This window comes from Chenopodium album, chromosome 7 (genome assembly GCF_948465745.1).
Source record: "Chenopodium album chromosome 7, dcCheAlbu1.1, whole genome shotgun sequence".
In the NCBI taxonomy this organism is placed as follows: domain Eukaryota; kingdom Viridiplantae; phylum Streptophyta; class Magnoliopsida; order Caryophyllales; family Amaranthaceae; genus Chenopodium; species Chenopodium album.
The window spans coordinates 23,967,070-24,039,158 of NC_137840.1; the positions used below are offsets into that span (position 1 = coordinate 23,967,070).

At 38.7% G+C, this 72,089-nt stretch overlaps 1 protein-coding gene and 1 non-coding gene across 2 annotated transcripts; one reads left to right on the forward strand and one right to left on the reverse strand.

The window, feature by feature from the left end:
* Nucleotides 1-17,984: 17,984 nt before the first annotated feature.
* LOC145640092 (zinc finger BED domain-containing protein RICESLEEPER 2-like) lies at nt 17,985-18,764 on the reverse strand. The gene has a single exon (XM_081691404.1). The coding sequence runs from the start codon at nt 18,762-18,764 to the stop codon at nt 17,985-17,987; it is 780 nt and encodes a 259-aa protein (XP_081547530.1).
* Nucleotides 18,765-37,240: 18,476 nt separating this feature from the next.
* On the forward strand, nt 37,241-37,348 carry LOC145641271 (small nucleolar RNA R71). The gene has a single exon (XR_014115324.1). It is a non-coding gene; the product is annotated as a small nucleolar RNA R71 (small nucleolar RNA).
* The last annotated feature ends 34,741 nt before the right edge of the window (nt 37,349-72,089 follow it).

The window sequence follows — 72,089 nt, forward strand, 5'->3', positions numbered from 1 at the left end:
ATTTGTAGGAGCAGAAAACTTGTGGGTTCTTCAAATGGGCTGATGAGGTTGATGACGTTCGTGATCTACAACAAATTGTTATTGAGAAGGAGGAAACTATCTCAGATCTTGAGCATCAAGTGGATATGCTGAAGCAAGAAATGGAAGTGATGAGGGACAAAGTGAAAAAGCTAAAGGCCAAAAAGGAGAAGCTTTTCGAGGAGGTTGAAGAGATGGGTATTGCTACTACTGAGACTATGTTCGAGCTGAAGGAGAATAACGATGACAAGAGGCTCATGCTGACCTTGGTGTTTTCTTGGGCATTTTTCACTTTAGTGCTCATGTGGAAGTAATTGATGATGATGTTGCTATATTTTGGGGGTGGTGGGTCTGTAGTGGCTTTTTTTAGGGGTTAAGTAGGAACAGGTGGATTTTGGGGTGGTGGGTCTGTTTTTGGGGTTGTTGAAGTAGTAGTAGTTTGTTCTGTTTTAGGGATGTCTGTTGGAGGAGTAACAGACAATGAATTGGGAGAAAAAAAATTCTTTCTGTTTAAGTTTGGTCAGATGTGGACCAATTTGGAAAAAAAAAAAAAAATCCTTGTACATTTTGGCAACTGATTTCAATGATATGAATATATGATGTTGCTTTATATGATTTGTGTGTGTTTTGTGAGTGCTTAAGTTAGTGATAACAAAATGGTTAACAAAATTGAATCAGAATTTGGAAAAAAAAATTGAATCAGAATTTTCAAAGAAAAGCAAAGGTTAACAGTAGCAAATTGAATGCTCATAACCATACAAGTTCAAAAGTGACAAAAAAATCCATACAAATACCAAACTTAAATGAAAACAAATGTCTCATGCATAACAAAATGGTTCCAACATATATTACAAATGATCATTCTTCACTAGAGACCTAAGTTAACTAAATTAAGCTAAGAAGTGGAGCCTTGACTGAAGCTGTATTGGAAGCTTGTGGTTGTAGCACTGCTTTTGCCTGCACCTCCATGAATTTGTATGTAAAAGTCAATAAATAGGGTTAAATTAAATAGAGGAGAAACAACAACCATGCATTGTAATTACTAAGTTTAAGTGAAATCCCTTACATAGGAGTTTCCATCTTGTGACACAAACACTCCAAAGCCTTTAGGTATCCTAGCAGCCCCCCTTCCTCTTCCTCTTCCCCTTCCTCTTCCCCTGACACTCTCATTCCCTGCAGTGGTATCCAGTGTCCTGCTACCATCCTTTGTGGGCCTTCCCCTTCCCCTTGGTGGTGCACTGGTGCCTCCTCCCCTACTGCCTCCTCCCCTACTGCTGTCTCCCCTACTGATCACCCTGCCACCTTTTCCAATTCTTGAAGGTTCTGTAGTTGCAGTAACATGTGAAGGTGGTGGTGGATGACATGGTTGGGCAGACTGTTCTGCAGGTTCTTTTCTAGGCCTCCCCCTTGGTCTTTTTGCAGGTGGTGGCTGTGGTAATGAAGTCCCTTTATGAGGGCAACCTCTTTTGTTATGCCCTTTTGAATGACATACAGTACATGTCATCTCCATACCATGCCTTGTAAGCTTTCCAGGCTTCTTAGGGTCTTCAAAAGGATCTTTCCTCCTACTCTTTCTTGGCCTACCTGGGCCAATCTTGATAGGAGGTGGGTCCAACACCAATTCTGATAAAGGCTAGTGCCTTTCACCCTCTAATGGTGGTATTGAGTTCTCATAGGCTCTCAAATAAGTAGCCTTCTTGTAGCTGTCATCCACAAAATCTTCAGCAATCTTCCTTTTGAAAAATATGGCTGTCACAGCATGACAGCAAGGCACCCCACACATATCCCACTTTCTGCAGGTGCAGGTCCTATGTTGTAAGTCAAATGAGAAAGTGTCCAGTTGGTAACTTACTTGGAACACTGTCTGTGAGGATGGAAGCACTTCACAAAATGCAGCTTCCTCCTTTTCCCTCTCCAATTTTTTCTAAACTCTTGGGCATAGTTTAGTCTTCCACTTGGACATCTCCTCCTTCTTCACAACTAGCCTCCTCATTAATGCCCCCCTTATATCCTCCAACATGTACAACAGATGCTTAGCTCTAGCTTCAATAATGTAACCATTAAAAGTCTCTGCCATATTGCTTGTGATGACATCTGACTTCACCTCAGTCTTCATAAATGCTCTACAGAACAACTTTGGGTTGTAACTCTTGAATGCTTCTGCTGCAAGTGGGTCTGCAGTAGCCAACTTAGCTATGTTATCATTGTAGTCTGCTTCATTATAAGATTTGGCACAGCTCCAGAACAGAAGTTTCATGTCATCACCCTTGAACTTCTTATGCCAATGAGCAAAAATGTGCCTTGCACAATGTCTATGCTCTGCATTTGGGAGCACTTCTGACACTCCAGACAAGATGGACTGACACAGATAAACCAAAGCATACAGTTATTAAGTCATATAACACATCTCAAAACAATTTAATTGAGGTGTTAAAACTAGAAGAAAGAGGACACAGTTGTTACCTGATGCTCATCTGAAACAATGATAGTCCCAGCTCCATCCCCAAGATCAAGACTCTTCTTCAAGTTCTCCAAAAACCACTTCCATGACAGATTGTTCTCACCCTCTACAACAGCCCAAGCAATGGGATACATTTGATCATTCCCATCTCTCCCAACTGCTGACATCAACTGCCCACCAAAGAATGTCTTCAAGAAACATGCATCAATGCATATGACTTTCCTACACCCTTCTTTCCAACCCTTTTGCACTCCCTCAAAACAAACATACAACCTTTGAAACATTTCAGGTGGTTTCTTCTTCTCCATGTAACTAACTAAGTCCAAGTGTGTGTTTGGACTAACCTTCTTCAATGCCTCTAAATACCTCCCCACTTTACTGTAATGTTCCCTCATAGAACCATGCAGCTTTCTATGGGCATGGTACTTGACTTTGTAAGCAAAATCTCTCTTAATTATAACCCTGTAAGCCCTCCTTACTGTCTCTATTATTTCCTTAGCAGGCCAATGTGGTCTTGCTTTGAACACATCAAGAAGCTGCTCAGCCAACCAAGTACACTTTAGTTGCTTGTTTTTCTCCATATTCCTTAAGCAACTATGATCCCCCATAACTGATTTCAGCACAAATGAACCCTTCCCAGAATCCCAAGAAGCATACAATCTAAATGGACACCCTGCTGAACACCTCACAAGAATTCTCTGCTGCTTAGGCCTATTTCCTGACACAATGCTTAAGTTTCTACCCTGAAACACAGCATACTTAGCTACAGCCTCCTTAAATGCTACTCTAGTTCCAAACCTTTGTCCAACCTTCCACTGGAATGCTTTGAAGTCTGTATCAGCCCCTACCAACAACCCCCTTCTTTTTCTTCTTTCCTCAATTGTATCCTCATCCTCACTACCTACAGGTGTAAGAATTTCATCATCTGACTCCTCATACTCAGAAATAAATCCCCCTTCAGCAGTTCTTTCAACTAAGCTACCCCCTTCTTGTTGTGCAGAAAGATTTCCCCTACCAGCTTCTTGCTGAAGTTTATGTGCTAATTCAATCACACTCTCATTGAAACCCCTAACTCTCTCCCTGGCTTCCTGTTGTTCATCATCACTGCTGTCTATATCAAACACATCAGGATCTTTTAACAGCTCTAGGTCATTGGTCTCTCTATCATCCTGACCAGATCCAAAGTTTGCTTCATATATTTTATCATCCCCCTGCCAATCCTCTTCTTCACAATCAACTAATTTCTCCTTATTCAAATAGTCTTCTTCACACTCCTCTTCATAATCAGTATCCCATTGATGCTCATCATCCACTACAAAGTCCTTATCACCCTCATCATCTCCCTCTTCATCACCTGATTCAACCACCCCCCACAACAAGGTATCTAATGGGATAGGACTGTTTGGTCTGTTATCCTCCCACTCATAATCATCAGGAACAGCAGACCTGACAAAATTGGATGGAGATGCAGATTTGGTTTTTGGCTGAAATTGGGGATCTGGTTCTTCAATAGGGTTTTCTGGTGGATGGGAAGTGATTGGGGTTGATACACAGGGGACAAGATTATCTTTTTGTGCTGGGTGTACTTCAATGTTGACTATGGGAGTGGGGACCAGCTTAGTTGCTGCTTCAATATTCAAACTAGGGGAAGGAATCTTATCTCCTACATCAACTAGTTCTTGGGTCAGTGTACTACCTCTCCTAGGAATCATTTTTTTGGGCTTACTGGCCTTACCAGGCTTCCATCCATGGGTATATATGGGCTGGCTTACTGCATTGGATCCACTTTGGGATTGGACTATAAAATCAGGCTCAACATCATCATGCAAAACATACAAATCTACTTGCCTACTGTAAGAAATCACATCAGCCATTGTTTTGAACTGAGCATCACTACACAAATTCCTCAACCCTTCCCCAAATTCAAGTCCAGGCAACAAATAATATAGTATGTAATTATCTCCATAATCACCACATTTAGCAATTAGTTCTTCCATATAAGACCAGCACAACTCTTCATTTCCAACGTTAAAGGTTCTATACTGCCCTCCCAAATATACCCACACACCATTTTTACCCAAATTAAACTTACCCCCATGGTAGATTTTCAGGCATAAATCACCCATAACAACAATTATATTCACTTAAAGGAAGATTAAACTACAATATGAAACTAATCAACCACTTTAATCGTTCCAATTATTCAAAATAGTTCAAATTGCTAAATTAGGGTTTCACGATTTACCTTAATGAAAAACGCAAATCCTCAGCCCAATTTCACTTCCTCCTTCAAAGACAAAACCTTTACGACCTTCGAATTACAAAAACATGGACTTTTTGAAGCTTTTGTAAAGTTTGAAAATGGTGTTCGTTTTTTTCAGGGAAAAACCGTTGAAGAAGAAGATAATTTCGACAGGAGGACTTAACTTTTTGGGAGGGAAAGAAAAAGGTTTACTTGTTTAACAGGTAGCAAGTATTTTGGATCTGTAGGAGAAGGAGGGGTGCAAAGGTTGGATTTTTGCTGGATTAGTTAAAGGTTGGATTTTTTTTGTCAGACCACGAAAAGGTTGGATTTTTAGTTTCCATTTTTCCTTTTTATTATAATTAAAAAAAAAGGAATAGAGAACTGTTGGTATATCAAACCGTTCTCTTTGGTAAAGCAAAACAAAACGGTTAAGTAATATGACCGTTGTCTTTTCCTTCATTATTTTCTAATTTTAAGCAGGGAATAGAGGACGGTGATTACACACAACCGTTCTCTATAGTTGAGTATACAATACGCCTATTTGAACCATTCTTTATACTTCGTGTGACTTGTGTGTGCATAGTGTTGACATGGCTTAGTATGTACATGACTTCTGTGTGCATTGTAATGTTATCGTGCGACTCAAAAATGCAAAAAGCAAAAATTTTCGGTCATTTTTGTGGAGGGTACTAACTTTCTCCCGAAAAAGAAAGACACAAAAAGGAAGAAGTTTTTCGTGGTGCATGTTGAATGAGCTTAGTCAAATGTTGTTTGATACTATTTCTGAAGCAACAAGGATTAATTCATCCTACGCTATCTCCATTGTTGACTTAATGATGAAAGTATTTGGGTAACTTAGGCACGGAGGCTAAGCACTTCGTAAGTTGTTATGCAATGATAATTGATGTGTGATTTTGTTATGATAAAGTATAATTCAATGTTGTGTTAATATTTCATGACAAAGGGTTCATAAGGGAAGTATATTTGGTCATGTATCCGTGTAGTGTGTGAAAGTGACACTAAGGTTAGGCCGCCAAGGGTAAGTGTATGGAAAGATATTTTTTTTAGAAGAGTCAAATAATGGTGACTCTTAGGATGGGTAGGCTAATAATGTAAGGATCAAGCCCATAAGTCTAGCTCTAATTAGATAGGGATGAGCATAAGAGATCCCTTGATATGATCAATTATGAAATTAGATATGAATGAATGAATTTTTATTACGGTCGCACCTCGATGTGAGGTTGCCTACGTATCCGTTAGGAATCGGGCCTAACGTAGCTCTAGCCGAACCCGCATAAGTGTGTGTATACCTCAAAAAGGTCTTTGAAGGGTTGTACGTGGTTAGGCTAAAGGTTTGAAGAAGAAGAAGAAGAAGGGGATAAAGGATGAAGACCCTTGATAAGCCCTCAAGGTGTGCAACCTTGCTTTTGAATTTTTATGCTCGAGTTTTCTCATTTTTGAATTCTTTTTTATATTTTTTGCTCTTTTAGGTTTTGCATTTTTTAATATTTGGATAAGTGTGGGCAATCCCGATCATGCGGTCTATCACTCATTTGGCATTCATGTTTCTCAGGCACGGTACCGAACACTCGATAAGAGACGTAATCTGAGACGTGTTCATATCAAAGACATGTTTATGTCAAAGACATTAGAACACTTGCCCTTTTGTACACTTTAATTTATTTTTTTACCTACTTTTTGCTATTTTAATCTTTTGAAGTCACTCAAGCATTTTATGAAATTGAAAATTGCATAAGTTGCACACCATCCCATCCCAAGGTTAGGTAGATATGGGTTGAAAAACGAAAGGTCTATCGTTAGATGAGGCTCAAAGTGGTTTATCAAAAAAAGATTGCATATTTTAAGGGTGAAAGGTGATATGATGTGGCTACAAGGGGTGCCTCAAATCATTGGTATACCTTGTGTTTAGTTCGACATGGTTTTTTTTTTTTTTTTTTTTTTTTTTTTTTTTTTTTTATGAAATTGAATGTGATGTAATGCAAGGATCATATGCAAGAACTAAAATGCTCATTTTTATTAAAGAATAAGAAAGAATGATCTTACAAAATAAATCTAAGGGGAATAAAAAGCTGCCTATGCTAGACTTATTAGGGAAGGGATAAATAAATGAAATAGGAAAAAAAAAAAGAGGTCACAAAATCGTGTCGTTGAAGCTCGCCTCTTGTCTTGTGTCGTTTGCTTTATCATTACTTGCACTTCTTGCTAGTTGGAGGTATGGAAAGCTTGTTATTATCGATCAACTGTTGGATAGCCTCTTTTAGCTTCCAACAACTCTCAGTAGTATGACCCCTGCCTTGATGGTATTTGCAATGTGCATCTGGATTCCAATTAGGCAATCTCTTTTCAGGTGCGGGATCTTGAATAGGTTCAATGGTAGTAATGAGTCCCTTAGTATGGAGTCAATCGAAGGAAGCGTCGTAGCTTATCCTAATTGGGGTGAGGTATTTCCTTAGTTGCTTCTTAGATTCTTGGTTAGCCATGGCTAAAATTTCACTGAGATCAAAGGTACTAACATTGTTACTAGACAAGGCATTTTTGGAAGAAGACGGATTGTCGTTCTTCTTTCCTTTCCAGCCACTATGGTTACTATTGTCAGTAGCTTTTTGTTTTGCGAGGTCATCTTCGATCTTGATGCCTACGTCATAGACGGCCTTGAAAGTATTCAAATTGTGTTGATACTTTAAGTGCTTTTTATTCTTTTCTTGTAAATTTTTTATGAACATCCTCACAGATTCTTTTTCAGTAGGGACTTCGATCATGTTAGCGGAAGTTTCCCTCCACTTGTTATAGAAGGAGGTGAACCCTTCGTTTTCTTTTTGTTTTAGCATCTCAAGTTGCCTATGATCGGTTTCAATTTGAATATTACACTTATATCTAGTAATGAAAGCATTTTTTATTCCATTCCAAGTAGAGGTCTTCTCTTTATCAAGAGAAAAGAACCAGTGTTCACAAAATGGTTTCAAGAGACAGCGAGAATAAATAGTGGAAAATATTCTTATCAATCCCTTTAATGTTCATTATAGTTTTAAAGGACCTTAAATGAAAGTAAGGATTGTCAGTTGGATTAAACTTAGGGATATCAGTGGCATTGAACTTCTGTGGAAGAAGCTCCTTGTCTAATGAGACCGCTTGTGAGCTAATGCCCTGAAACCTGTAATCATTGGATATCTTACTCAAGCTCTCTTGTATGAGCTCCATTTGTTGTTGCTTCACAGGGTCATTAATCTGGAGGGTTAAGGTCTTTAGCAACTCAGTAACACCAGCCATTTGCTTCTTGAGTTCATTGACTTCTTCTTGACTCGCCATTATCTTCTTAGCTTTTCTTTTCCAACTCACTGGTTTATCAAAAAGTTTAACTTAAACGAAGGTGTTGTCCTTGATTAATTGCCCTTCTCTCCTTTACCAAGTATAGTGGATAGGGAAATAAGGGATGTTCATTATCAATTATTTGTCTCAAACTTTATTCAACATGCATGGATGGAAGGAGGTTGGAAGAATGAATATTGTGATATGGGGGATAGAAAAAATGATGTATATGGAGAGAAATGAAAAAATTAGGAATAGAATGTACCCCTAACTCAAAAACCGACTCATGTATGAACCTAAGACATGGTCATTATGACATATACAAGTGTAAGCTAAGACTAGTGAGTGTATGTGACATGTTAAGACTCTTGTGTAAGACTATGGGACTTAGTGCTTCGACTAAATTAAGAACTAAACAAAGGTGTTGTTATTAACAAAATAATCGAACTAATTAGAAAACTGTTTAATTTGACTCGTCGTGATGACTCAAGAAAAAATGCTGAATTGTCGCCAACGCAACGGGATTGTCGCCGCACACTGTAGTGCAACGCAAGACGACAGGGTTGTCGCTCGGCGTTGCACAACAGCGTGTGGCGCTGTAGCCCAAATTTTTGCGCCATTACTGGAGCATTAATCTGGGACTTCTTTCAGTATTTTACTCTACAAGACTTGCCTAAAGTCAACTAAGTAAATTCTGATTAAATTATAAGACTTTAATTGCTCTAATTAATTAATTAATTAATTAGGAAAAGTCCTTTTAGTCATTAATTAGTTCATTTAATGTTTAAACACAAGCGAAACAAACGGTTAGGAAAAACATATAGAGTATGCACAATAAATAATGCACAATTAGTCAAGTAAGCACAATATGATGCAATGAGTTTGCAACCTAACCATGGTTGTAGTTCTCTAAAGTTCGGGATATGGGTTAGTCAAAGAGGGTCCATGGTTATGAGTCCAGATGCACCGCGTGGAAGCCTTACCTTTGGAAGGGTTGGCGCGAGTGGATGGGACCCCGCGAGTTAAAAACTCGCTTCAATGGTTTGGTGAATTCAACATTCTCGGATGTACCCTTTGTTGCATAGAGTGTTCAATCAGGTAGATGAAGCATGAATTCCCTGAGGGTTATGTCCATATGTGGAACACATATGGGTTTCCGAAAAGTGAGAAAAACTCTATCAGGAAGTAGAATCGAGCCAACAGTGCTAGAACTAGTCAAAATTAAACCTCATAATTCTTGCTCGGTATTGGAAGAACGCAGCGCCAACCAACAATGACCGTCGCCGAAATATAGCCCCGTCTCCTGGCGACAGAGCCATATTGTCGACGACAGGCTCTGTTTGCTAGGCGCCAGTTCCTACATGCCTCAGTAGCTTCTTTTGTTCGATAAAATTTTCCAGTTTTTCGCAGCATTATTTCGATTCTAGTTGTGAAAGATATTCCTTAAATTTCCTACGTGTAAAAATTCCTATGTTTTAAACTCATTACGGATGATCTTTCCAATGAGATTTTTTTTATGCATATAATAATAATATAAATCAAAATTACACACATGAAATACTTAGAACTTTTCGAGTCTCATCCACTCATACTAAATCATTGCCGTAATAAATTTCAGGAATTAAAATAGAAATCCTCCCCAGTGGAGTCGCCAAAAACTGTAGGGAATATTTCAAGCATTACCCCAAACTTGAACCCCACTGTGATCATACACTTAAGCATGGTGGCGTTTAAAGGGAGGGATGCTAGAGCAAAAGAGTCGCCAAAAAGTTTTAGGAACTTGTAAACCGTTCACAGGGTGAAAGTTACACCCCTTAACGATCCATGAGATCGTTAACTCCAATATGTCTTGGAACCAAGACTGGAAGTTCAGGGATGAAGGTAAAAATTCAATCTAAAAGAGAAATAACCTGCCCTAATAATAGGCCTCTACTTTATTCTTCTCGTAATCACGTGGGCTTTCTGACTAACATGCAATCAATAAATTAACCCTAAACCTGTTTATCTATGTTGGTTGAATATTAATGCACAAAAAAAACTATTAATAATCTTGTTTAGGGTTAATTTGATTATAATTCAATATATATATATATATATATATATATATATATATATATATATATATATACATATATATATATATATATATATATATATATACATATATATATATACATATAGAGGTACTCAAGTATACTTCTCCAATCCTTGCTTACTCGTTATCGTACTACTGGTACCAAAACTTCACCTTGATCAGTTGAAAGTTTCACTCCATTAGATTGAGATCTACAGGGTGGCGGGGTCGGATTGTGTGGAAGCTGGCCACTCGCTACGGCGTGTGCGTGACACAGCTACCTACGCTGACATGTGTATGTGTACAGGAACGGGTACATATATATATGTATATATATATATCGGGAAACATAATCATAATCATCATAATAATAAATATAACAAATCATAATCATAAGATTAATCATCATCATGTGAAAGCATAATAATAGCATGATCCTAAGCATTATACTAACAAGATTAATAACAAACCCTAACATGTGACTAAACAATAAAGATTAAATATATAGCCCCAACACGATACTAACATGAATATTAGAAAAGACAATAAAAGGCATCATAGAAATTACGGTTGACATTATATTCTTTACTTTAAACATGATATTAGGGACTTATTGTTGTCACCCTAAACATCAAATTAAGAAAAGCATCCTAATATGATACTAGGGATCAAAATAGGAACCTAAACATGATTTCTATATCATAACCTCAATTAAACAATTAAAGTACTTACTTGGATGCCTCATATCTCTTTTGAATAACAAAACACACGCGTTAGTAACTTCAAGGGAAATATAAAATCAAACAATTAAATTAAATAATTGAAATAGAGAATTTAAAGAAAGTTTAGACTAGATTTGGGATCAAACCCTAAGAAATATCAAACCTTTCACGTCTAGGGCGAAGGCAACTTTGAATTATGCTAGGTGTGTCTAGATCTTGTGAATTCGAAATTTTGTATTTGATAAAAGGCTAGTTTAGAAAAGAGAGAGAAAATTTATCAAGAATTTCTTGATGAGAGTTGATGATTGACAACGGAGGTTTTAGGAGGCTATTTATAAAGAAAATCAACCAAATATGATAAAAAAGAATTAGATTTTCGAAAAGAATAAAACACGACGCTGTCGCCAAACATGCCCTGTCGCCAGGCAACAAACGTGTCGCTGCGACGCCAGGCCTATTGTAGGCGACATAATTTAGTGCGGTGATGCAATCAGATTTTCCACGCGTTTTTTTTTTGATAAAATTTAAGCGTACGAGGGGTAAAACTGTAATTTCGTTAAAAACACTTCTTTTATTATAAATAAAACTCTTAAACTCATTTATCAATTCTAATCAAATTAGGATTCAATATAACCTTCTAGAAGACTATAATCAATCCTAATTTCATTAGGAATGATAAACCATCATTTACCCTCCTCTAGATCATTGGGCCGCATTTAAAAATCAAATCGGGCCCAGTTTAGTAAATTGGCCATAACTTCCTCATTATTCATCGGAATTGGGCTTATAATATATCGTTGGAAAGCTCTTTTGGAACCCAATCGAACTACACTATTATTGGACCCTTTCCATGGACCAAATTAAACTGGATTGGCTATCTTCATAAAATAAGTTTTCAAAAACAGAGCAAAAGAAAAGAATTAAAAACTAACCGCATCACTAGACTTTCCACACTTTCACTTCATTCGATTATGATGCGACGTGAAAGGTACTCATCACTGGGTTTGGTTTTAGGGAGACAAAAATGGGTGTCTACAAGTATTATATTGTTGCGCATGTATATATAAAAACCAACTAAATTAAGATTAAAAACAAAGAGCACTTTTTCATTCATAAGCTTTTTAATTACAAAAATTTACAAGTCTCTAAAGTAGTACTTTTTCAAGTAATCTACATTCCAAGTCCTAGGAAGCCACATGTCGTCTGGAGTTTCCAGCTGGCAGGTGCCATTTTTTTCTTCTTCATAAATCTGGTAGGGGCCTTCCCAATTAGGAGTTAGCTTTCCCTGCTCATTGGCCCTACCAGTTGCCTCCATTTTTTGTAACACAAAGTCCCTAACATTTAAGGGTTGTTGTGACTCTCTTGTTGTAGACATGAGTCATTCTCAGACAGTAAATCTCATGACGCAAGGCAGCATTGCCCTGCGCTCTGGGAGTGAGTCCAATGCTAGCTGCATGGCCTCTCTGTTTGCCTCTTTATCGTATAGCATGACTCGTAGAGTCGGCTCATAATGCTTGATGGGAAATACGGCTTCAACACCGTATACCATGAGAAATAGAGTTTCATCGGTTGCCCCTTTTTCAGTTATCCAGATGGCCCAAGGGACGTGAATTAACTCTTTAGCCTATAAACTATCGGCTCTCTCAATTTTCTTTTTAATACCATCTAAGATGAGTTTATTGAAGTCTTGAACTTGGCCGTTTGCTTGGGGTCAGCCGACTGGTGCAAAACAGTGTGATGGTATTTGATAATAGACATAGGTACCCCGAACTGGGTGTTAATGTTCTTCTAAATGAAGAAGATGACATCTTTTTTCTTGATGCCTTTGACCGCCTCTACTTCCATCCACTTGGTGATTTAGTCTACAACCACAAGAATATTGCGCTTCCCACCTAGTGTAGGCTTATATGGACATAGAATGTCCATGCCCCATTGAGCAAACGGGACTGGGCCGTGGGTTGCCGTCAGGTCAGTTACTGGTCGATTGATTAGTTTTCCAAAATTTATACACTTATAACATTTTCTAACAAATTCCATGGCATCTAACCCCTGAGTGGGCCAGAAATAATGCTGTCTGGCTTTAACGGCTAAGGACCTGTCGCCTGCATGAGAGGCGCGGTATCCCGCATGCAACTCTTCGAGAACTTCTCTCCCCTTTTCCGAGATAACATACTTTTGTAAGGGCTTTAGAAATCCCGCCTTGAAGAGCTCTCCTTCTGTCATCTCAAAGTTTGTTGTAAGCTTCTTCAACACGGCTGCCTCCTAGGGTGAATCAGGGAGCGTGTCGTTTGTCAGATACGCCCGGATGCCATCCATCCAAGTAGAAATTTTGTCCAGTACTCCAATGGGCTCATCATCAGATATACTTTGTTTCTCCAAAACTTTCTGAAATACGGACCGAGGCGTATCATAGGAGGCGGTGGATGCCAATTTTGATAGAGCATCCGCCTGGTTGTTTTGTTACCGGGGCACTTGACTTAGATGAAATTATTCAAGTTTCCCTGCTTTAGTTTTAACTGCCTGCAAATACTTGATCATAGCTGGATGGGTGGCTTCATACTCACCATGGTATTGGCTTACTACTGACAAGGGGTGAAACTAGGTCGTCATCTAATTCTCCATTTGTCAAACTAAATTTGTAGACACTTAACAAACCTTATACTAGTGCGCGATAAGTTAAGGGTCGAACGCAATGGAATGAATCGGAGTTATTCCATAGTCTAATGTTAAGCTAAATCGAAGAATATCAATGGTTGAGTTTTGTAACTAGAATAACAAGAATGAGGACAAATCAAAGAATTCAATTTATATCCTAAACACTAGGGATATAGGTTCTACATGCAAGCTCAACAATCATGCTAATTGATAGATCACCCAATTGATTCAAACATTGCAAGGGACAAACAATAGTTGCAATCAAAGGAATTCAAAGGTTATCTCCTATAAATGATAAGCGACTTTGATGTCACTTTTAGGGTGTTTATTGAGTCGTATTCCGGCTTATTTTCCTATAATTTCACCTTTTTTTTATCCTTTATTTCTATTATTTTATTATTCTCGTCTTTTATTTTTATTTTGTGTAATTTTGCCCTTTTTATTAGTTTTTAGTTTATTTTTGTAGTTTTAGTTAATAATTTCCCTCTTCTCTCGTTTTATTTATTTTCTTTTAGTTTCTAGTTTGTTTTATTTCATTTTATTTTATTTTATTTCATTTTATTTTATTATTTCTCTAGTTTTAGCATTTTATTTTATTTTATTTTACTTTATTTATCTTATTTTATTTTATTTTATCTTCCGATTTCCCCTCGTGTTGTTTTTGGTTGTAGGCGTTCCGGGTTTCAAAGTCAAGTTTGTGTTCGGGGTCCAAGGTTTGAGCACAATTCACAATGCACAAGCACCACTGCTGCCAGCCTTAACCTTCACCCCACAAACACCTTATCCTCCACCACACCAGCCAAACACCACAAACCAACCTCCCCTGCTCCTCTAATTCACCCACAACACCAACAATCAATAGCAGCAAATCGACACCACCACTCACCCACACACTCTTCGCAACTCCCCTGTTTCAACCAAACAGAGCAGCCACGCAGCTCACCACTTACCACCACACACCTTCAATCACACCAATACACCAGCCACCGCCAAAACCACCATTAATCACCACCAAACCACTCACCCACACACTCTCCGCATCCACCGCAACCAACAGCAACAGCAACAGCAATTTACAACAACCAGCAGCGCCACCACGCAAACCCCAACATGCCTCCTTCACCAATTCTCACCAATTAAACCACCAACACCACCGTCACCTCCCATTTTGCCATCAAACCGCCAGCAATTACCACCTTAATTCGACCCTCGCAACACCAATTAAACCACCAGCCCTTAACCCACAATTAACCACCCAAATATCCAACCCAATTACTCACCAATTACAGCCGCATTTCGCCCAACAACCAAACTCACAGAGCTGCTACTCGCGGCCGCGCAACCCTGTCAGAAAGCGCACAAAATGGAGTCCTAAATCAGATTCGAGGCAAAAGCTTTGCGCGACCTGTGTGCGTCTTCTATGCGGGTGCGCAATCGTGGGTCAATCACGAGCTTTTCACGTGATGTTTTAATGAGAATTGGACGGCCACGATTTTGGATGCTAGATAATGATAATGCTGATTTTCGGTGGTGATGAGAGCTGATGATGCGTGGATGGTGATGTTGATGAAGAAATGAGAGCAGTGAATTAGAGGAAAGAAGAATCGGGTTGCTGAGGGAATTGGGGATTTTGGGGTTTTTATTTTTTTTTAATTTTATTTTATTTTTATTCCCTTTTTATTTTTCCCTTTTCTTTTCTTTTGTTTTATTTTATTTTCTTTTTTTGTTTTCTTTTATTTTCTTTATTATTTTTAGCTTGTAATATATATACCCCCTTTGGAGTTATTTTAGAGGGGAGATTCACTTAACATTAATGGACCCTAGATTAGTTTTAGATTAGTTTCGCTATTTTATTTTCTCTCTCTTAGGGTTAGATTAGTTTAGAGAGAGAAAACTTGGAATTTTCATGGAGTTTTTAGGATTTTGAAGAAACATTTTGTGGATTTTTCCTCTCATAAATTCAATGAGTTTTCCTAACTTTCTCTCACCTTTATTGCTTTCATTTACTATTGTTTTTGCTTATTTATTTGTTTATTTGAGTAGATTAATTAGTTTAGTGGTTGATTCTTGCTTTTATTATTATTTTACCTTGTTTTTCTTGTTTTTGTTCACCATGTTAGCTTAGGTTTTGTTCTAGGGAAATGGATGAAGGTTATGTTAATTAATTTAATGATTGATTGTGGTTAGTATGGAATTGTTTCTTGATTATTGTGTATGGATGATGCTTTTATGGATTAGAATCTTTCTAGCTAATTGATTCTATGTTCTTAATCGTGCTTTCAATCAATTGTGCGAAAGTGAGTTGTTTGAGGGTCTAAATTCTTCCATACCTTTGCTAGGCTAGTTGCACAAGAGTGAATTAGTTTAGTAGGATTATTAACATGCTTAATTGCGCGAGAGTGAGTTAAATGTGTTAATCGTCTTAATTGAGGTCATTTTCATCTAATTGTTTGATGTTGTTGAATGCATTGATGTAATTGGATTCCACTTTCCCTAGTTTTAGTTATTTTCTCTTAGTAGTGTTTAGTTGAACCTCTCTTTACCTCACAAGCTTTCCTAGTAGTCTAATTAGCATAGATTGATACACTTAGTCCTTTTGGGTTCGACCCTTTACTTACCCCTATACTCGTATTAGGGTAGTTTAGGTATTATAAATTTCTAATTTGGTTAGGGTTAGTAGTCCCAACGACCTACCTAATCTTGATCAATAAACCAAGCTAGGGTTCACTATGAATGGCTAACAAGGAGAATCACAATGAAATTCAATCAATTAAAGCATTCTGAAATCAATTGTTTGTGTCATTGAAATTTGCAATGCAATCTAGATTTATCTTATAGATTGATCACTCCTAGCCTAATTAATCACATGCACAACTATGTCAACCAATTTAATTGCAACAATTCAATCAATCAATGATCATCAACTAGCAAAAATCACCAATCAAGCATGCTTCACCTTCTCCCTAGCAACTAATCTACTCACTAATCATGGTGAAATTGAAAGCCAAAACAAATTCAATCACAAACTTATTCATCTCAAGATAAAACAAAAGGAAATACAATCAATCAACAAATTCTCAAAACTAAATAAAAATCCAAACCAAACATTCAAGCATAAAACAAAATTGCAATTGAAGTAAATTCAAAGGAAATAAATCTTACAAACTTTCATTGATATGAAGAAGAATTCTAAACTTGATTTGAAAAACAATGTTGAATTACGAATCAAATCCAAGGATTACAATCTCTACTTTCTCTCTCTAAAAACTAAGAAAATGAAATATTATCTAAAAGTTAGCCTCCAAAAGGATTTACAAGAGTATTTCTGGACAAATAATAAAAACTAATCGGCCACGCCCTCTCCAAGAAGACCCCGCGGGCGCGCAGAAATGGGTACGGAACCCATAACTAACTCAACGGGCAATCTGGGCAAGACTTCCGCCCGCGGATACTGTAGCCCGTGCCCGCGGCCGCAGCAAAGCCACCTGCACCTGCGGCTCAGGGCGCGGCAGATGCCCTTTTCAAGGAGAAGCACGGGGTCTGTGGTCTCTCTATCTAGAGCGGTCTCTCTAGATTCTTTGCTCCTGCGGCTAGACCGTGGCCAGGGCGCGGAGAGTAGGGGTGAAAGTTCGGTGTTCGGTTTGGTTTTTTGCCTAAACCGAAACCGAACCACCTTAATTCGGTTTCTTGATTTTAGAAACCACACCGCACCACTTTACTTTAGAAACCGAACCAAATCGAACCATATTTATTTCGGTTTCAATATAAAAAACCGAACCAAACCGATTTTTTTGGGCCTCTTTTATTTGAGCCAATAATTTGCAAATTGGGCCTCATTAATCAACACACTAAGTCACTATTCTTACTAACACAGCAAGTAGTGCAAAATAACAAAATAACAGCAAACAAATTTAGTCCAATTCATACAAAGTACAAACCAATCCAAATCATACAAACTTAAGTTTTCAGTTTAAACAACAAACTAACAAAGTATTAAATCAAACCAATCAATCCATACAAACTTAAATTAAACAAGTTTTAACAGAACTACTTAAGTTAAACATAAAATGATCAACATTCAAAACCATTACAGCCAGCAGAACAGCAGAACAGTAGCAGCAACCAGCAGAACAGATCGATCCAGCAGGTAGCAAAGCAGTAGCAACAGAACAGCAGAACAGTAGCAACAGAAAAACAGAACAGTAGCAGCAGCCAGCAGAACAGCAAAGCAGTAGTAGTAGAACAGCAACACAGTAGGCCAGTAGCAGCAGATTAACACAGCAGTGGCAGCAGATCAACACAGCAGTAGCAGCACAGAGCAATCACTCAAGTATTTTGACCACTTCATCAATTTTAGCATCACCAATCGCCATATTCTTCATTTCTATCATAATTCTATAAAATTCACAAGATAAGAAACTAAAATAAATATATATACATAATGAAAAATAATTAACTTTTATTAAATGTTTATATTTTACCTTATTCAAGATGCTCAACTTCCTCTAAACACTCTTTAATACTTGGGAATGGTGCAGCACGTAACCAATTTTGAGCACATACCAAACCTTCCACAACTCGAGGAGTTAATGAACTCCTTAACTGATCTAGAACTCTGCCTCCAGTGCTGAAAGCACTCTCGGAAGCTACTGTCGACACAGGGACAACAAGAACGTCTCGTGCAATTTTAGCAACAGTAGGAAACCTTAAATTATTGAACTTCCACCAGCTCAAAATGTCAAAATCATCCACATCTTCAGCCGTATCCTCCTCCAAATATTTGTCTAATTCTATTTTTGCATCTCCATCTCTCTCACATTTGTGTTTCTTATACTTATTCTTCAAGACCTCTATGTTCTTATGTTTGGGAGACATTGGAATTTTATCATCACTACTTGAAGCCGTTTCCACCTTATTCCCATCACCATATGAAGAAACACAATAATCCTCATATAAAGCATTCATAGCTTCTTTCACATTTTTAACCAACATTGATGAAACAATAGAATCATAGATTTCATTTATCATCCACTTAACATAATCAAGTTTATAACTAGGATCAAGGACAACGACAATAAAAATCAAGAGGTTTATTTTTTCTAGATCACCCCAATACTTTTCATATTTATCTTTCATTCTACAAGCCATAAGACACATATCCGGATCATCACTTGACACCAAATCATTCAAAAGTATACTAACACTCACCAATTCATGAAAAAACAGATTCGAAGTGACATATAAAGAGCCAGAGATATGCATGGTCAAATCATAAAAAGCTTGCAGAAATTCAGAAAATCATCTCATATTGTTCCAGCCATTAGCATCAGGGCTGCCCTTACCATCCCTCGCACTAAAATCAAGTAAATAGAGAGGGTCTTCCTTAGAATACCTCTCAAAAGCATCCTCAAGTTCAATAGCAGCAAATAACATCAAATAGGTGGAGTTCCACCTAGTGAGCACATCGAGGCACAATCCCTTTTTAGTGTTGATTTTTTCATCTACAACACATTTTTTAAACCTTTGCAACCTAGCAGGAGATTGTTTTATAAACCTAACAGCATGCCTTACACGTTGAATAGACTCATTAACAGTTTTCAACCCATCAGAAACAACCAAGTTGACAATGTGTGCAACACAACGCATGTAAATGAAACGACCCTTAAGAACCCCAGTTTTCCATCCATTCATTTTCCTTCTCAAATACCCAATTTCATTATCATTTGAGCTAGAATTATTAACAGTTATACACATGACTTTTTCAAGCCCCCAATCAAGCAAACATTTTTCAATTTCTTTGCCAATATCATCACCCTTATGACTAGAAATAGGACAAAAATTCATAATTCTTTTGTGTAATTTCCAGTCATTATCAATGAAGTGGACAGTCAAGCACATGTAATTGATTTGTTGTATAGAGGTCCAAGTATAAGTGGTTAAAGAAACTCTTGAATTACATTTCTTTAATTGATTTTTCAGCTTTCTTTTCTCAGTTAAATAAGTTTTAAAACAATCTTTTGCTACTGTAATTCCAGAAGGAACATTAAATCTAGGTTCCATTACACCACAAAAGTGTCTAAAACCTACACCTTCAACAAACTTAAATGGAAGTTCATCAACAATTACCATATACGACAAAGCTTTTCTAATACAACGAGCATCAAATTAGTGGTATGTCAACCCACTAGTACCACAAGCAACACTTGTTACTTTAGCACTTTTGAATGAAAGCAAACTTTGTTTTGAATCTTTAGGGGTGTTATAGGGATACTTACGACAACGGTTAATATGAGCCCATAACACACTAGTGCCGTTTTTCTTTGCCCCACACTTGTAGCTCATCCCACAATACTTGCAAGTTGCCTGCCTTCCAGAAGGTAAGTCTTCTTTCACAAAATGCCCCCAAACTTCAGACCGCTCTTTCATCCTCTTCCTTTTTACACCTTCTTCTTTTTTGTTACAGTCAGATTGGTCAGTCTCAGGTTCGAGTTCAGGGTGGTCATTGACACCCACATTGGTTGCCATTGGCCTAGGACATAAAAAACAGCAACATAAGAGCATAAAGTTAATAAAGGAAGTGGATGAACATGCAATAACAGTCTAGCAGTCTAGCAGAGTAATAGCAAAGCAGAGTAATAGCACAAACTTAAATTCCCACAAATTAATTCCCACAAATTAGTAAAAACTAAAATTCCCACAAATTAGCACAAACTAAAATCGCAATTCACAAATTAAAATCGCACTAGCAAGTAAAATCGCAAATTAAAATCGCAATTCACAATTGAACATGCAGTAGCAACGATTTAAGCAAGTAGCAACGATTAGTATTTAGTAGGAGAAGACAGGAGAGAGCAAGTAAGTAGAGCAACGATTAGCACTTTAGCAGAGCAAGTAGTAGAGCAAATTAAAATCGCAAATTGAATTCGCAAATTGCATAGTGCATATCTTAATTAGTAGGAGAAGACATGAGAGAGAGAAGCAGGTGGACTGTTGACGGCGGTCGCCTGGTGCCCTGGTGTACTGGACGGTGGTCGGAGACTCAGAGGAGACAGTCAGAGAGGAGAGGGCATGAAAGAGTAGATAAAGGCTGAGAGGATTAGAGGAATTATGGTTTTTTATTTTTCATTATATACCTAGGGCATTTAGTTTTGGGCCAGGCAGGGGTTTTGTAGGATTGGGCTTATAATTCGGTTTGGTTCGGTTTTGTTCGGTTTTTCAATTTCCCGAACCGAAATCGAACCGAAAACCGAAATTTTTTTATTTTTGACACCGAAACGGAACCACCCTCCCAAAAAACCAAACCACATTCCTTATTCGGTTTGGTTTTTCGGTTCGGTTCGGTTTTACACCGATTCACTTTCACCCCTAGCGGAGAGTTCCTGCCAAAATCACCAACATGATGCACTTAACCCGCGCCCTCTCCTAGTCCTCTCTAAGAGGCTTGAAGCTGCATTGCTTAGCTCTTTTTGCTCCTTTTGAATCCTTTGCGAAGATATGTCCTTAAGCACCTACAAGAGAAACCAAAGAGAGATAATAGAAGAGAAAAAGAGAAATACAAAAGGAAAACACGAAGAAAATCACATAAAGGAAAGTAAAACACAAAGAAAGAAGAAATAGAGAAACTAAAGGAGAAATGACCAAAATGATAAAATAAAAGCATTAGAAATATAGTGAAAATATCCTAGAACACTACCCTTTGAGTGCCACAAATGACACTCATCAAATTCCCCCGAGCTAGACTTTTGCTCGTCTCGAGCAAAACAAAAGCTAAAAAGGAATAAGGAGGGCTTATTTAGAAAAAAAAAGAGAGAAGAAGAATATACACTAATACTCACTAACGTAGGAATCACAATTGTTTTTAGCTACAACAAGCTCTTTAAACCCTAAAGTCGCCTACGAGGATGAGTGAGGTCTCGTAAGGGATTCCTAAGAGTTAACAACCAACACTTTGAAATAAAATGAGGCAAAATCATTTAAAAAGAAAAGAAAGTAAAACAAAAATTTAAACAAATAGCTCTTGACAAGGACTTTCACAAACGGTCAAATGCAAATGCATGAACACTTTTCTATATGAAATGGGTATGCATGCTTCAAGATATTCGCGGTTGATTGAAACATAAGGTAAGCTAAGCGTAGATAACTAATGAGGCGCAATCCACCTTCATTCCAACCAATCTAGCGGCGTTCTTTCTATGGTTTCAAATCTCCCCTTAGTAAGTGTCTCTATGGTTCCTCGAAGGAACCGGAAAAAGAGTAGAGTTTGAGGGTTTCTCGACATCTTGACCTTGAATCCCTTTTCTTTAGGATTTAACTCATAATTCCCTCCCTTGGTATATGACTCAACCACTAGGTCGAAAGGACTTTCCCAAAGGTTGTAACGTAAGGGCAAAAGGTTAAGGGTAGGCTAAAATTTTAAAATTTTGTGGTATCCCTAAAAGTGAAGCAAAGAACGGGCCCTTTCTTAGAATCACAATCAAATAGTCACTAAACAAAAACAAACTAACACCTCCAAGCTTATTCAAACCTATATCCACTAGTATATATACAAAAAGCGTAAACTCTTCTTTCCCAAGCTAAAAGCATTGTCCTCAATGCTTGAAAAGGGAAAAGAAATTACATCAAAATATTTTTGAAATTTTATCATTTTCACTTCATTATTTTTTTGATTTAATTTTGTATCTTCATTTATATCAAAACAATTGTCCATGCCTCTTAAACTTAGGACGACTTTTACAAATTTCCAATTGCATTGTCCTTGCCTTTTGTTTTTCTTTGGACGACTTTTACTTATTCACTTGCCATTATTCACACAAATATCACAACATAAATTAGCTTTAAAGAGAACCAAATATCCAAACTTCTTCACCATAAACTCCAACAATAATGATCAATTGCATCACAAAAACCAATAATGGAAACCAAAATGAAACAAAAGGCTTAAGATCTAAAGATGTGGATTGAAAAGAAGGGAAAATGATCAAATGGTTAACAAGAAGGCAAATGTAAACCCAATGAACTATAAAGAAAGAAAAATCCTAGAAAATAAAAAAATATTACCACCCCGAAAAGATGCCTTTGTCCTCCCTAGTTGGTTTGGTCTTGAGTTTGAGAATTATGAGTCAAGATTCTAGATTATGTCCCCAATAGTCAGGATCCATGCATCCCAAGCAAATATATGTTGAAGGTTTGAAAAATAATGATCCTCACATGGATGTAGCAAAAACTCACTAAAGGTGTCAAATCAACCAAAGGAAGCAACTCCGTCTTACCACAAACCCAAAGGAATCCGGCTTCAAGTCCCCAAAAGGTCTAAACCGCTACCTTAGCATAACCTATTGTAGAGTAAACCGCAAATACTCTCAAAACATGCACACCAATAAAACATAAGAAAGCATACATGCAAAGGCAAAATTCGGAGTTGTAGAATGTCCAAAGAAAAGAGCTTAACAAGCAAAAAGAAAAAGAATAGCCTCAAAAATGTTTTATTAGTATTTGAAAGAAATAAAAGAATTAAAAATGAAAATAAAAGAGAGAAAAGCACAAGAATGCAAGCACTCATAAGTAATACCCAATCGTCAAACAAGTGGTCATTCGACAACAACGCCAATGACCCCAAATACGCTAGTTGTTACAAAGCAAACATCCTTGAACCATTCAACTCATCCTAAAGATAATCCTAAACAATGCAACCAAGAAAAGAAAAAGAAGAGAAATACAAAGATCTCACCGGCGCCAAAGCTATGCTACAAAAACAAGGTGAAAGAGCACCTTACGAATCGTCGAAATCTAAAGCATAAGCAATAGAGCAAGGAGAGAAATAAAGAACTATATACAAAGAAAATTGTTAGTAACTTCCAAACAAAATAAAAGAAGAAAATAAAGAAAATAAAATAATGAAATTAAAGGAAAAACAAGTAGTAATAGTAACAGGAATAACATTCAATGAGACATCAGACCAAAACAGTAACATGACACAAGATATAAGATAATATTCATCAGGAATCATCATAAAAGAGATACATAGAAAAACATCAGACAACGATTAGCGAATCAAACATCAAGGCCAAAAAGCCGGGCAGAGAAATCAATAGAAGCACAACATCATCATCATAAAACCAAAGGACTTGTAGATCGATACCAAAAGTAGACGAGACCAGGAATGAACTACAAAATCAAGGGAGGGAAACAACGAAGCACAAAAACAAATGACATAGAACACCCCCAAGCTTAAAATGGGCCACCCCCTAACTCTAATCCTAAAGACGCATAGGAAATAAAGAACATCATATAATGCACATAGAAAGGGGGGGCCATGGTAGAATCATTCCGTACTATGGTAAGAGATAGAATGAGAACTCCACTGACCGGTATCCATCTAATGACTAGAGCTTGCCATCTCGCTCACCTCCATAGGAGCCTTACCCCATAACCTACCTTCCCTCCTAATTCTATCAACCTCAAAATATTGAGACCAATCATCTAAGACCGGCTCACCCGACCTACCCCACCTACCAAAAGTCTCGGGGTCCGAAAAAGGCGAAGGATTAGCTAGATCATATGCATAATCACAACCATCGGGCCGCCTATAGTCGTAAGTGCTCGAAGTAGTTCCTATGATAGAACTAGGGTGAACATGGGGGCCCTCCCTAGAAGGGTAACAAAGTCTAGGACCTATAGTAGGATTAAAACGCTCCCATAGAGGGACAAGTCCCTGTTGGAGCGGGAGGTACAGATAGTTTACATAAGGTTCTATCTCCCCCCTCCGAACAAGCAAATCATATAATTGAAACATACGGTAAAGGGAAGAGGGTTGCATATAAGGCATGGAGTACAACACTTTAGCAATAGAATCAAGCTTGGCATGAATGGTTGACATATAGAAAGTAGAAGGAGTGGGAGAGGGGGAAAGACTAGGTGTACCTACCGGTTCAACCCGGGGAAGAGAATGAGCATTTGATGAGCACGCATTGGTTGAACAACCTCTTGTACAATTTTTCCTTCGTCGGATAAAAGAATTAATATCTCGCATCGGGGGCCTCCAATACAAGGAATATCTCTCTTCGGGTCGGGTAGTTGCCTCCTTGCATGGGATGAGGAACCATTCCTTAAACTGAGAAACTTTCCAAATGAAAACATCATCCTTCCTAGTTCAATGGAGAAACTTTTGATTCACAAGGGCGGAGATGTTGAGGAAATGAGAGGGAGACTTTTCTTGAGGATTGATAATCGGGGGAAGCTCATCTAACAAAGTCTTGTTGTCATCATTAATGCAAAGAGCTAGGATAGAAATCATCCAACCCAATTGGATGCACCCCGATAGGCATACTCCATCACGAATATCCTAGAATCGAGTGATCAAATGCTCCGTGAAATCCACTAAATCAATCTCAAAGTCAATTTGGCCTGCTATCCATAACCAACAAAGCTCCTCACGGGAGAAAGCTCCCAAAGAGTCCTTGGAGCAAAGAGCGTACATGACGATTTGGTTGAAATACCGCATAGCCGGATAAATCATGGAAGCGGACTTTGAAGTTTGAGGGTCATACTTTCCTTCCTCCGAGATACTCCTCCACCAACGCTGCTCATCATACCCATGATCACTTGCCATTGTACTCTATGCCGGATAGATATAATGATCCGGATTCCCGGCCCAATGAAACTTGAAATATGAACATAGTTGAGCATCCGTCAATGAGTGATCATTTTTGAAGAGTTGGAAAGTAAAAATCTTTGAGTAATTTGCCCCCCGTTCATGGACAACTTCAATAGAATAATGGAATTCATAAGTCACCCTAGCATAAGTAGGGGCAATCAAATCCAAAAAGTCTAAAAGGTCAAGGCCCTCCGTAAGTAGGCAAACATCCTCATCTATTCCTAGAAACTTGGTTGTTGCTTAATCGTAAAATCTCGTTGGTTTAAGCTTCCCCTTAGATAGACGCTTGAAACAATCCCAATGTGATTCTTTTGAAAATTCGATGCCATATACACTAGTAGAATAAATATGATGGGAAGCCATAATAGGAAAGCGGTTTACAAAATCCGCTTCCCATTTAAGTAAAAAAAAAAAAAAAAGAGAGAAGTGAATTGGCCTGCGGTTTTGGCGCAAACCGCTTGCCTTTTAACTAATGGCCAGCGGTTTGTCCTTGAACCGCTTACCATTAGTTAAATTGGCAAGCGGTTCAAGGCCGAACCGCTTACAATTTTTTTTTAAAATAAAACGGTATACCCTCTCTTCTCCTCCCTGAAATTTCATCACTTCACTTCTTCTCACTTTACTCCTCCTCTATGTCTCCCTTGTCCTCACCTCTCTTCTCACTTCTTCAGATTCCATCCATTACCACCACCACTCCATTCATATACTTTTTTATTTTTTTTAATTTGGCTATTTAATTGCGAATTGAAGTTGCGTTGTGGGTCGTGGGTGGAGGCTGCTCGTGGCTGCTGGTGGTTAGTCGAGGTTGTTAGTGGTTGCTCGAGGCTGCCAGTGTTTGCTGGTGGTGTTCGTAGGTGCACTTGGTTGTGGTGTTCGAGGGTGTTGTCTCTCTCTCTCTCCCCCTCCAATTGTCATCCTCAATCTTTGTCTTTCTCACTCTCAAATTAGGGTGAGTTCTTGCTAAATTTTAGTTTAATATGTATTAATTAGTATTAATTGTTTGTTATTCCAAAATTTCAAGTTAGGAGTCCAAGTAGTTAACCCAAGTTTCATATATATATATATATATATATATATATATATATATATATATATATATATATATATTGTTTGAATTTGAGTAGCTTTAAATGAAATTTATGAATAGAATATATATTAGTAAACATTTTAGTATGTTAAATGTGGTTTGTAAATAGCAATGTACGAATATAATGGATTGCTATATATATATATATATACACACACACACACACACACACATATATATATATATATACACACACACGCACATATATATATATATATATATATATATAAGTAAATTTATTTTGATTGTATGTACGTTAATTTAATTATTAGCCCTATTTAAATGAATGAACTTGTTTATTGTTGAATGTCAAATAAATGCAAATAATAATTTAATGCTTGCATCATCATTTTCCTAGATACCCGTTCGAGTCTTTCTCAATAGGAGAAAGTCTTGAATAGTCCCCAGTAGGGACTGTTCTTGGACGTTTAATCTCACTTAGGTAGTGAATGTATGTTTCTTTTTCGATTTTAAGGAATATCCGGGCTTCTCATTTTCTCACCATATTCTCTGGGTACATATGTAGGTAAGTTATTACCTACATCGTGTACTTGGAGAACTGGGGGGAAATGCTGCCGGATTTTCCTTAAAACTGAAAAGTTGACATACATTCACTAGTGAGATTAGACGTTCAAGGATGGGTTAGGTTGGAGTGATAAGGACCTTTTGGGAGCATTCATTTTTACGATATATGGATGATATATATGCTATGTACTTTAATTACATAATATATCTTACATTTATCATTGTTTGAAATGTGTTGGTATGTTTAAAGGCAATTTAAAGCGTCAATGGATCGCGGTTAAATGTATGGTAGGCGTGATACATTGGAATTTTTTAATGGGGTTCAAGAGTTTTGCAAGAGTGCTTCATAGTATCAGGTTAGAACGGGTGTCAATTACCTTTATTGTCCCTGTGTCAATTGTAATAATGTCATAAGGGTCAATAGTGTGGTTACCATCATGGCTCATGTACAATGTCATGGGTTTAGGCCTCAATATCATGTTTTGGTTTGGCATGGTGAGAAGGGATCGTATAGGGAGAATGTTGTTTGTAATGAGACACATGTTGAAAGTGCCAAGATTCATGTTGAAGAAGAAAATGGGAGTGATGATGGTGGTGAAGGGGATGATACCGAGGATGGTGGTGGTGATGATCACTTGGATGAGATGATGCGTGATATTGAAGGTGAATTTGGTGACCAACCTGATGTATTTGAGTCATTATCAGAGGCTGCCAAAAAGCCTTTGTATCCCGGGTCCAAAAAATACACAAAACTCTCAGCCGTGCTTACACTATTTAACATTAAGTCTAAGCATAACTGGAGTGACACTAGTTTCACTTCTCTGTTGACTACGTTATGTGATATGTTGCCAAATGGGAATGAACTTCCTAATTCCTATTATTATGCAAAGAAACTAATGTGTCCTTTTGGTTTGGAGTATAAAAAGATACATGCATGTCCTAATGACTGTGTTCTGTATCAAAATGAATATTAAGAGTTAGAGGAGTGTCCACGTTGCGGTAAGTCGCGTTACAAGTGATCAAGCTGCAATGCTGGTAGTAAAGGACCTCCTGCCAAGGTGTTGTGGTATCTTCCTATTATTCCAAGGTTAAAGCGTCTATTTTCAATACCAAAAGACGCCAAGAACCTGAGATGGCATGCTAAGGAAAGAAAGAAAAATGGTTTGTTGAAGCATCCTGCTGACTTTGCACAATGGAAGAACATCGATATGAAGTTTAGGGCATTTGGTCGTGAAGTTAGAAATTTAAGGCTTAGGTTGTGCACGAACGGTATGAATCCATTTGGCACTCTTAGTACTAAACATACCACATGGCCGATACTTTTAGTGATTTACAACTTGCCTCTGTGGTTGTGTATGAAACGGAAATATATAATGCTTTCACTTTTGTTAATGGGGCCAAGGCAACCTAGAAACGACATTGATGTTTACCTTGAGCCCTTTATTGTTGATTTCAGAAAGATGTGGGACGAAGGTGTTATCGTTTATGATGCCCATAAGAACGAGATGTTTCTTTTGCGTGTTGCCCTTATGTGGACCATCAATGATTTTCCTGCATATGGCAATCTGTCCGGGTACAAGAACAAAGGGTATAAAGCATGTCCCATTTGTATTGATGACACACCGAACGTGTACCTTGACCACTATGGCAAAGATGTGTACGTGAGCACCCAAAGATTTCTTAGGCGCGATGACTCGTATCGTAAGCAGAAAAAGTCCTTCGATGGGAAAGTTGAAGAGGGGGTTGCGCCTAAGCCATTGAGTAGAAAGGAGGTTTATGAGAGAGTGAAGGGTATTCCATGTGTTTTTAGTAAAACAACGAAACCAATTGACCCACATGCTCTCTTTAAAATGGAATCAATCTTTTGGAAGCTTGAGTACTGGAAAGAACATGATGTTAGACATTGTCTCGATGTGATGCATATAGAGAAGAATGTTTGTGATGCAATTCTGGGGACAATTATGAACCTTCCTGGAAAAACGAAGGATGACAAGAGTGCGCGGTTAGATTTGTAAGAGTGGGGTGTTCGTCCGGAGTTGTGGATTCAAGCTAAGGTCGGGATGGTGAAGGTTAAGGAAAAGGGAAACGAAGATGGTGGTCAAAACCGTAAGGGGAAGCGCAAGGAAAAGGCCACGGGTATCGCAAAGAAGAAAGGTAATGGAAAAGGAAAGAACCAAAAGGTGTATTCATCTCCAGCTTGCTACACATTATCAAAGGAAGAAAAACAGAGGTTTTGTGCTTGTTTGTATGACATTAAGCTTCCATCTTGGTTCTCGTCAAACATGAAAAGGTTTGTCTCCTTAAATGGAGAATTGAAGTTAACAAGTATGAAATACCATGATTGTCACATGATGATGCAAGTTTTCCTACCGATTGCACTTCGTGGTATTTTACCAAAGCACATGAGAGAAAGTATAACAAGCCTCTGTGGGTTTTTCAATACTATATGCAGCAAAGTTCTTGATTCCTTTAAACTTGATGCTCTCTAGGCGACTGTTGTGGTAACTTTGTGTAAATTTGAGATGTTTTTCCCACCTTCACTTTTTGACATAATGGTGCATTTGATTCTGCATTTGGTTCGTGAGATTAAGTTGTGCGGTCAAGTATTTATGAGGTGGTGCTACCGTTTTGAACGACACATGGGTACACTACAAGATAAAGTAAGAAATCCAGCCCATCCGGAAGGCAGTATGATACAAGGAATTATGTCCGAGGAGATTGGGAATTTCGTGGCAGAGTATGTTACCGTTGCCGAACCAATTGGGCTTCCCACTTCCCGACATGAAGGGAGACTTTATGGTCATTGCACAATTGGGTTAAAAAGGATCTGGGCTGCTCGAGATCAAATCATGCAAGCTCACCTATTTGTGCTTCATCATATTGCGGAGGTTCACCCATATTTAGAAGAGCACATTGGTAGTTTGCGTGTTAAGTATCCATCAAAAGGGGAAAGAGCACTAATGTAGTTACATAATAAGATGTTTGTGAAGTTGTTCCATGATCGTGTGATGCGTCAATTAGATGAGACTGTGTCTGATACAATAAAGTGGCTAGCTTATGGTCCAAAGGAAGATGTTCATTCATTTGAGGAATATGATATAAATGGGTACACATTTTGGACTGAAAGTCGGGACCAGAAATCCTCATCGACTCAAAATAGTGGTGTCACTTTTGTGGCTTCATCAAGAGAGTTTGCAAGTGCGAAGGATACATCACCAGTTGACGCACTATTATCGAACTATGGAAGAATTCAGGAAATATGGGAACTAGATTATCGTGACTTCAAGGTTGGTCTATTCAAGTGTAAATGGGTCGATAATAATAGGTGCAACGTGAGAAATGATGACTTCACTCTTGTAGATCTTGGCCACTTGCGGGATAGTCTTGAAACATTCATCCTTGCATCTCAAGCTAAGCAAGTGTTCTATGTAACTGAACCGTCCGATCCAAAATGGTCCATCGTCCTAGCTGGCAAAAGGAGAATTTTAGGGGTTGGAGTGGTTGAGGACGAGGAAGAATATGATGCATTTGATGATTCTCCGCCTTTCACTACTCCTACACTAGATGTAGCAACTGATGTAGATGACGATGCTCTTTATATTCGATCTAACCACAATGAGGGAATACACGAATGAAGTAATTTTATTAATAAATGTTTTATTTACTAAATATCTTATGCTCCAACAACCTTGTTTATTTTGGGAAGTGTTTTATTTTTTTGCATTTTCAACGTATAAGCATGTAATATGAACTAAATATATGAATTGTTTAGAGGATTATATGTGAATTTGTTATGAAACTAAAGAAGTTAGGTAAGTGTTTGTCTTTCTTCGTGCCTCAGATTTAATTGCCATTACTGATGACTAACAACATGCTTTGCTTGTTTATTGTAGGTGTGCACATATCATGGATCCTTATGAGAACCTTCATTCTGATGAGGATATAGATGATGATGATGGTGACGAGTTGTATGATGTTAATAAGGAGACGGATATGGGGGAACCGGAAGACCAAGCTTATGACCAGTTCCAACATAAGCTTGATGAATTAGAGCGTATAGCTGAAACTGCCCCACCTATTGATGATAATGTGGTTGTAGAAGTTGTAGGTGATTAACATTGTGAAACTCAAATGCAAAGGGGTAAAGCCAGCGGTGAACAGAAGGAGTAGGGGTGCAACTAAAGCTTTCAAGAAACCCGGCGTTCCTATAGTGCTTGAGTTTGATGAGTTAGGTCAACCTACTGGCCAATGGCGCAACAAATTTTCTAGTCAAGTTTGCATTCTAACTCGTAAAATACCAATCACACTTGAGTTTGCCGAAATACCTCACGGGTTGCTTTAAACATTTTGGGACGATACTATGGTAAGTATTTCTTTCAATCACACTTTTATTTTAAATTCATATATATGTTGGAAAAAAATAAAAAAAAAGTTACAAAACCAACCCCCGGGACTAACCCGAGGGTTGCAGCCGGCAGTTGCCCGGGCTGCTACCTGGGTCCTGCAGCTGCCTAGGCAGTAGCCTGGGCTGCTGCAGCTGCCTCGGCTGCTGCTTGGGTTGCTGCAGCTGCCCGGGCAGCAGCCTGGGCTGATGCAGCTGTCTCCGCTGCTGCCTGCCCCGATTTGCGGGTTTTTTTCCCCTTTTTTCATTTTTTTTTCTCTTGCCTAACCTGGATGTTTGCGCCAATAACAGAGTATGTTCCATATTCCTGATAAGCCGACCAAGAGAAAACTCTTTGAAGCTTTTGTACAAGAGAGATTTTAAAACTTCAAGAGTTACTTGAGGACGAGATGGATCCATAAGAGAAGAAAGAGAAGACCAAAGAAAAATGTGCCTGCAGATGGAGAAGAAGTGAAACCTGATAAGAAACCGTGGGATTTATATCCACAATTAACGGTGGAGGATTGGGAGAAGTTTGTGGAAAAATCTTCCACTAGGACCGCACTTGTATGTTTTTATTTATCAATAGAGTCGACTACTCATATTTAGTTTCTTACAATGATTGATGCTAACATATATTTCTGAATGTGTAGGAAAAAAGCGAACAAGCTAGAATCAATGACGGAAAGAAATTGTATAGCCATCATATGGGTTGTAAGACCTTTGCGAAGTCAAGACCTTAGTGGGTTAAAGAGGGTCTATACCCCAAATCCATAATGTTATCAACTGATAAACCACTATCTTCCACAGTCACAACTTTGGTTAATCGTGCAATTGACTGGTAGTGTGCTATGCATGGGATGGACAAGAAAACTGGCAAGTATGTCATGCAACCGGATAAGAAAGTAGTAGCAGATGCACTTGTAAGAAAATTTTTCTACTTATTAATTATATTTCCTTGTCAAGTACATTATACTTAGATCTGATAAATTTTTGTGTTGTTAAAGCTCGAGCATACTTCGGAAGTGATTGAAGGCAAGCTGACACCAAGCATCGAACATGATCCTTTCACCTTAGCTTTGGGAAAATCATACCACCCTGGGCGAGTAATTGGTTTTGGCGGGAAACAACTAGGGTGGGAGAAGGTGATGGTTTCAGAATACACCAAATCAGCAAAAAGCAGATCAAGTGTTAATTCGCCACATCGAATTGATGAGAAGGAAAAGGAATCAATTAAGGAGGAGATACGCGCAGAGTTGCAAGAACAGATGCAAAGTTAGTAGAATACTAATTTCCTATGATTTCAAAGATTAGACACCTAAGACTAGTTATAATTGACATGTCATGATAAAGAAATAGTTCATTAGATAAGACATGTAGAAATCAAGCAAGTTAGAAGTCAAATAGGCGATTTTTGGTAAAAGTCGTCCTAAAACTTAGTAGAATGCTAAATCGGGCAAGTTAGAATGATGTTTGAAATATTTAACATATATACATTATTATTTTGTAATTATTAGTTTGAATTTTATGTAATATGTGAATGATGTTTAATGTTTGGTATTTTTTTCTTTCCAAAGGTTTGTAAGATTCAAAGGGAAGGCCCTTTAACAAAGGAAGAAGTTGATGAAATTCGCAACATGTGGGCTTTTTTTGTGACATTTGATGGCATCTAGGTAGAATATATAATATATATGTGTTAGTTAGATAATGAATGAGATTGATTTTTTTTTTTTTATGAACAATTAATATTTAGTTACTATATCTTTTTATTTTTATTAAATCCATATGTACATTATATTACTTATTTGTAATTAGTACTATATATTATTTATGAGTTTTATATATGTTATTATTATTATGCATTTTATTGTTATTGAATTATTATTATTCCAAAATATGTAATATTTTTAATTAATTATTATTAATTATTAATTTTAATTAACAATAATATTAATAATAATAATTTTAAAAATTACAGAAAAATGTGCATATCAAAACAGGTCACTAATATTATTATTATTATTATTAATAATTATTATATATATAAAAATAAAAAAAATAATAAAAAAAATTACAAATGGCAAGTGGTTTTGGCGCCAAACCGCTTGCCATTCCCCCCAAATGGGAAGCGGTTCTGAACCGCTTGCCATTTACATGGCAATTGGCAAGCCCCTAAACCCATGCGGTTCAGAATCGCTTCCAATTAGGGGGTTTGAACTTCTTCCCATTAGGGAGTTTGAACCGCTTCCCATAACGTTTGTCCTACTAGTGATAAGTTTCTTCAATCACGGGTGGAGGTGGAACAACATACCTAGGCTTGCTTGAACATGATCTAGCTCGCTTCTTGTGACGTAGTGTGGCCATCTAAAAAGTATCAAGACTTAGTATATGTAGTTGTTCAAGAGTCAAGCATGAAATGAAATTATATCACAATAGAAGCAAGAGATGGTGTCAAATGAACAAAGCCATTAATAAAATCATGAATATTAAGAAAATAAACATGAATTAAAGGCAAAATTGAACATAAGAGACCAAATCATGAGTCAATTGAGAAAAATAATCTCAATCAATGAATTATCATTTATATAAAACCATCACAAAGAATACCCATGAAAGAGAAAATAGCCAACAATGGTTATTCAAGAATTCAATCAAAGTTTACACATCTACCATGAAGAATCTTCAATTCAACACTCAATGATATCATTCAACACAAATTTCAAGTGAAAAGAACTAACCATAGAGTTCCACCATGAAATCAAAATAAGGGTTACAAGCTTGGACAAAGAGGAAGAAGATGAATAGAAAATAAAAAACCATACCTCAATGAAGCCTTGAAATGCTCGTAAAATGCCCAAAATGAAGATGTAAGAATATATAGACTACCAAAAATAAGATCCAAACCTCAACACAAAATTCAATAGTTTGAAAAAGTCCTAATTTTTTATTGAATTGGGCAAGAAAATTTGAAAATTTTGGGTTTTAAAATTGAAAACTTGATGTGGTTATTGAAATTAATATTGAAATGATAGCAAAAGAGGTCAAATAGATTTGATTTTGCAATAGAGGGTATAGGGTTTTAGGAGGGAAAAATGAGAGAAATGAAAGAGTAGGGTGCGTTTTGGGGTTATAAGGGCTGCCAGCAGGTGCGTGCGCACAATAGAAGGTCGCGCCCGCTCCTGATATTGCCGTGCTCGCGGGGAGTTCCTAGTCGGATTTGGTGATTTTTGATGTGCAGACATCCGCGCAAGCGGCCTGTAGATCCGCGCCCGCGGGTGATCATTGTGGTGCGTGCGCTCAGCCTGGTGCGTGCTCACCATATGTAAATCGGGAAGGCTCTAAAAAGAAAAACACCCTTAATGATGCTTTCGTGTTTGCATTCTCACAGTCCCTATCGAATGTCATGATCAAGGACTCAATAATTTCATAAGAAACAATCCAAAATATGTTTGAACATGAATAAAAATCGATGGGAATGCAAACACGAGAATATACAACCTCAACGAACCCTTTCCTCTAAGCTTAACCAAACCTCATGAAATCTTGAAGTTCACCCAAAATGTTGGAAATTATCTCCGATCCAATCTCATGGTACCTAGGATCAAAAGAACAAACCAAAATAGAGAGAAATAAGAAAAGAACCCAGGTAGCGCTTTTGGTTAACGTCGTTAGCTCGACGTCCTCCACCAATTAAGGTGGTTGTTGGAGAAAAAATGATTCAACGAAACAAAGAAAAGCATCGTCGAAATACTTCATTCGACGATTGCCATTAGGCTTGAACGGGTAAGGAGAATCTTTCATTGAGACTTCTACAAAACCATTTGGAAAAACACTCTTGGCCGAATTGGGACTGCTCCATCTTGATCCTTTGATGCTAAGGTGTGATGGAAGAGGTTCTATCTCAACCATTGGTACACCTTTACCTTCCTTTGAAGTGGCGGCTTGCAAAGCTTATTAGCTTGAGATATTCATGCACGTATGCTCATCCACTTCCTCAATGCTTCCAATTAGCAAATCCTCATACATTTCCACTTCCTTGATTAGATCTCCTTTCTTATCCTTGTTCAACAACACATTCTTAAGGGGGTCATTAGAAGTGAGAAAGTACTCATGCATGGAAGATACAACAAGATCAAGAGAATTAATCAACATTACATTTTCTAAGGAAGAACATGGATACTTCATGTTTTCATTCAAATCAAATTCAATGACCTCATCTCCTACCTTGAGTGAAATTTTCACACTCTTAACATCAATCATAGCACCCGAGGTAGCAAGAAATGGTCTACCAAGAATAGTGGGAATGGTAGTATCTTTATCCATTTCAAGAACCACAAAATCTACCGGAATTACAAACTTCCCTACTCTTAATGGAACATCCTCAACCTTTCCCTTAGGAATCTTAATTAACCTATCGGCCAATTGCAAGGTAATTTTGGAAAGAATAAGTTCCCTTAAATCAAGTCTTTGATAAACCGAATATGGCATTAAGATAACATTAGCTCCTAAGTCACATAAGGCATTATCAATATTTGCATCTTGTTAATGGCACAAGGGATAGAGAAGTTTCTGGGATCTTACAACTTGGGTTGCATCTTGTTCCTTATGATTGCACTACAATTCCGGGTCAAGTTGACCGTCTCCACCATATTAGAAGTCCTCCTACCACTCAAAATGTCTTTAAGGAATTTTGCATAGTTGGGCATTTGGTAACAACTTCGGTAAAAGGTAAAGAAAGATAAAGTTGCTTAAGCATGTTAATAAATCTTCCAAATTTTTCATCCAACTTATGTCTCATGAATTTTTTTGGATATAGAACATTGGGTTTCACAATTTCTTTCTCCACTCTCACATCTCTAGGTCTCTAAATAACAACCTCACTTAAAGATGCACCATTTCCCTCATCCTCTACCAAGACCTCCTTGGGGACCTCTTTAGTTCAACTCTTCTTAGGCAAACTCTCCTCAAGAACCTTACCACTTCTTGTAACAATAGCATTCACGGGTCTCTTGGGATCTAAGCCTTGGGAAGGTTAAGAAAAAGGACTAGCATGGTCTTTCAAAGCATTGGCAAGTTGAGAAATTTGATTTTCAAGCATCTTATTATAAGTCATCACTTCATTGAGTTTCTTGTCACTTACGGCCATGTAAGCGCTCAGAAACTTTGATTAACTTTCAATGATTTCCTCCAAATTAGTCCTAGAAGAAGGGGATTGTGAATAGGTATTATTAACTTGAGTCTTTGGAGAAAATCCGGTTGGAGGGCCTCTTTGAGCATTATTTTAAAAATTGTCTCTCCCTTAATTATTCCAATTACACCTATTTTGATTTTGACCATAACCTTGATTATGGTTACCACCACCTTGATTATTATTTCTATAAACTTGGTTTTGATTACCATAATTTTGGTTTTGATTTTGGCCACTATAACCTTGATTGTTATAGTTACCTCGAGAACCTTGGTTCTATCAGTTCCTATAACCACCACCTTGGTTATAATTGTCAAAATTACCATGGTTTTGGTAATTTCTATTCCATTGACCCCTTTGGTTATCAAACCTTTGCACATTATTATTGTTTGACACATAGTTCTCATGTTCACTCTCATTATTATCAAAATCATCATTCACATCCGGAAAAACATGAGGGCAATTACTAGAATCATGATCATATGAACCACACACATCACAAAACAAACAACCACTAGGTATTTTCCTAGAAGAATGAGGGGGATGAGAGTTAGAAGGAGTACCTTTCCCCTTAAAATGGGAAGGAAGACTTGGAGCTTGGGAAGAAGAAATCACCAATTTTTCCTTGATTGCACTCATTTTCTTCCCCAAGTTTTCCATTTATGAGGAGAGATTGTTGATTGCATTTAAATGATCAACCGAGTACACCGAAGAGCTACTCTTGCTAGTTGATTATGTCTCACAATCTTTCCAATCTCTATAGTACCTCACAACATCCTCAATGATGTCCACCACTTCTTCTTCCTTCCTATTTATGATGGGAACTCCGGCTCCTCCATCTAAGCATAACTTTTCTCGGGGACTTAGGCTTCCATAGAAAATTTGAATAATTTGATAGGTTGGAGTACCATGGTGAGGACACTCCCTGTAATGCTTCTTATATCTCTCCCACGCTTCATAGAGGCTCTCACTTGGCTTTTTTTTGAAACCTTTAATTAAAGATCTTGCCTCCGCTGTCTCTCCAAATTCTCTGTGCCCACGGCTAGACTGCGGCCAAGGCGCGGAGAGTTCCAGCCCAAAATCACCAACATGATGCACTTAACCCGCGCCCGTGGCCATGAGAAGAAGCAGAGCACCCTCTCCAAGCCCTCTCCAAGAGGCTTAAAGCTCCTTTGCATAACTCTTTTTCCTCCTCTTGAATCCCTTCTTAAGCTATGTCCTTAAACTTCTACAAGAGAAACCAAAGAGAGAAAATAGAAGAGAAAAAGGTCAATATAAAAGGAAAACACGAAGAAAAGCACATAAAGGAAAGTAAAACACGAAGTAAGAAGAAACAGAGAAACTAAAGGAGAAATGACCAAAAGAATAAAAGAAAATCATGACAAATATAGTGTAAATATCCTAAAACAAAACCCTATGAGTGGCCATAAATGATAATCATCAACTATAAACTGAGAATTAGAGCAAGTGTCAATTTTTGTTGCCCCTACTGCCTTACACATGCGGATTTTGGCTAGCAGGGCTTCATATTCCGCCTCATTATTTAAGGCATGGAACTTTCATCGTAGTGCATACTCATATTTGTCTCCTTCCGGAGATTAAAAGATTAGGCATGAACCATAGCTGTTCATAGTAGAGCTCTCGTCTACATGCACCTTCCAAACCTGATTAAGGTTATCCGAAGCAACCGGTCTTGTAATTTCGACAATGAAGTCAGTAAACGCCTTACCCTCCTTTACCTTTCTTGGTTTGTAGGTGATTTCAAGACTTTGCATTTCAATAGCCCATTTTAACATTCTACCGGATGAATTTAGGGTTGTCATTGGATACTTGAGGGGCTAATCTGTGCAGATCACCAGCGAATGTGCTAAGAAGTATGGTTTCAACTTCTTAACATCTATGTAAAGAGCAAGGCCAAATTTTTCAACCTTGGGGTACTTGAGTTTAGCATTTTTATGTACATGGCTAATGAAATAGAGCGGGAGTTGATTGTTGTCTCTTTCAGCAAGGAGAAAAATACTGAGGGTGTAATCTGAGACGGATAGGTACATACAGAGCGTAAGCTTTTGTAGAGGGATAACAAGCCTTTGGAAGGAGTGTAAATGTTCTTTCAACTTCTGAAAGGCCGCCTCAGCATCATCCCCCATTCAAACCTAGTTTTCTTCCTTCTTGCTCGGAAGAAGTAAAGATAATTGTCACATGACCGGCTGAGAAATCTCCCAAGCGCAGCCAGGCAACTGTTGAACCTCTAAGCTTCCTTGAGAGTAAGGATTGACTTCATATCAATCACCGCCTGTATCTTTTTGGGGTTAGCCTCTATCCCCCTTTGATAAATCATAAATCCGAGAAACTTCCCAGACTCAACACCAAAAACACATTTTTTGGGATTTAATAAGACCTTATGCCGCTTGATTGTGGTGAAGGTTTTTTTGAGATCAGCACGATGATCCGTTTGTGGCTTGGATTTGACTATCATGTCATCAATGTACACCTCTACATTCCTCCCGATCTGATTAATGAACACTGCATTAATCATCCGTTGGAAAGTAGTCGGCGCATTCTTCAAGCCAAACGACATAATCGTATAACAGAATAGCCCCTAATCAGTGACGGAGGCCATCTTCTCTTGATCTTTTTTCAACAGGGGTATCTGATGGAAGCCGGAGTAGGCATCCATAAAAATAATCAAGGCATGCTCGACTGTAGAGTCGACAAGGTTGTTGATCTTTGGAAGAGGGCAACAGTCCTTTGGACATGCCCTGTTTGGGGTATAGGGTAGCTGGTAGTTGGTGGTCTAGGCTGATGGTAGGGAGTGGTAGATGGTGGTCTGTGTGGCAGTGGGGAGTGGTGGGAGGTTTTTTTTGTTTTTATTTTTTTATAATTTTCTAACGGAACTTCCCTCACAAATTTCCAACGAAATAAGGTTTGTCAGAGATTTACGATGGATTTTTTTTGTGCCGAAAAATCTTTTCTGACGAAGAATTCCGTCGGAATTGTTGGAAGGGACCTTTTTCCTACAAATCCTTTTCCAACGGATATTCCGTCAAAAACGGGTTTTTCGAAGAATCTCATGGTGTTTTTGACGGAAATTTTCCGTCGAAAACGGGCAGAATTTTAGTAGTGTTGATGGTTGTTCTAACAAGTCTACAACGCAATTAAACAACTACTAGAAAGGTATAAAGGATGCTAGGGAGTCGAAATTGACATAGACTCAAGATACACACGTTAATTAAGAAAGAAATCGATAAAACATAAAAAGCGAGGGAAAGCAAGAAATGCAATCAAAATCACACAATAGGCTATTTCCTAGGGTCAAGCTAGATGTCTTTACTAATGAACTTAAAGGAAATTTCAAATTAAGATCAATTGATAATAATAGTTTCAAAATTAGTTGTTCTTGTCATTGAAACCTATTATCCATTCTAGCACAATTGTTGAGGTTGATCACTCAAGATATCAAACACATGCACAGATTTCACTAACCAATTTAATAACAATGATGATCAATCAAATTCCCCCAATTAATAATGAATTATCACTCATTCATGCTTCACTCTCTCCCTAACAACTAAACTACTCACAACTCATTGCAAATTCAAACAACAAAGCTTATTCTATAACAAATTACAACATCATCATAGTAATCAGAATATGCTCAAACTTATCAGAAATCTAATCAACCAAACAACGAGTAATTCAACAAAATTCAAGAATCAAACATCAAATTGCATTAGAAGTAAAGAATTCTTACAAAACATTGATCAAAATAAAAAAGGTAGAAGATTGGAAGTAGCATTCATCAACATCATCAAGTTTCTCTCTCTAAAATCCAAGAACAACCATCAATATCTAGAGCTTCTCCCTGTAATGATTTATCAAAAACTAATTCTAATTCTATTTTGTAATTAATTCCCTGTCTAAAAACGAAGGAAAACTATATATAGTAAAACTAACTAAGGGAAATTAGTTAGACGTCCAAAAGAGACCTCAAGAGGCGCGGCCTCTCACTCCAATGTGCGGCCGCAACAAAATGAGCACAGAAACAAAGAAGAGAGAGAGCGCAACCGCTCCTAGCTCGTGTGCGGCCTCCCTAATGGCCTGCGAGTCTGCTCCTCCTGCGCGTTCGCCTATGCCATGGAAGCAGGGTACATCTTCTTGTGCGGTCGAGAGTGATCCCGTGAGCTCCGAATGAGGCATGGTGATATAGGAAATCTCTAGGAGCTCTCTTAGTGGGTTTTACACCACCCTTTCTTTCCCACACTATATGAGAGCGCAAACTTGAAAACTTTGCTCTTGAACTCCATAAATTTTGTGCTTCAAAAGGAGAAACCTGTACATCCCATTGGCTTGAAAACCCCAAGAAGAATGCTATTGAGGCTCTCGAACATAACCCACTTCCTAGAATCAAAGAAAAACAAACTTGGAAAGAAGAAAATGCAAAATAAACTAGAAAATCAAGAAAATACACAAAAAACTAAAGAAAATGTGATAAAACAAATGCAAAAATCATGTAAAATCATCCTAAAATAAGTTAAATGAATGCTATAAATGATACTTATCAGACTCCCCAAAGATAAAATTTTGCTCGTCCTCGAGCAAAAAAAAAAAAGAAGAAATAGGATGAAAGAGTTATTCAAACAAAGAAAAAGAAAGAAAGAGATAAGAATATACACTAAGACTAACTTTAATAGGAATCACGGTTGTTTTTAGCTACAACAAGCCTTTTAAACCCCAAAGTCGCCAATGAGGACTAGTGGGGGTCTCATAAGGGTATCCTAAGTGTTTAACCTATAACTCTTGGTAAAAATGAGGCAAAATCGTAAAAAGATAGTAAAATAAAAAATTTAAACAAATAGCTTTTGACATAGACTTTTGCAAACGATCAAATGCAAGTGAACAAACAATTTTCTATATGATAGGGGAATACATGTTCCAAGATATATAAGGTTTATTAAAACATAAGATATGCTAAGCATAGAGAATTAAGGAAGCACGATCTTTTTTCATCCCAACCAATCTTACCGCGTTCTCCCAATTAGCTTCAGATCTACCTTCTAACAGAAGTTTTAGGCTACTCGACTCGACTATTGCATACTGCTCTATAAGCTTGACCTGCATCTCCCTCCACCGACTTGTGACTCAAACACAAAGGTCAAAAGGTCTTGAAAAGGGTTTTAATATAAGGGCGAGAAGGGTGAGGGTAGGCTAAAATTTGAAATTCGGTGGTATACCTAAATAGTGAAGCAAAGATTGGCCAAATCTCAACACCAACACCAAGTAATCACCAAACAAAAACACCAACACCCCTAAGCTTATTTCAAAGCCTATATCAAAATCACAATCATATATACAAAAACGTAAGAATGCTTTCCCGATAAGCCAAAATAAAGCATTGTCCTCAATGCTTATGGAGAAAAACCCTTACATTTAAATATTTTTAAACTTTTCATTTTTCACTTTTTTTTTTCAATTTTGCCAATTCTTTTTGAAATCGCTTTGCATTTTCTAATTTTTTCAACTTTTCATTTTTTCACTTTATTTCGTTATCCTCACCTCTTTTAACTAAGAACGGCTTTTTCAACTTTGCACTTGCAATTTATTCACAAGATATATACAACACAAACTTGCTTTCATTAAAAGAATCGAATAATCATTCTTACCCACCAAAATACCAACAATAGAGACCAAATGCTTCACAAAAACAAAAAATGGAAACAAGAATGAAACAAAAGGCTCAAAGCTAAAGATTTGGCTTTAAAAAAAGGATAAAAGGCTCAAATGGTTTCCAAGAAGGCAAATGTACACCCAAAATAAAGAAATGAAAACTATCCTAGAAAATAAAATTTTACAACCTCGAAAAGATGTCATTGTCCTTCCTAAAGGGCTGGTCTTGATCTCGAGAAATAAAAGACAACTTCTAGATAAAGTACACAATAGCCAAGGATCCATACGCTACTCAACAAGAAGTGTTGAAAGAAAGAAGAAATAAATCCTCACATGGTTGTAGCAAAAACTCACTATTGGCTTCAAATCAACGAAAGGGAGCAACTCCATCTTACCACAAACCAATAGAATACGACTTCAAGGCCCGAAATGGTCTGAAAAACTACCTTTGCATACCTTATCCTAGAATCAACCATAGATACTCTCAAAACTTGCACACCGATACGACATAGGAAGTTATTCATTCAAATGCAAATGCTCGGATGGTATTATGTCTAAATACAAACACTAAGCTAATAAAAAGAAAACAAACCCTCAAAATCTTTTTGTTTTTTCATTTTTGGAAGAAAAAGGGAAAAAGAAAGAGAAAGGAAAGGAAAAGAAAAAGAAAAGCGCGAGATTACAAGCAAGACAAACAAGTGGTCATTCGGCAACATTGCCAATGACCCCAAACACCCTATGGTGTTACAAAGCAAACATCCTCGAACAATCAACTCGTCCTAAACTAAATCTATTCTAAGCAATCAAGAAAGAAAAAGAAAAAGATGAAATAAAAAAATCTCAACGGGTACTACAAGCCAAGCTAATGAGTAGAAATGTTAAGAAGCATAAACCTTCATGATACCTCATAAGCAAAAGCAAGGATAAAAATCAAAGTGAGAAATATAGAGCTATATACAAAAAAGAAATTGTTAGTAACTTCCAAACAAAAACTCAAAACAACTAAAAGAGAGGAACATGATCATGGAACCAGAGAAATGAAATCATATAGAAGAGAGAAAAATCGTCTACCAAGAAAAAAATTAACCAACAAGGAAACAAAGATCAAACAACAGACCAACATCATATAATCATCATTAGAAAACAACCTCTCAAAATTGCATCAAGAGACTCCTTTGAGAAAAAAGGAATAAGTGAGAAACCAACTAAAGTATCTCAAATCTGGGTGAATTATCGAGGCAACAGTAGAGTATTAAGGTCGATAAGAATCCTCAACAGAGATCTGGCGCCACCATCGACCTTCATTGTAACCATGATTCTTTTGGAATTTCTCAAAAGCCGGATAGATATAGTCGTTAGCATCCGGAGGAATGGGAATCTTTAAAATCTCATTGAAGAAGGAGTGAGGAATGGAATGGTCATTGTTGAATAATTGTAATTTCAACGTACAAATAGTCTCAACATCCACCTTTTCTTCATGTAATTAAAGAGAGAAAAGAAACTAGAAGGTGAGGCGAGCATAAGTCGGTGCATTCAAACTAATAATGTCCTCCTACCCAAGATTTCTAGCCAATCTCCTAACTTTATCATCAATAACAAGATGTGTAGTCGTTAAACGATCATAGAATCTAGTTGATAGAAGTTTTTAGGAAGAGAGACGGACAAAATTATCCCACATCTATCCCATTGCATATTCAATGTTGTAAGTTTCACTCATATTCGGTGGTGGTGGCACCACCATACGTGAATCAGAGCCACGGGCTCGCTTGGGACGACGAAAAGGATCCATCTACAAAAACAAACCAAGACATAATGCCAAAGGTATGTGTAGGGAATATTTCAAGCATTACCCCAAACATGAACCCCACTTTGATCATACACTTAAGCATGGTGGCGTCTAAAAGGAAGGAAGTTAGAGCAAAAGAGTCGCCAAAAAGTTTTAGGAATTTGTAAACCGTCCACAGGGTGAAGGTTAAACCACTTAACGATCCAGGAGATCGTTAACTCCAATAGGCCTGGAACCATGATTGGAAGTTTGGGGATGAAGGTACAAATCCAACCTAAAAGAGATTGCGCCTTCCCTAATAATAGGCCTCTACTTTATTATAATCGTATTCATGTGCGCTTTCTGACTAACATGCAACCATTAGTATTATCCCTTAACATGTTTAATCTATGTTGGTTGAATATTAATGCACAAATAAAACTATTATTAGCGATCACTTGAGTTATAATCAAATTAACCCTAAACAAGATTATTAATTATCTTATTAAAAGTGATTACAAGTACAAATTCCCTTTAAACATGCATAAAAGGCGTGATCAAGCAATAACAATAAATATCAAACAACATAATAATAATCATCATAATTATAGTCCTCATCATAATCCAATTAATCATAATCATCAAAATAATAATCATGTTAAAGCATAATAATAGCAAGATCCTAGGCATGATACTAATAAGATTAATCTCAAACCCTAGCATGTCACTAAAAATCAAAGATAAAATATATAGCCCTTACATGATACTAACATGAATATTAAGAACGTAAGTCGGAAGCATCGCAGGAATCATAATAAGCATATTTGATTTTATAACCTTTTCCCTAAACATGATACTAGGAACCATTGTTGTCAAACAAAACATCAACTTAAGATAAACATCCTAACATGATACTAGGAATCAAAATAGGAACCTAAACATGATTTCTATATCAAAATATCAATTAAACAATTAAAGAACTTACTTGGATGCCTCGTATCTCTTTCTAATAAAAAAATACACACGATAGTAACTTCAAGGAAAATATAAAACAAACAATTAAATAAAATAATTGAAATAGAGATTTGGGACATAACCCTAAAAAATAAACCTTTTACGTCTAGGCGAATGCAAATTTGAACTTGGCTAGGTGTATCAAGATCTTGTGAATGCGGAACTTTGTTTGAGAAAAGCTAGTTTAGAAAAAGAGAGAGAGATAGAGTATCAAGAATTTCTTGATGAGAGTTCTTCATTGAAAACGGAGGTTTTAGGAGGCTATTTATAGAGAACATCAGCCGGATATGATAAAAAACGAATCAGAGTTTAAAAAAGAATAAAACACGACGTTGTCGCCAAACACGCGCCTCTCGCAAGACGACAGGGCTATCGCCTGATGCTGCGCGTGTCGCCTGAAGACAGTCATGTAGTACGGCGCTGCAATAAGTTTTCCATGCGTTTTCTTACTCTAATAAAATTTAAGCGTACGAGAGAGTAACCTGTAATTCCCTTAAAACACTTCTTTTATTCTAATAAAACTCTTAAAAGTCAATCTATCAACACTAATCAAATTAGGATTCAATAGAATCTTCTAGAATATTCTAGAAGAGTATAATCAATCCTTATCGCATTAGGAATGATAAATTAACAATAGGCCCTCCTCTAGATCATTCGGCCGCATATAAAGATCAAACCGGGCCAAGTTTAGTAATTTGGCCATAACTTCCTCATTATTCATCGGAATTGAGCTTATAATATATCATTGGAAAGCTCTGTTTAAACCTGACCTAACTACACTATTATTCGACCCTTGCCATATACCAAACCAAACTGGATTGGCTGTTTTCAAAAAATGGGTTTTCAAAATCAGAGAGACAGAAAAGAAATAAAAACTAACCGCAACACTAGACTTTCCACACTTTCACTTCATTCGATTATGGTTCGACGTGTAAGGTACTCATCACTGGGTTTAGTTTTGGGGAGACGCAAATGGGTGTTTACAGAAGCCCCCACTTTGACTGAGTTTGGAGAAACGCAAGTTTCGAAAACAAAAGTCAAAGTGTCGATAGGGACAAAGAATGATTCAGAACGTTCTGCAATCCTAAATCATTTTTTTTAACGCCAATACTCGCAAAACTTGCATTAGTTAAAACAGATAAAGAGTTAAGAAACGCGTATCTTGCACCGTCGAGCACACGTCTCTAGAGCTAATCCATTTATGTTGCTGTAGACACCCATTTGTGTATCCCCAAAACCTAACCCAGTGATGAGTACCTTTCGCGTCGAATCATAATCGAATGGAGTGTAAGTGTGGAAAGTCTAGTGTTGCGGATAGTTTTAATTTCTTTTCTCTTCTCTCTGTTTTTGAAAACTTATTTTTAAGAAAATAGTCAATCCTGTTTGGTTGGTCAATGATTTTAGTCCAATAGTAATGTAGTTGGATGGGGCTTGAAAAGAGATTTCCAACGGTATATTATAAGCCCAATTCCGATGAATATTGAGGAAGTTATGGCCTATTTACTAAACATGGCCCAGTTTGAGCCTTGTATGCGGCCCAATGATTTAGGGGAGGGCCTAATATAGATTTGTCATTCCTAATGCAATTAGGAATGGTTTTAGTCTTTTAGATTCTTCTAGAAATTTCTTTTCATTCCTAATTCAATTAGCATTGATAAAGTGACTTTTGTTGACTTTTCAGAGTTTTAATTAAAATCAAAGAGCATTTTTGGGGAAAATACGATTTTATCCTCCTATATGGCAATTTTTATCTGATTTTAAGAAAACGTGTGATTTTCTGTATCAGCGCTAAACGCCAGCAGTAGCGCCTGGCGCTAATGTTGGCGCCTGGCGCCAATAGCTAGCGTTGACGCGAATTCAGTTTTACGTGCACCAAAACTCTGTTTTGATATTTTATCTTTTTGGCTGATTTTCTTTATAAATAATGTCATAAAAACTCCGTTTTCATTCACCAACTCTCATCAAGATTCTCTTGATTACTCTCTCTCTCTCTTTTCTAAACTAGCTTCTCTCAAATACAAAAATTCCGCATTCATTAGATCTTGATACACCTAGCCATATTAAAAATTGCCTCGTGAAAGGTTTAATTTCTGAGGGTTTGGTCCCAAATCTCTCTTTCAATTATTTAATATAATTGTTTTGTTTATTTTCCTTGAAGTTACTAACGTGTGTATTTTGTTATTGGAAAGAGGTACGAGGCATCAAATTAAGTACTTTAATGGTTTTTATTGATGTTATGATGTAGAAATTACGCTTAGGTTGTTATTATGATTCCTAGTATCATTTCTAGAGTAACTTTAATTTTAAGTATGATTAAAAGTATGATGCCTTTTATGTTCTTCCTAATAATATTATTAGTATCATGCTACGGTTAAAGATTTGATTTTTAATGCTTAGTGACATGCTAGGATTTGTTATTAATCTTGTTAGTATCATGCCTAGGATCTTGCTATTATTATGCTTTAACATGATCACGATTATTTTAATTATTATTATATTGATTATTATAAGGTTGCTTAATATTTATTGTTATTGCTTGATCACGCCTTTAATGCATGTTTAAAGGGAATTGGTACTTATAATCACGCTTAATAATATAATTAATAATCTTATTTAGGGTTAATTTTGTTATAATTCAAGTGATCGCCAATAATAGTTTTATTTGTGCATTAATATTCAACCAACATAGATAAACAGGTTTAGGATTAGGTTTAGGATTAATCATATTGATTGTATGTTAGTCAGAAAGCGCACATGAATACGATCAGAATAAAGTAGAGGCCTATTATAAGGGCAGGTTCAATCTCTTTTAGGTTGGATTTGTACCTTCATCCCCGAACCCTTATTTGGTTTAAGACCTTATGGAGTTGACTATCTCTTGAATCGTTAAGGGGTGCAACCTTCACTCTGTAAACGGTTAACAAGTTCCTAAAAAAACTTGTTGGCGACTCTTTTGCTCTAACTTCTTCCCTTTTGGACGCCCCCGTACTTTAGTGTATGATCACAGTGGGGTTCAAACTAGGGATTAACGCTTGAAATATTCCCTACAGTTTTTGGCGACTCCGCTTTGGAGGATTTCTATTTTCATTCCTGAATTTGTTTCGGCAATAATTTAGAATGAGTGGATGAGATTCGAAACGTTCTAAGTATTTCATGTGCGTAATTTTGATTAACATTATTGTCATATGCATAAAAAAGATCTCATTGGTAAGACCATCCGTAATGAGATAGAAAACAAAGGATTTAACACGTAGGAAATTTGAGGAATATCTTTCACAACTAGGACCGAACTAGTACTGCGCGAAACTGGAAAATTTTATCGAGCACAGAAAGCTGCTAAGGCATGTAGGAATTAGCGTCAGCAACCAGAGGAATTGCGCCAGAATTTTAACTGTAGCGCCAGACGCCAGCATTGGCGCCAGGCGCTACAACTAAAACGTGGCGCCAATCTCTGATTGCTGGCGCCAAATTCTTCCAATACCGAGCAAGAAATATGCGTTCTAATTTCGACCATTTTTTCGTATTGTTTGGTCGATCCTACTTCCTGATTGAATTTTTTCTCAATTTTCTAAAATCCATATGTGTTCTACATATGGACATAACCCTCTAGGAATTCATGCTCCATCTACCTGATTGAACGCTCTGAGCAACAAAGGGTACATCCGAGAATGTTGAATTCACCAAACCATGGAAACGAGTTTTTCTAAAACTCGCGGTGTCCCATCCACTCGTACCAACCCTTCACGGTTAGGCTTCCGCGCGGTGCATCCGGACAATTAACCATGGACCCTCTAATGACTAAACCATATCCTAAACTTTAGAGAACTAGAGCCATGGTTAGGTTGCGAACTCATTGCATCATATTGTGCCTACTTCACTAATTGTGCATTTTTTGTTATGCATATACTATATGTTTGCTTAACCGTTTGTTTGACTTGTGTTGAGGTTAAATAAATTAATGACTTACAGGACTTTGCCTAATTAACCAGTTTGACCTAAAGTCTAATATTTTAATCAGAATTGACCTAGTACGACTTTAAACATACCCATGTTTATTAATAACACCGAAAACAGTCCTAGATCGATGCTCCAGCATTGGCACCAAAGTCTGGACTGTAGCGCCACTCTGTGGAGTGTGGCGCCTGACGAAAGCTCTGTCGTTTGGCGCTACACTATACAGTGCGACTTCAGTCCTGTCGTTTTGCCGACAGTTCGGATTATTGATCGAGTCATCACCTAGTGTCTAATTAACCAGTTTGCTAATTAATTCGGTTAATTTTCGCTGTCAATAGTACTTGGTTGAGTCATTAATTGAGTTTAGGCACTAAGTCCCATGGTCTTACACAAGAGTTCAAGCATGTCACTTACAATCAATGAACACACCAATACTCATACTTTGACCATGTCTAAGAGAGTCTTGTATGCACATTTTTTTCGTCATTTTTTTTAGGGGGGGTAAGTCGGATATTAATCCCCCTTTTTTCTAAATAAAAAAAATATACTATACTTAGCTCTTACAAATATACACCCATTTTTTTCCTCTTTAAAAAACCGTAAAGTCAAGTCAGTTTGAGTCAAGTAATTAAAACACAAAATGGTTTAAATTACATCGCGTGGTCAAGAAAGGAAGGACGGTTAATCAAAGACAACCTTTTTGTTCAAGTCCAACTTTTCGACAAACCCATAGCTCGTAAGAGGAAAGCTAAGACCATAATGGCAACACAAGAAGAAGTCAATGAGCTTAGGAACCAACTGGTTACCGTGAATGAGGCAATGAAGCTCCTCACACTTAAGATCGATGATCCCGTGAAACAAAAACATATGGACCTCATGCAAGAGAGTCTAAGCAAGCTATCTAGCCATTACAAGTTTCAAGGGCTTACTTCACAAGGGGTCTCGGTGGACAGAGATCTTCTTCCGTAGAAGTTCAACGCCAACAACATCCCGATATTCAAAGCAACTGATAACCCTTATTTTCATTTAAGAACCTTAAAAACAATAATGAGTATTAAGGGTATCGATAAGAAGGTTTTTCCCTCTCTGTTCTCACTATCTCTCGAGTCCGTTTGCCAACAATGGTTCTTTTCTCTCGAGAAAGAAAAGACCTCTACCTGGGAGTCCATAGCAAACGCTTTCGTTGATAGATACAAGTGCAACATCCAAGTTGAGACTTACCATAGAGAACTTGAAATCCTCAAGAAGAAAGAGAACAAAGGCTTCACCTCTTTCTTTAATAAATGGAGAGAAACCTCAACTAAGATGATTGACATGCCAAGTGAAAAAGATTCTGTAAGGTTATTCATAGAAAACCTTCACGAAAAATATTCCAAGCATCTCAAGTACCAAAATAATCTCCATACCTTCAAGGCCGTCTACGACATTGGGATCAACATTGAAGACGACCTGGCTAAGTTAAAAGCTGCCAACAATAACTCTAACAGTGGCTGGAAAGGAAATAAGAACGACAATCCTTCTTCTTCCAAAACCACCCACTCAAACAACTTTAGCACTTTTAAATTAGGTGAAGTCCTTGCTATGAACAATCAAGGACAAAAGAAACCATTTAGTAGAAACTTTACTCCTATTGCATGAGTTATGACACCGCATTTGATCGATTAAATGCAAAAGGTCTTATAACTCCTATTGGACCATTTGGGGACCCACCAGTCGAAAAGAGGTCGGCTAATTGGAACCCCAATGCACACTTTAAGTATCACCAAGGTAGGGGCCATCTCACCGAAAACTGTTGGAAGCTTAAGGAAGCTATCCAAGACTTAATCGATAACAACAAGCTACCATTGCCCCTTGCCAGTAAGAATCCAAGCATTGATAATGCACCTCTCGCTCATGCCTTGGCTATCTCTGATGAGGAAAACGAGGTTGACCCCTCGTCTCTCATTAAACATGTAAAAGAAATCCATGCCATTGAAGAAGACGAGAAGATATTCTTCGACGCCATGGATAACCTTCCGAAACAAGCAAGTAAAGAAGACATACAATCGCTGACACTGTCTATGATTGAAGGGTCGCATTTTCTACGTGAAACTCTCAAAGCTATAAAGGAAATTCAAAAGAAATATGACGAGGTTCCACTCCCGAAAGATGTACCTAAGAGAGAATTCACACCCATTAGAACGACTTATGAGGCAAAGTATTATCCTTTACGAATCACTGAAAAACCCAAGAAGAGTAATAAAATTTACACTCCGATTGGGATCCCATATGCACAAATGTTCGAAATGCTCTCCGAGAATGGCGAGATCAAACCTCTCAAACCGAGACCATTCGAATTATTGAAAAGGACATATAGATATTACTGTCAGTATCATCAATCAGGGAGTCACATTATCGAAAACTGTTTCAAATTCAAGGATTTAGTTCAGAAAATGATTTATGAAAAGAAAGTAGTCCAAGTTCCAGAAGAAGACGATGCAACCATCAATGGAGTTTGGGACAGTGATGAAGAAGACGTCTACTTAAAAGACATAGTAGGATCTCCACCTTCTGTGTCGTACGCCATGGATGACTTTTGGGCTGAAGAAGACTCATCGATAGACCACCTCACAAGATCCGGAAGAATGCAACCTCCCATTTGAACACAACCTATGCCGACCACACAACAAGTTCCCATACCTATCATTGAAGACAATTATATCGTTAAGCAGTTTAAGAAGACAAAAGTTGAGATGAACGTATGGAAACTTTTGGCGACATCTCGAGAACATAGTTTGGATGTAATGAATGCCTTGGACAAAATAAGGATAGATTCTGACACTACTCCTGAGGGGTTAGCCAACTTCCTCACAAGTGATCTTCGTAGTCCAATTAATTTGATCACCTTTTCTGACATAGATTTACCTCCAGAAGGTGACAAACAATACAAGGCATTAAACCTCACAGTAGTTTGCAAGAGAATGAATGTCCCTATGACTCTTGTAGACAATGGATCGGCCATAAACGTCTGTCCACTGAGTACTGCGAGGATACTAGGCATAAGGGATGAAGATTTAACTCCGTCTACACAAGGAATAAGGGCCTATGACAACACTCGTCGTCAAGATCTTGGCAAAAATTACCCTGAATGTAACGGCGGGAGCAATAGAACATGCTACTATTTTCCAAGTTGTAGACATTAAAGCTTCGTTCAATTTGCTGTTGGGACGCCCTTAGCTTCATGACTTAAAGGTCGTCCCCTCATCTCTCCACTAACAAGTAAAAGCTATAGTTAGGGGAATTCCTATCACCATCGATGCTTCGCCTATAAGGATCAAGTCTATAGAAAATCTAATCATTAATGTGGAGCACGACGAGGATGATGAAGACTTATGGGGCTTTAACGAAGAAGTCTCCTTAATCCAGGAGGATGAAAGGACCCCTCTTTGCCATGACCCCCATTCCAACATGATTGTAAATGCTATTCTAAAGAAACAATGACATTTTCCTAGGATTACCCTAGGAAAGAAGAAACAATGACACTTTCGGACTTGGTTTCGAACCGACTCGGAAAGATCTCAAGCGAGCCCAAGAAAAATCAAAGGCACGTAGAGACGCTCCCACTCAAAAGAAAGAAATCCCAATGGATCAATACCCTCTCACACTTAATGGTTAATTCATAAAAGAAGGAGGAGACTATCTGTAGGCGTCGTTTGAAGTGCACCTACGCTAAAAGCATGTTGTGAATATGCTTGGCACTCATAGGAAGTGGGAATTGACATTACGATTAGGGACAATGATTAGGGACAAATAAAGTAGGGAGCCGCCAACAAGTTTTTAAGGAACTTGTAAACCGTCCACGGATCATAAAAAGGCAACCACGATAAGGGACAACGATGGGCAACAACTATTGACCCGTGAAGGTTACACCCCATTCATAATCCATGAGATTACTAACTCCATATGGTTCGGAACCACGAAAGGAGGATCGGGGATGATGGTACAAAGTGAGTCATGGAGTCACATTCGCCCGTATTGGCCTCTACTCGATTCTTATAGTGAAAAGCATTCCTGTGATCTCAAAGGCATACAAACAATAATTCAATTCGCTCCAAACTATTATTTAACTAAATTGGTTCAAAATTAATGCACACATAATTCTAAATATTTGGTGATCACTTGATTAAACAACAAGATTAAAAAGGAACCTAAACCGGTTGTCCAAATTATCTTATTAGTCGTGATTTTCAATTACATATTCCCTTTAACATGCAATATTGTGATCAATAAATATAATAAAATCAATATAAACATAAAAACCAATTTAATCATAATTCTAACAACAGAAAAATCGTTAGAAAAATAATAATAAAAAGAGCATAATTCTTACTTTGAATCTGTTTGCTTGCAACTACAAAATAATAAACGACATAGTAACTTCAAGGAAATAATAAAACAACAATTAAATTAAATTAAGTAAAAACAAGGTTAATTTTGGGGCCAAACCCTCAAACGATTCTACCTTTCACGCCTTAGTTTAAGGATAGAACCTCGAGTAAAATATGAACTCCTTTGAGTGCTTGAAGAAGGAATTTTGAATTGAAGAGGGTAGGCTAGTGTTTAGGTTAAGAGCATAGAAAAGAGAAAAAATAAGAATAATCGAATTCTGGTTGCCCCGTTCATCAGAAATGAGGGGGTATTTATAGGGAAATGTGTTGAGGGAGCACACGAAACCTTAAAATGATAAAAACCCTAAAAAAGTATCCCGTGACACGGTCAGACTGTACCGTGACACGGTTAGACTGTACCGTCACACCGTACAAGTTCTCGTGACACGGTCAGTTTTTGGAGTGTCGCGGGAAATTTTCAGAAAACGGAACGGAAAACGCGTTAAGGGTTTACGCGGAAAGGACACGGAACTCCCCGTGTTACGGCAGACCTCGCGTGTCATGGGAAGTCCCACCGTCAGGCGGGAAGAGTTCCCGTGACACGGTTAAGCTTGACCGTGACACGGTCAGTTCTAGTCCACTTTTCCGTCTAAATTCATTTTTAACCCTAATTTCTTTCGGCTTTCTGAGTTCCGATTGATAATTTCGGGCTTTTTTCTGACTTTTATTATTCGGGCTAAAATAAGAAAATAATAAATAAAAATAAATAAAATATTTACGCCAAAAATAAATAATAAAATAAAAAGGTTTGGGCTTAAAATTGATTAACAAGCTTTGGCTAAAATTAAAACTATGCTTTTACCAAACACCAAGACTGATCCATGGACCTTTCAAAAATATGAATTTAATAAAATACGATATTTTAAGCACTCTCGGGATTAAATACTAAACCCAATGCGGCGGTGAAAGGTTATTTATCATCGGGCTTGGTTTTGGGGAGACATTTTTAGGTGTCTACAGAAGCCCCCACTTTGACTGAGTTTGTAGAAACGTCAGTTTCAAAAACGATAGTCAAGGTAGTCGATAGGGACGGAGAATGATTTAAAACGTTCTGCGATCCTAAATCACTCTATATACGCCGATACCTGCAGAAAAATGTTAATTCCACATATATAAGAGTAAAGGGATAGAGGACATATCTGGCACCAGTGTGTCGGTGACAAACGAGTTTGGTATTTTCCTATACTTGAAGAAATTTACCGAGTGACATTGGTTGAAACGCTTTCCATGCTTGAGGAAAGCCGACTGAAGAGTTTGGTACCTTTCTAAGCCTGAAGAAAGCTACTGGATAATACTTTCCATGCCTGAGGAAAGTCGACAAACGAATTTGGTGTCATTCTATGCTTGAAGAATTCCACCGATAATGCCTTCCATACTTGAGGAAAGCCGACAAAGGGATTTTTGCGGTTTTCTATACTTGAAGAAAAATCCACCGATAACACTTTCCAAGCCTGAGGAAAGCCGACTTGGCGGTTTTCTATACTTGAAGAAAAATCCACCGATAACGCTTTCCAAGCCTGAGGAAAGCCGACTTGGCGGTTTTCTATACTAGAAGAAAAATCCACCGATAACGCTTTCCAAGCCTGAGGAAAGCCGACGGTTGTTGAAAATTGATAAGTGTATGGTGGTTCGATTATCCCCAAACGTGGGCCGCAGATATTTCACAATTTTAAGCCGATTATCCGACCATATTAAATTCTTAAAATGCCGAAAAATAGGCTTTGACGCTTGCCAGGGGTAAAATAGTAATTTTAGTCCCCCTTAAACATCAGTTAGGATTTTCTGCGTAACTGTAGCGAAAAATAATCGCCCAAAAAACTCGGAAAGTCAGTCAAACTGGTCAAAAAGCTAAGAATATTCCCTGACTAGGCTCAGATTTGCCGCGCCACGTAAGCAGGTTGCCGTGACACGGTTAACGCTTCCCGTCTGACGGGACAGAGATCCCGTGTCACGGGACAACTTTTTTTTTTTTTTTTTTTTGTTTTTCCTTTTTTGTTGTTTGAATAAGTCAACAACGGCTCTTTTTTTGTCCTTTTCTGCCTTTAAATCCGCGTGCACCATTCCACCATTTCACATTTCACATTTTTCTTGCTTTCACACTTGCTTTCACCATTTTAGCTTCTCTTTTCCCAAAAGCTGCCGCGCTACGCCTGGGTTTAACCGCCGGCCGTTCAAAACTCGCCGTGACACGGTAACGGAGACCGTGACACGGTTAGTCTCTTTTTTTTTTTTTTTTTCTTCTCCTTTTCTTTTTACTTTGCTGCGGTTGTTTGGCTACTGCGCTGCTGCTGTTTCGTTGCTGCTTTTGTTTCTGTTCCTGTACTGCCGTCCAGTTCACCAGAGCTCCATCAGCCTTGAAGGTTTGCCGTGACACGGTTGCTCTTGACCGTGACACGGTTAGTCTTGCCCGTGTCGCGGCAGTTCCGCTGGTGACCGGAACATATTTTCGAGTTTTGGAGTTCGAATTTCACCAATTTTGTTGTAATTTCTCGATCTTCTCCTCATTTTCGACTTTTTACACACATCCATGTAAGCTCCCTTTGATTTTTGCTTTGAATTTGCTTCACATTAACAATTTCATGACAAACCCTAAAAAAAATCAATTTGGGGGTTTTTGATTTTGAAGCTTTATGTTGAAATTCTTGCCATGATTTTATTTGTATATGTGTACATGTGTGTTTGTGAGAAATTTGAGATAAAAATTCCATGACTTGATGGAGAATTGAGCAAATCACCATTTTTGGGTGCTACTTTGTGAAATAATGTTCATGCTTTGAAATGGTGAAAAAATGATGGTGAATCTTGTGAAATGATGTGTTGATTCATATTTTGCATATGTACTATATTGTCATGGAGAACATAGTATCATGTGGCTAGGAGCACTGTAGTATTAGTTTGTCATGGAGAAACTAAATACTATAATTTTTGCCAATTTTTAGCCTTGAGGTAAAAATTTAGCATATAATTCAACAAACAACTAAATAACTCAGGAAATGATGCCAAGTATTTAGATTATTATTTTGCAATTTAAAATGTTTAGGAAATGATGCTAAACATTTAGATTTTAATAAAATTTAGCATATAATTCAATAAACAACTAAATAGCTTAGGAAATGATGCTAAGTATTTAGATTTTATTATAAATATGCAACTTGAATTAAATGTTTGGGAAATGATGCTAAACATTTAGATTTTGACAATAGCATGCCTAGACGACGAGATTGCGACCTTTCTACCCGCGGTCGGCGTCGGGCTTTTCGGGAGGACACTCCCACTGTCCCTGAGGGCGTGGACAACGACGTCTTGGAGTCCGAGCCTCGGACTTCTACGAGTAGGGGTAGGGGGGTTCCACCTCCGTGGACTCCAGACCAGTTGGTTTTCTGCCGTGAAAACCAAGTTTCTCATCGTGCACTCTCCGGCATAGTCGATAGCACACTTTGCCATCATGGTTCCGGGGCCGGTGATTTGATCCCTCGATTTCACCAGGTCATTACGGAGGATCCTGCTACGAGCGCCCTACGGGAGTCGTCTGGCTTGGTCGATTTCTACGCGGCGGTTGTAGGGTTTCGCAGCCCCCTGGGTTGCGGCGCGACGGTTGTTCGTGCGTTGTTGGAGTATTTTTGGGATACTACCAACACGTTTCACTTTGCTTGGGGGGAGATGACGGTGACCCCCTTAGACTTCAGCATGATCAGCGGGCTGCGCTTTACCGACCGGGCAGTAGGCCAGATGTCTGATCTATCCTGGACATCGGCTGAGGTAGCTGATTTGTTAGGTCCGATTGTTCAGCACATCAGGACTCGTCCGGTGTCACGAGGTGGTCCTAGGAGTGGACGATCGGAGTCGGCTTCAGTTCTTGCTCGTGGCTTCGATATGGAGGATACGACGGCCAAGCAGCGGGTGCGGATCTTCATCTTGATCCTGATCTCTATGACCCTCTCTCCTGACAGGAGTTCACGCGTGCTCCTCTGCTACCTCCCTTCTTTGGCCAGGATTCCCGAGATAGGATCCTACAGCTGGGCCAGTCTTGGATACGCGGATCTTCTTCTATCTCTACGTCATGGCTGCCGTCAGGTGAATGACGAGTCCCCTATCACCGTTTACGGCCTGTGGAGAGTCGTAGAGGTGATGATATTTTCCCTTCTTGTTCCATTTCGGCTTGTTCGATTCGTATGATGAATGTTATTTTTGTTGCAGTTATAGTTCTACGAGTACTTCCCAGGCTTGGCTCCTCGCCAGCGTTGGGGAGTGGTCCATGACTTCCCCGTCGGAGCCAGCTAGTGTGACCGAGGAGAGTCACGGGTGGAGTCTGTTTCGGCGCTTCGTGGGGTACTACGTCGAGGCACCTCTTCCGTTGGCGTAAGGATTAGCTTTGTTGCGTTTTTTTCTTTTGATGTTGTTTCTGTCGTTTCACGCCTAACTTTTTATGGTTTCCAGGTTCCCATTGATGTCCAGTATCGTCCTTGGGCCGGGATGACTAATCTACCCGAGGCCCTACGTCTTTTAGTGTACCGTACCATTTTGGTTGGTACTGGGCGCTTCGTCTGGTATTTGGGGGAGCGAGTCATCCGTCAGCATAGCGACGATCGCTTTGTGGTGCCTTCTTCCCCGCCAGAGTCGATGCTGGAATCCCGCTTGATCAGAGGGTTGATCAACAGGGGAGAGCGCTACACTTTTCCGTGGCAGGAGCTCGTTCACATGGAGAGCAACTACACGCGGGATTTGCTTCCCTCTCTGGCTCTTCCACCCCGTCTTCCCGAGGTATGATTTATTTCGAGAATCTTCTTTACTAGTCTCTGTTTTAAATAGACGAATAACTTGATTATTCGATCATATTTTCAGACGACCATTCACCCTGTGGGGAGGATTCAGATTCCTCCTCAGTCTGTCCGCTACCCTAGGCCGATCGGTATCACGGAGGACCATATTGCTGACGCGCCGGAGGGTTATAGACAGGCGCAGGAGTCAGTGCCCGAGGTTTTTGAGCCGGTGAGTTTTCTTCGACACATTATCCACTCTTTTAATGCTGCTTCTTACTGATTTTTCTTTGTTTTATCCTCAGCCAAACCGCCCGGAGGTGATGGGAATTATGAAGCTGGTGGACACGCTGAAGTATTGCATCATCAAGCTTCGGCGTGGTGCGAGTTGTCGGAGCTCTAGCGACGTCCTTGAGGTATCACTTATTACTTTTTCATTTATACCATTTGTTTTATTTTGCATCATTGACACCTTTTGATTTTGTGTTTTTTCAGGAGCGACGGAGGTCCCGCTCGCGCTCGAGGCCCAGAGGCTCGGACGAGGAGGAGCTTGGTAGTAGTAGACAATCTCCTGAGGCTCACCGGTGTTCTCAGCGAGAGCCGCAGACTACTTAGCCGTTCCAGGAGGCCCAGTGGCAGCAGGGGCAGTCTTCTCAGCGTCCGTCATTTTCGCAGCCTCCAGTTCCTGAGTTTGGGTCTCCTTTGGATCCTGGTTCATTCTCGGCCCCATTATCCGAGATTCCTCCACCACTGTCGGGCTTGTTCTCGGTTCTTCTTTATGGGACGATGCCTTCGCCGACGATTCCAGTATCTTTGGGCCAGTCTACTCCGCTTTCCGGCTGGACGGGTCCTGCTTTGAGCTTGACTACTACTAGGCCTACGGGGACTAGAAGGGACGCTACTGCCCATACTCGGATGGTCGAGGGACTCTTTGGTTCGCCGTTCCCATACACACAGGGAGGTCCACATGCACAGGGACAAGATGAGACTGATTCTGATTCTAGAGATTTTTGACCGAGGGTTTTTGTGCATACTGTGATGACACTTGATACATTTATGTATTACGACTCTTTGTACATTATTTACAGTTTATATATCTACCATTGTGTGTGTTAGTGTGTGTTTGAGACTCTTTGTATGTGATTGTGTACTTATTAATGACACGACGAAAAAACATAAGTTGAGTAATGGAGGGTACCGACCTTTCCCAAAAGAAAAGAAATAAAATTACCTTTCCCAAAAGAAAAGAAAAGAAAAGAAATAAAAATAAAATGATGAATAAATAACTAAAAAAAAAAATATCTTCCCCAAAAGAAAAATAAAAATAAAAAGCAAAAGAAATAAAATCGTAAAATAAAGATAAAAATAAAATAAAAAAAAGGTGAGAATTTTATTAGAAATAAAACTCCCAGAAAAGACTGAAAAAAAACAAACATTAAAGATAAGAAAATACAAAAAATCCGGATAGATACGGAAAAGAAGAAAAAAGCAGGCGCGTAAAGTGCCGTGACACGGCACTATTCACCGTGTCACGGCAAAACCTGCCGTGTCACGGCAAAGGTTCCCGTGACACGGTGGAATTTCCCGTGTCACGGGAAGCTTATTATTCAGCGGTTTGTTTCACGCGTGCGAAAAGATAAATTCAGGGCAGTGCCGAGCGCTTTTGCTATAAAATAAGACCAGATTATTCATGATATGCATAATTACGAAACACAAAATAATTTAGAATTTCATATTTCAATAATCATGTCTCAGAATTTTGATAATACATTGCGCGACTGGTCTTATTCTTTAACCAATGCTAAAAAAAGAGAGTTAGAATTATTTCATGTCAGGGGTTTGCTAGCCCTGCGACATGTAGCTATTGAACATGATTTTCTTAGGGCAACATTAGATTATTGGAGTCCAGAAACGCACTGTTTCAAATTTGATTATGATCAAATCTGTCCTCTGCCGGAGGAATTTGGCGCAATCTTTGGATTTCCTTCTAGGAATCTTATAGCCATGCCTACCTTACGTGAATATTATTACCAAGACTTTGAACGCCATCTGAATCTAACAGATCCAGATTTAAATAGAATTGTTTGTGGTAATGAAGTAGACTTAGAAAAACTTGCTAACTTATATTTTAATCGCCCTGTCTCTGAGTCTTATCATGTGTATCGTAGAAGGGCATATATTTTTTGAATGTTTAGCAAGCTACTTTTTGCAAACGGTAGGGTAGGACATGCTTGTCTTGCGTCTGTGCTTGAGCATGTAGAATCCGGAAGATCTCCTATGCCAACGTGCCTTGGAGAAACATTTCGTGGCCTAGACGAGGCAAAATCTGACCGGAAAGCCATCAGGAAGGGCTCTCTAGTACTATTACAGGTAAAAATACGCTCTGAATAGCCCCCGTGACACAAAACAGTAAACGTGTCACGGTTAGGGTCTACCGTGACACGGTCAAAACTACCGTGTCACGGGAATCTGCAGTTTTTTTTTTATTTTTTTTTTTTTTTTTTTTTTACGATTAATATTCTTTTTGTTTTCTTGTTTTGCAGATTTGGTTTATGGAGCGTTTGGAATTATTTGAAGCCCCCGATGACATTGAAAAATATGGCCCTAACAACTTAGTCCGTAGGAAGAAGAATTATTCTGCGAACATGTCGTATGAAGATTGGAAAAATTTCTTTGCAAAGAGAGAATTTTCCATTCGTTGGGTGGTGCCTTGGTGGAGGCTTCCTAGGATGGTTGGCACGAATGAAACACCATATTGCCGTGTTCCTAGTATCTCCAAATTGACCTTTTACTGTCCCTCTCGACTGATGCGGCAGTATGGACTTGAACAAGTAATTCCACGCTATAACGATAGTCCTCGTGAAGTATCGTTGCATGAAAGTAACGTTCACAAGTACGAGGCTTATTGGATTGGAAGACCTTTGTGGACCGTTTCTGCAAGTGACCAAGCTCCTCCTCCCTTATCTAGTGCATACAAGGCATGGTTGAACCCTAGAAGCAAGAGAGAACGATTCAAATCACGCAAGTCTGATGTAAAGAGTCGTCTTGGAGATAAGAAAACTCCTCTTAAAGATCGCCTAGGTCCGAGAACACAAGGAATTGAGTTTAAGACTCCTAAGATGCCAAGAAAGAAGACCTATGTGAAAGGAAAGGGTAAAGAAAAGATGGTGTATAGGGAGAAACAACCAAAAAAGTTCAAGAAAAGGTGAAAGGGGCGAAAGTTCGACTAGGTGTGTGACGATTCGGGCTACAAAAGACACACTAATGGTGAAGGCCAACCTAATTGAGCAAGAGAAGGATGTTTCTAAAGAGAAGACAGATTAGATCAATAGTGCTTTGCATTTTATTATTTAATTTTTATTTAAAATAAGGCGTATGATGCCAATATTGTAGTCGCATTTATTTTAATAATAATAGCGCATTTATCTCTTAAATAAAAATTACAATGACTTTTATATATTATCCGAGTCAAGGAGTCGGACGCAATGGAAGAACAAAGCTCGAACAGGAAATTCGCAACGAATGCGCCAATAAATAAAACGGGAAACTGAAAATCTGCCGTGTCACGGTCAAAAGGTCCCGTGTCACGGTTAAAGTTCCCGCGTCACGGCAAAACTTTTTTTTTTTTTTTTTTTTTTTTGTCGTGACGTGGTACGGAATAGTTCTCCGTCAAACGGGAACAAATCCCGTGTCACGGGAGGCACTCTGTTCTTTTTTGCTGTTTAGATTTTGCCGTGACACGGGATTTTCTCCCGTCAGACGGGAACGCTTCCCGTGTCGCGGCATATGTAGCCTTCTTTTTTTTTTTTTTTTTTTTTTTTTTTGTTGTGACGCAATGTTGAACCAGGCACATATTTAATCAATAGAGGGAGGATTTTTTTTATTTTAAACTGTCCGGGCCCCCTTGAGGGGTTGCCTACGTATCCTAAAAAGGAATCAGGCCAGACGTAGCCCTATTGGGTCATGAACCCATACGACTAGGCATAGAATTTTTTGAGTTGATCCAAGTTGGTTAAATTATGGAAGCCGTTGCCGTCCATGTCTACCAATTTTGCTGCTCCGCCAGACAGGATGGCTTAAACAATGTATGGGCCTGACCAGTTCGGTCTGAATTTTCCTCTTGGATCTAACACATTTTTGCGAAGTGCTTTAAGCACTAGGTCACCCTTTTTGACATTCCTGGTCTTGACGTTTTTATTAAAATGTCGTGCCATACGCTGTTTGTAGGTTTGGACATGATGCAAAGCTGCCAAGCGTTTTTCATCAAGCAAGACCAGTTCGTCGTATCTTGCTCTAATCCAGTCGACTTCATCTAGTTGGCTTTCCAATGCGATTCGGAGAGAAGGTATCTCGAGCTCGATTGGTAGTACAGTTTCGACGCCATAGACCAAGGAGAAGGGGGTAGCCCCTGTCGATGTACGAACAGAGGTTCGATAACCCCAAAGGGAAAAATGTAGCTTACTTGGCCAATCTTTATAATTTTCCGTCATCTTTTCGATGATGGTCTTCACGTTTTTGTTGGCCGATTCGACTGCTCCGTTTGTTTGTGGTCTGTAAGGTGATGATCGATGATGTTAGATATGATATTTCTGCAACAATTCCGCGCATTCGGCTTGGAAATGTGTTCCATTGTCACTGATCATCTCATGTGGTACCCCATAGCGGCATATAATATTTTTCTCAATGAATTGAGCTACATGTTTTGCCGTCAGCTTGGCATATGAGGCTGCCTCAACCCATTTGGTGAAGTAATCGATTGCTACGAGAAAGGCCATGGAGAAGTATACGTGTAAAGAAGTGAAGGTGGAACATGTTGTAAGTTTGCATAGTAGTCCAATAGTAACCTTGTCATTGAATCTTTTGGACTAACATCTTTGCATTCATGTGAGTTCCACATATACCAGCATGAAGGTTTTTCCATGGTTTTATGTGCTTCTTTTTTAGCTACACATAAGAGATTCCTTCCTATTGCGGTTCTCTTATGGAGTTCTCCCCTGATGAGCACATACTGTGAGGCCAGGAGCCTCAAAGCACGGCGTGCCCTTTTATTAGTATTAGGAGGATACTCTGCTCTTCTCACATAATTAAGGATGTCTGTATACTAGGGTTCTTCATCTTCTTCTTATTCATCATCAAGTGCATGAACATAAGCTGGTTCATATCTTCTCTCTATGGTCAGTGGCATTCTGATCGTGTCAGCTGGAATTCGCACCATTGATGCCAACTTAGCTAGTGCGTCAGCGAACTGGTTTTCTTCTCTTGGCAAATACGTATATTCCACTTCATCTAGTTCCTCCGTGAGAGTTTCCAGATGAGCTTGATACGTAGCGAGACTTTCACTCCTCACTTTCCATCTCTTAGAGATTTGGTTAATGATTAGTGAGGAGTCACCATAGATTCTGAGCTTCTTGATTCCCAAGGCGACAGCTGTTTCTAATCCCAAAATGCATGCTTCATATTCTGCGGCATTATTGGTGACACCAAAGTCGAGCTTTATGGAAATTGGGATGTGTTCTTCATTGGGCGATACGAGCAAGACTCCCACGCCACATCCCTTTTGGTTTGAAGCTCCATCGAAATAGAGCGTCCAACTATCGTCTTCGGTCATGAGTAAATCTTCATCAGGGAAATCGTACTCATCTTCTTCTTTTTCAGCTTCTTCTAATGGAAAGTCTGCTAAGAAGTCATAAACTGCAGAACCTTTAATGGCCTTTTGTGGCACGAATCTCAAGTCAAATTGAGCTAGATTGACTATCCACCTTGATAATCTGCCGTTGAGTGTTGCTTTCTCGAACAGATATTTGAGAGGATCCATCTTAGACACGACATGCACTGTATGAGTGAGCATGTAATGTCTCAGTTTTTGTGCGGCCCATACAAGTGCGAGACATAATTTCTCGAGTGTCGTGTATCGCGTCTCATATCCTTGGAGTTTCTTGCTCAAGTAATATATTGCATTCTCCTTGCATTCGATCTCTTGTGCTAGCATTGCCCCCATCGTTTCTCTTGTGACAGTAAGGTAGAGTCGAAGAGGAAAGTCAGGTATTGCTGGCGCTAGCACGGGTGGGTTTGCCAAATACTCTTTGATTTTGTCGAAAGCCTTTTGGCAGTCATTATCCCATGTAACTGGGGCATTCTTCTTAAGCTTCTTGAATATAGGTTCACATATCGCTGTGAGCTTTGATATGAACCTACTTATGTACTGCAACCTCCCAATGAAGCCTCGAATCTCCTTCTCATTTTTGGGTGGTGGCATGGCCATGATCGCTTTTACTTTTGAAGGATCTATTTCAATCCCTCGAGAACTGATCACATATCCAAGTAATTTGCCGGACGTGACTCCGAATGTACATTTTGCTGGATTTCATCTCATGTTGTACTTACAAAGTCTTTCAAAAAACTTGCGAAGTGTGACAATATGGCCTGGGCGATCTTTAGATTTGACAATCATATCATCGACATAGACCTCCACCTCTTTATGCATCATGTCATGTAAGAGTGCTGTAGCTGCTCTTTGGTAGGTGGCACCCGCGTTTTTCAACCCGAATGGCATTACCGTATAGCAATATGTACCCCACTGTGTGATGAATGTGGTTTTCTCCATGTCTTCTTCGGCCATCAATACCTGATTATATCCGGCATAACAATCCATGAATGACAGGAGTGCATGATTTGCTTTATTATCGACCAGAATGTCAATATGAGGTAGAGGGAACCCATCTTTTGGGCTTGCTTTATTGAGATCCCTGTAATCAACACACATTCTGAATCTTCCGTCCTTCTTTGGAACTGGGACCACATTTTCTATCCATTCCGGATACTTGGATACTCTGATGAAACATGCGGCCAATTGCTTCCTGATTTCTTCTTTGATTTTGAGAGCCACATCTGGTTTCATTCGGCGCAGCTTTTCTTTGACAGGCTTCATACCTGGAATAAGTGGTATCGTATGCTGAGCTATATCCCTGTCAATTCCTGGCATATCTTGGTATAACCAAGCAAATACATCAACAAATTCACTAAGCAAGTTAATTAGCTCTTTGCGTTCATCTTGACTTAGCGTTAATCCAACTTTTACTTCTTTAACAGTCGTATCATTGGAAATATTAACTGTTTCTGTATCTTCAATAACTGTTGTTTTATTTTCGTGTTCTTCCATTGCTTTTATTATTTCTTTGTCATTTTTATCATTAGCAAAGCAATATTAATCAGGGCTAGAGAAATGGCACACATCGTAAGCAAAGGTATTCATTTTATTGAATTCACTGGCTAAAACATCAAGAGAGGCAAGGTCAGCTGCGACCTCACCATAATTATTAGGACTAGAAGGATAAGGCTCAACAAGAGACTCAGGGCTGAACTCTATAGCAGAAAGAGGGTCGGCCTCAAACTCTAAGGACTCATCTACAGACTTAGACTCAGACTCGAACTCGGACCCAGACGATTCAGACTCATCAAACATAGGACCCTCGCCAGCGGTTATTTCCAACTTCTCTCCACTTGGTGTAGTGATCCTCAATGTCTTACGACATCCCCTTGAAATGTTGTCAGCTTGGACGATTAACTCGGAGGGATCAAACTCCTTGTTTGCTATGACCGCTTGAACGAGCTCAGAGTTATCATTGCAGACCGGCTTGGATTCATTTTTCTCCATTCCAAAAAGAAGATTAATTCCCAGATCATCAGAGTTCAGGCTGGCTGACTTCTCGACTGTGGAGAGTTCTTCATCGAGGAAGTCACAATCGAGGAATACCTCGAATCCTGGTTCACGGATCCCATTATGGACAAATGGCTTGGGGAATTCATAGCATGGGAAGTCTTCCCCTTCTTTGATGTACTGGCCGTTGAGAGTGAACGGATATGGATCCATGGCCATTTCTGTCTTCGTGATTCGAGCATTGTTGCGAACCTTCAATTTCAAGGCGGCCCGTTTCAAGTCTTCCTTTGTCGGTTCGAATCCTAAGCGGAAAGTGTCCTTCTTGATTGCACCAGGATGGCCCCAAGATTTAGCCATTTTCTTCTTGAGCCCAAGGGTCATTCCAGGAAAGTGACCTTGCTTCTTCAGAATGGCGTTGATACTAGTGTTTGAATAAGGATCGAAGTCGAGATGACACTTTTCCTCTTTTTCGATCGCAAGAACATCATCTAAAGAAAACCCCCACAGATCTTCATCTTCCTTGTCGTGTTCAACATGGACGATAGGGGTATCAATAACTTGAATGCGCATAGGAGAAGCATCGATAGTAATCGGAATCCCTCCCACTATGGCTTTCACTTTCTGGTGAAGCGACGACGAAATCGCCTTTAGCTCATGAAGCCAAAGGCGTCCTAACAACAGATTGAAAGAGGCCTTAATGTCCACCACCTGAAACTTGGTGCGACGCTCAACGGCCCCAGTGGTTATATTCAGTATGATAGTACCCACGGCTTGACGGTGAGTATTATCGTAAGCTCAAATCCCCTGAGTGGAGGGAGTCAACTCTTCATTCTTTATACCCAACTTCTTTGCTGTACGGAGTGGGCACACATTGATTGCAGAGCCATTATCAACCAGGCTCATAGGAACATTCATCTGCCTACACACCACAGTGAGGTGTAAGGCCTTATTATGTTGGTCCCTTTCCAGGGGTAGATCCTTATTAGAAAAGGAAATCAGATTGCTGGTACTCAGCAGCTCAGTAGTGAGGAAGTTGACAAGTCCTTGGGGAGTCATGTCTTCATCGACTCCTATCTTCACCAGAGCATTCATTACAGCCTTTCGATGCTCGTGGGAAGTGGCCAAAAGCTTCCATACATTCATCTCCACCTTGGTCTTTTGTAGCTGTTTGACCACATCGCTATTCACAAGGTTGATGGGATCAACTATTGGATTTGATTCTGGTGGAGGTGGAGGTGGGTTAGGTTGTTGCAACCGTCCACTTCTAGTGTGAACCTTGACCTCAAGGTCCCCCCAAACATCTTCACTGGTGCCGAGAGATGAACAAGCTATATCTTTGAGATAGATATCTTCATCATCACTATCCCAAATCCCAATCACTTCTTCAGTGCTTGAGATAAATACAACTTCTGGCAGAGGTTCATTCACAGGTGGAATGAGTATTGACGGATCAAAGGAGACTTCATCTCCCATGATAGCCAAAGCATCAGAAAGAGGACCTGTTTGAATGTTAGGCTTCTTGCCCCCTGGAGGGACAGGAAGTTGGTTAGCATCTATCAGGTCTTGGTTTGCGTCTTTCAGCCTTCAACACTTCTCAGTGTTATGACCATTGCCTTGATGATACTTGCAATAAGCATTGGGGTAATAGTTGGCGGTCCTATTCTCAGGTCAAGGTTCTAGGAATGGTCCAATTGGCATAATCAGTCCCTCACTATGAAGACGGTCATAAGCAGCATCATAAGTCATTCCCAAAGGCGTATAAATCCTCCTTTGCCTTTGGAATCTTTGAGGAGGAGCATTAAGGGCCAGCACATCATTAATGTTGATATTGTTGGTAGCATTATTGGGCTTAGAAGACGAAGAACAAGGAGTGTTGTTCTTCTTGTTTTTCCAAGTGCTGCTGTTATTGATGCTACCAACAGACTTCATCAGTTCATCTTCGATATTGATTCCAATATCTTATACAGCTTCAAAGGTACTTAAAGGCAGAAACTTCAAGTGTTGCTTGTATTTATGCGTTAGATTGGCAATGAACAAGCGAACCATTTCCTTCTCCTTGGGAGGGTCTACCAGGAGTGCAGCTGTTTCTCTCCACCTGCTTAGGTAAGTAGTGAAGCCTTCATTCTCTTTCTGTTTGAGAATGGAGAGTTCACGTTCAGAAGTCTTGGCCTGAATGTTGCAATTGTATCGGTTCATAAAGCTTTCAGCAACATCTTCCCAGGTAGCGACATGCTTGGATTCTAGGGAATAGAACCACTGTTGACAGGCATGCTCTAAAGAAAGAGAAAACACCGTAGGGAAGAGTGTCAAATCTACTCCCTTAATAGCCATAGTTGCAGAAAAAGCCTTCAAATGGAACAGTGGGTTATCAGTAGGCTTGAACTTGGGAATATCAGCAGTGGAAAATTTTTCAGGGAGTTACTCTCTTATGGACGAGGAAGTGACAGGCTGTTCCACATAAGTGAACTCTTCTGAAATCTTACTCATCTGTTCCTTGATCTTGTCCATCGCAGCAGTAGTAACACTGTTTTTCTTGTCTTGCTCTATAGTGCTGACTCTAGTAGTGAGTGTCTGCATCATGTCAGACAACCTTTCGATTGTCCTATTGAGGTTCTCGATGTCTTCCATAGTGGCCATTGGTTGAAAGTAGACTGGAGACGGATCTTGTGGAGATGACTGAAGTGGTTTCCTTGTACGCCTCTTTGGTACGAGAGGTTTTTGAGGTATGGACTCGAACCATAACAATCTACCCTTGCTTCTTGCCCAAGCGATGTGACACCGAAACAAATACACCTTTTAATGACCACACTTAACCTTAACCTATCCGGATTAAAAAAAAGAAAAAGAAAAAAAAAATTTGAAGTTCTACTTATTTTTTTTTTAATATTATAAAAAAAAAGAAAAACATGGGAGGATACCATCTGACTTACTCCGAAAAAAAAACGACACAAAAACGAGACTTCCCTAAAATACGGTCAAAAGTGGTGTACGACTAAAAAAGAAAAGTGTGTGGACATAACATGTAAGTTATTAGGTGAGGTTATAGACGCGTGTTTTGAGCGTATAACTAGACACGACTCAATACTGGACACATAAATCGAGAAAAAAGACTGACGGGACACTTTCCTGGGCACCGTGTCACGGTGCAGACTGGCGTGACACGGCTAAGACTTACCGTCAGACGGTAACCTTTACCGTGTCACGGCACTGTCCACCGTGACACGGCAGAAAATGCCGTGACACGGTGCGCAGTTCCAGGTCAGTTTTGTGATTTTTTTTAGATTTTAATCGATTTTAATTCCGTACTAATTACTATGTGAGAATAAAAACCCTCGGTCATGGGTCAAACAAAAAAGCAAACACATTAGGGTTAGCACTGAACAAACACATAGCATTTAGGCACGATGATGTAAAAAAAGTTCGCAACCTAAAGTCAAGGTCTAAGTTAAACTTTTGGTCAAGCTTTGGGTGTCAAAAATGGTACCATGGTTAAGAGTTTGGACGCGTTTGCAAGGCAGCCTCCCTTGAGGGTGTATGCCAACGGGCGGCTCCGCGAGTTCGTGATGAAATCGAACTCGACTCCATGGTTTGGGTAGATTTAATGACTCGGATGAACCCTTATTGCCATGAGCATTATTGGGTTGATAGAGCTTAAATCCCCCGGGGCTAAGACGCATGTAGAACACATACGTTTTTTCAGAAAAATCGAAGGAAGTCGACTGTGGGAAAAGAAAATAGGTCACCGGACAGATTTTAGGACTGTCGTGACACGGCAGAAATTCCCGTGTCACGGTACAGTCTACCGTCAGACGGTACAATATACCGTGACACGGCAGACTCTGCCGTGACACGGCAATCAGAAAATCTGACTGGTGCCCTGTTTGCTTTTGCGCGCAACCGCGTTATCCAATTTTTCCTATGGGACAGACCTGAATGTGACGTTAAAACGTCTATGCAGATGCAAAAATACCAAATTAATCACAGGAATATTTTTTCAAGAATCTTTCAAGTCTCATCCACTCTTCTTAATTGAATACCGATCACTCAAATCGATAAATAATTAAGAATCCTCCCCAGCGGAGTCGCCAAATTGTAGGCGTCGTTTGAAGTGCGTCTACGCTAAAAGCATGTTGTGAATATGCTTGGCACTCATAGGAAGTGGGAATTGACATTACGATTAGGGACAATGATTAGGGACAAATAAAGTAGGGAGCCGCCAACAAGTTTTTAAGGAACTTGTAAACTGTCCACGGATCATAAAAAGGAAACCACGATAAGGGACAACGATAGGCAACAACGATTGACCCGTGAAGGTTACACCCCATTCATAATCCATGAGATTACTAACTCCATATGGTTCGAAACCACGAAAGGAGGATCGGGAATGATGGTACGAAGTGAGTCATGGAGTCACATTCGCCCGTATTGGCCTATACTCGATTCTTATAGTGAAAAGCATTCCTGTGATCTCAAAGGCATACAAACAATACTTCAATTTGCTCCAAACTATTATTAAACTAAATTGGTTCAAAATTAATGCACACATAATTTTAAATATTTGGTGATCACTTGATTAAACAACAAGATTAAAAAGGAACCTAAACCGGTTGTCCAAATTATCTTATTAGTCGTGATTTTCAATTACATATTCCCTTTAACATTTAATATTGTGATCAATAAATATAATAAAATCGATATAAACAAAAAATTCAATTTAATCATAATTCTAACAACAGAAAAATCGTTAGAAAAATAATAATAAAAAGAGCATAATTCTTACTTTGAATCTGTTTGCTTGCAACTACAAAATAATAAACGAGTTAGTAACTTCAAGGAAATAATAAAACAACAATTAAATTAAATTAAATAAAAACAAGGTTAATTTTGGGGCCAAACCCTCAAACGATTCTACCTTTCACGCCTTGGTTTATGGATAGAACCTCGAGTAAAATATGGACTCCTTTGAGTGCTTGAAGAAGGAATTTTGAAGTGAAGAGGGTAGGCTAGTGTTTAGGTTAAGAGTATAGAAGAGAGAAAAAATAAGAATAATCGAATTCTGGTTGCCCCGTTCATCAGAAATGAGGGGGTATTTATAGGGAAATGTGTTGAGGGAGCACACGGAACCCTAAAATGATAAAAACCCTAAAAAAGTATCCCGTGACACGGTCAGACTGTACCGTGACACGGTTAGACTGTACCGTCAGACGGTACAAGTTCACGTGACACGGTCAGTTTTTGGAGTGTCCCGGGAAATTTTCAGAAAACGGAACGGAAAACGCGTTAAGGGTTTACGCGGAAAGGACATGGAACTCCCCGTGTCACGGCAGACCTCCCGTGTCACGGGAAGTCCCACGTCAGGCGGGAAGAGTTCCCGTGACACGGTCAATTCCAGTCCACTTTTCCGTCTAAATTCATTTTTAACCCTAATTTCTTTCGGCTTTCTGAGTGCCGATTGATAATTTCGGGCATTTTTCTGACTTTTATTATTCGGGCTAAAATAAGAAAATAATAAATAAAAATAAATAAAATATTTAGGCCAAAAATAAATAATAAAATAAAAAGGTTTAGGCTTAAAATTAATTAACAAGCTTGGGCTAAAATTAAAACTATGCTTTTACCAAACACCAAGACTGATCCATGGACCTTTCAAAAATATGAATTTAATAAAATACGATATTTTAAGCACTCTCGGGATTAAATACTAAACCCGACCAATGGCGGCGGTGAAAGGTTATTTATCATCGGGCTTGGTTTTGGGGAGACATTTTTAGGTGTCTACACTATCCATGCTATGAATTCCCCGATCCATTTGTTGTAAACGGCATAAGGCAACCAGGATTTGAGATTTTCTTGGATTGTTATTTCAAAGATGAAATCCCAACTCCTGTCCATAAGGAGAAAGCACCCCCATGCTTTGACTTTAACATCATGGGATTACTATTTGGGCGAGAAAAGAATGAGCCAACTTACAGAGAAGATAACTCCTCGCTCATTCAAATAGTCTTACAAAGCGAAAGCTTCGATCCCTCGAAGCTAATCACTCCAGCTGAAGGATCACTACAAGGGTGGCGCAAGACTATCAAGGTGACAACTCCAAGTGGAAGAAAAATATCCATCACAACAGGGCAAGGACCAATGTTTGAAGAGTCGTCTGAGTAAGAGTCTGAGTTTGAGTTGGAGTCCCTCCCTATAGAGTCTTCTAGGTCTTTAGTAGTAGCACCTTCCCCTCCTATTTCTTCTCCTATAATAGTTAGTGATCAAGTCCCTGAGGACATATCACTCTTTGATGTAATGATCTCAGAGTATAATAATATTTCTCCTTCTCCTTATTCCTTGTGTTCTCCTCTAACCCAAGATGACGAGCATTGCTTAACTAACAATGAAAAAGGCGAAGAAATTATTAAAGCAATGGAAACACTCGAAAAGAAAACACCGGTAATTGAAGAAACTGAAACGGTTGATATCTTAAATGATTCAACCAATAAAAGAGAGGTTAAAATCGGATTAACACTTAA

Coding starts and splice junctions, on each gene's coding strand:
- LOC145640092 (XM_081691404.1), bottom strand. CDS start 18,764: ATGCATATCTCTGGCTCTTTATATGTCACTTCGAATCTGTTTTTTCAT.